The sequence below is a fragment of the Anastrepha obliqua genome, chromosome 4 (genome assembly GCF_027943255.1).
Source record: "Anastrepha obliqua isolate idAnaObli1 chromosome 4, idAnaObli1_1.0, whole genome shotgun sequence".
Lineage (NCBI taxonomy): Eukaryota > Metazoa > Arthropoda > Insecta > Diptera > Tephritidae > Anastrepha > Anastrepha obliqua.
Window position 1 is genome coordinate 108123758 of NC_072895.1, and position 72089 is coordinate 108195846.

Here is a 72089-nt window from a genome sequence, read left to right on the forward strand (position 1 = left end):
TAATCACACATTGTCCCACAACCAATAAAACCTGCCACAAAAGTCTTTCAGATTGAAGTCCAAACTTCCTCTTTTCCGTCATACATTCACAGCTGAATTATTAGAAAAATTCAATATAAATTTTAAAATAATATCAGGACATAGAAAAAAGCTCAATTTAAATCTTAGCAAGAAGCGCAACCTTCAACTCATTATCATACTCAACTTCAATCTCGACATTTGTTTCGATTCCGACGCCAAGCGCTACTCAAACTGAAATTATGACCAAAACTTAAATTCAAGTTTAAAAAGATGAATTTAAAATCCAAAACCCATTATTACTATTATTATTTCTGAGTCTGAATATAATGCACTGCAACCTCTAGTGTGGTCAATTGTGATTGACCGCTAGCCTGATATTGAAGGCTTCTAATGAATTTGAGTACCGTCTCAGGCTTTCTTATTCCATATCACTATTGAATTTAGAGTCACATTTGTACATAGATGTACGATTCTTCGCCTTGCGAGAGCTGCACATTCGCAGATATTGTACTCCAGGGTTTCATCATCCAGTTTGCAAAAAGGACAGACGCTAGTTTTTACAAATTCCAGTTTGTTAGAATAATAACGAAGACCTCATGGTCCCGTGCATTATCCAGTAAGAGTTCGCAACTTCTCTTTATCGAGGCTTCTCAGCTAAGCCAACACTCACGCATTGAAAATTATTATTTAATACAGCGTTTTTCAATAGGTGCGCTTCAACTTTTTTCCGATAGGGAGGGCGAACGACGCAATATTTTTTATTTTTCGCTTGTCATTTGTAAACTTCATTAGTATACATTTCATCATGGAACGCTACACACTTGAGCAATGATTGCAAATCGTGCAAATTTTTTATGAAAATTTATAAATTTTCCGAAAAATCACCTTCAGTGATTAAGCTCACTTTTGGCTCAATGGCTTTGTCAACAAGCAAAATATGCGTTACTGGGCAGAAAGCAATCCACACGTGATTCATGAGGCACCGTTGCATCCCGAAAAAATCACTGCTTGGTGCGGTTTACATGCCGGCGGCGTAATTGGCGCATATTTTTTCGTTGACGAGAACGATCGCCACGTTACTGTGAATGGAAATCGATACCGCGACATGATTAACGATTATTTTTGGCCGCAATTGAATGGTATGGACTTAGACAGCATGTGGTTTCAACAGGACGGGGCCACAAGCCACACAGCACACGCTACAATTGATTTGTTGAAGAGTAAGTTCGATGAGCGCATTATTTCCAGAAACGGACCGGTCGAATGGCCGCCGCGCTCGTGTGATTTGACGCCTCTAGACTATTTTCTTTGGGGTTATGTGAAGTCATTGGTCTACAGTAACAAGCCGGCGACGATTTGTGAGCTCAGAGCCAATATTGAACGCGAAATTGTTGGAATTTCGGTCGATTTATGCAAAAGAGTGGTCGAAAATTGGGTTCAACGATTGGACTTCGTAAAACGTGCACGCGGTGGTCATGGAAAAGAAATTGAATTTCATACTTACATGTATATGTTCAAACTCTATAATAAAAAAAAATTAGTTAAAAAAGTCAAACCGTTTGTGTTTTATTCAAAAAAGTTCAAAAGTTGAAGCGCTCTCACTAAAAAACGGTTTACAAACACAAATTAAAATTTAGCTCAAATCCGAACTTAATTTCACATTCAAACTTAACCTAAAGCCTAACTTTAGCCAAATTTTAACTAACAAGGATAGCTGTGTGACTGTCATTCGTTAGTGTTCGGGTTCAAATCTTCTCGCATGTATACCAAAATGATAGAACAAGAATTTTCTAATAACAACCGCAGTCAATGGAAAACCTCTTACCGTATTTTTTTGTTTGAAAAGGCAACAAGTTTAAGTGAGTCTAACTTTTACCAACACACTCTTACTCAAATTCAACCTCGAAATCGAACACAAATTCAAATTTTATCTCACATTCAAATAAGAACTCAAGTAAAAATTCGAACTGCAGCCAGAACTAATACGGTTTCCAAATTAAAATTCAAACTCAATCATAAACTAATCTCACCGCGCTCAAATTTTAAATTAAATTTTATTCTAATTTCACTATAAATCTTAATTACGAACTTAAGTTTAATCACAACGGCAATCCCTGCTTGAAAATTAATCCAACAACTTTGCTTACTTTCAATTCAATATTTCCAGCAACACGAACCTTAAACTTGCTTTTACCCTTAAGTTGAACATAAACTTTACGCCCATATATACGCCCACTTTGATCAAAATCTTGATAAAAATATATTTTACATATACTCTGTTCTATTTTCAATTTAAATACATCTTTTAAAGACACTAACAGTTCACCTCTCCACCTATTTAAAGCCACCTTGTGTGAGGTTCAATTAAACAAAGTTTTCACTTCACGTGGCGGGGTGGTCTTAAATAGTCGTGCTTTGCGTTGACTGGCATAAAGTAGAAGCATATCTAAAGGCGCGCACGTGGTGCCAGCACTTGCAAGTAATAAAAGTATTCGCTCACGCGCACAGTAAATGTCATAAGTAATTAAATATTAATTAAGGAGATAAAGCGGAGCGCATACATACACACTCAAGCTAACTAGCATACAAAAGAGACACACACTCATACACACTTATAGACGCTCAAGTGCGCTTGATGCTTAGCGTGCATTTGCGTTGGTAAGTGTTTGGAAAATTGCGGAGATGAAATACATCAGTAATACACATACAAAAGTACTCGAAGTAGCACAGAAATAAAGTTTGTGTATGTGAGTGGAACAACATCAAGATGCTCGCCACAAATAGTAGAAGCTCGGCCAAGCACCCAAAAGGGGTGTAAACACCAATTATATATATATATATATGGGTGGTTATATTGTTTTAGATATTACATACAAAACGTGTGTGTTTGATTTTTTGAAGAAGAGACTTTTTTTAGTTAGATAGGAATTTATAAAAAAATGGGGGGAAGGAAAATTAGTTTTTTTGGACAAAAGCGGTATTTTTAGATTGATAAAAAAGTATAAAATTTTTTATTTTTTCAAAGCTGGAGTCAAGCTTGTTCTGGAGGGTTCTTAGCTTCACACAGAATTCAGTTATTGGCAATTGTTGATTAATTTTTTAAACAAAAAACTAATTTGAAGAAGCAGTTATTAAGTCTAAGTTCTACCTTAACTTAAAGCTTAAGTTCTCAGTGTCACCCGCAGATGAAAGTAGGTTAATAATATTATGTTTCAAAACAGAGTACTTTTAGAGCCGCGAATACCTATTTTTTTATACATAAATCAGAACTAAAAAAATTTAAACTTCTATCAAAGAAGTCTTTCTTTGTAGCCGATCTTCCTGGATTAACGGCTAAGAACGTTTTGGTGTGTGTTTTGTGGGATTAGAGAGTAATAATCTACAGTGAACTGCTTTCTTCGAGGCAAAACTTGGACCTTTGTTTTCGTAAATTGACCAGATTGCAATAGGGAATCGACTAGAAGCAGCTAGATTTTGTGGATAGTAAGAAGAGAGAGGATTGATTTCCACTAAGAACATTCCATTCTGTCTCAATGCCTTGGTGGAGATATCCTTAATGAGGAAATTTAGTTGGGCGGATTTTTCTTCTTCAATCACTGATCTATAAATCATGTTTAAATTTACCAAAATGACATATATTTAATCTAAATTGGATAATCCAAAATATTAAAATTCCAGTTTGAAATGTAGCGTACAAATGCTTCGAACTTTTTCTTGATTGGCTTCTCAAAATTAAAATTAGTTTCTGAAAAATTGATAAATTTCTCAAAATTAAAAAATTTTTTAAACTACATATTAATTTTTTTTTAATTTAATTTATATAATATAAAAAAAAAATTAAATAAAAAATAATTTTCTTTATATCTAATTTTTTATAACATTAAAAAAAACCTTCTTATTTTTGCAAAAATATTTTTTTTTAATATAATTTTGTAAATATCTTAAAAAATTGCAATTATTTTTTAAATTAAGTATAGCTAAAATATAGCAATTTTAATTGTTTCTTATTCGATATATCATTCATCTCTGAACTCTGATTTTCAAAATATTAGAAATTTGAATGCTTTACTTTTTTCGTTAATCTAAAACGGTCACTTGGTGACATCACGAAAACTACACAACAGCAAAAAAATTGTGTCGATTTCCGGACTCAGCGACCAAAGGGATATCCCTTTGCTTAGAAAGGGATAGTCTACTTCTTGGGTTTTTTCGTTGTAAAATAATGTAATTAAACTCTGTAGCATACTTATTGTATATTTTACTAGTTATTAATGTATTTATTTCTATATGGCAATACCGTCTACTTGTTAAGATTTAATTTAAAGTTTTTCTTATATGGCAAAGCCCTAAAATTGTAGTGACTACTAGATGCCTTTTTACAAACTCTAAAGTTGAATTTCATAATAGGATTGCTTTTGCCTATAAAAAGCCTGCGCGCTCCATGATTCAATTATTAAAGGTTTGCTTACTAGTGACAATCGATTTTTGGCACGAAAGGTTATATTTAAGAAAGCGAATAACAAATTAAATTCTTTTTGGTAAAAATTGTAGCAAAAAAGTATTTTGTTACTTAAATGGAAACAAACTGCGAACGGTTTAAAAAATTAATTTTAATTAATATTTGAATGTAAATAATGGTACGAATAGATCTTATTAGCGGAAATTGCCAAGTCTAATATTAAAATGAGCAATTATTTCACTTAATCCAAGATTTTATTTATTTTTTGAATTAATTATTAAATTTAAAACTGACCGAAATTACAAAGCTTCGCCAATATGAAACTATTTTGTTAGAAATAAATAAATAATTGGCACGTACAATTCTGCTAGTTGTTTGGCCGAGATTCTTCTCCTATTTGTAGCGCGTGTCTTGAAGTTGTTCCACAAATGGAAGGATCTACAGTTATAAGCCGATTCAGGCAGATGATTTTTTATGAGGAGCTTTTTCATGCTAGTACTGTGCTTTGCTAAGCCTCCTCTGGACACTTCATCCATCCATGGTAAGGTGGGCTCAGTGGAAACAAGTTCTATCAATCCCAACTTTTTTATAATGAGGTATGCAATGTTATTGGTCGCGTCGGGACTATCCAATTATTCTCACTGTCGTAACTCTTTGGGAAATGCTAGCTCTTTGCAAAACATGAACTCCTTCTAAATCAACACATCACAAGAAATAAAGCTTTGTAAATTCTCCAATCATCTATCTTGGATTACGTCAAATACTCTATTATGTCCTGACTTAAGCGGTTGTATTCCATGTCAATCTACCATAGTCCTGAACATACCGATGAAAACTCTTGAGGGAGTTGTTGGTCGTAAGCAGACCATTTTGAAAATGAAATTTTTTTCTACAAATTTTACTTTTCCTCCACTTTTACTCAAAATTTCTAGAGCTAGCAATCCAGTGTATTGCTAAGGGAGCCGATTTGTCAAGAGAGAACGAGAAAGCTGCTTACTGAGCAAACCTTTCATCATTGAATCATGTGCGCGCTTTTGGAAAGGACACATTCTGTTTGGTAAACAGCGGTGAGCAGAGCTTAGGTGCATGCCAATGACTACCTTTGTAGTGTGGACAGCGTTGGCCTGCCACTGCAGAATAGGTGTTGCTCTTGCTCACGCAGCTTACTAAACGCATCAGTTTTTATTACGGTTAAAAATACAAGAGTTATATTTTATAATAAAATAAATATAACTTTACAACTTGAAGTTTTCTTTCAAAAGAATTTATTATTTGTATAACAAAGTGTAAGTTTTAAGTAGCTTAAAATGTTCGTTGATTTTTAACAAGTTTTTTTCGACGAGGTATTGAACATTTTCTTGCATATGAAAGACTTATGCTGGAAAATAGAAAAAATTTTGAAGATCGTATTCAACATCGATTTCAAACTTACCCTTTATCAAACCTACTCTAATACCAAAATAGAAGAGGCTATAATGCCTTAAAGTTTTCTAGAGATTATGATTAAAAAATGAAAATTTTGGAGGCAATTTTTTTAAATCTGTTAAATTTATGAATTTTGCACAAAATTTGGAGCTTTGAGTTGTTTGCTGTGGCATGCATTATATTTTTATAAACAAAAAAACATAAAATAAATACAAAAAAAAAAACTTGTAATTCATCAGCCGCCTATTATTTTGAACACAGGTGAACCATAGAGTCAGAGTTTTAGCCCAAAATCAACCAACTATATACTTGGCGGGTTTCTACAAAAACTAAACTAATATTTTTCTTAAAACCTTTAATTAAGGTTACATACAAATACATATACATATTTTTTATATAAAAACCTAATTTCTCTTTATCAAATTTAAAATTTTCCATTGCGGCTATTTTCGATTCTTCGCCTCTTACGTCGCTCACTACTTTACATAGTAAATTTACTAAGTAAATTTGTTCCCCTCAATTGCCGTCGGACATTGCCACTGAATGGGCGGGTATTGCATTTTGTTGTCAATTGAATTTGTTATCGATGCGATCAATTGCAAATAGAAACAGCAATCCATGCACCAACAACAAACAGTAAAGTCAAATGGAGCTAAGGCGAGCTGCTGTTAAAGCTCAATTGCGCGTCAAGCAGTTCGGTTGGTGGAAGCAGTGACATGTGCCTTCTGGTTCGTTGGTTCCTGACTAACTGACTACGAGCTGCAACAGTTTGATGATACTCGAGAGTAACGCAGAAATGCAAATTAAGTACAAGAAATCGCCAAGTCGATGGTTACGAGTTAGTTTGAAAATAACAAGGCAACCAGGGAGTACATGTGGCTTGCTATAGAATATATTTGTGGGAAGTGTGCATCTAGGCGTCATCGCCGCATTTTCACATAAAATGTATACATACATATGCCCTATAGTTAGTAGTAAAAGTGCAGGAGTAACCGCACAATTTCTCGCTTTTTAACTTATATTTATGAATGCAAATTTTGAGAAATATTGAAAAAACCAACCACACAATGCGTTCAATTTTCGTTTTTCTTCCCTTGGCCACAATCCGCTTATTGCGTGCCTTCTGCTTGCTGTTCCACTTTAAAGTAGCATTTTGTAGATTTTCCTTTTACTCATTCTCCACCCCAATGTAAATGTTTACTTGAAGCACTTCAAATATGGTACATTAATTCAGAAGCGTTCTTGCTATGCTGCCTGTAAGGAAATATTGCTGGAGTAGCTACTTGTGACTGCTTGAGTATTTGCTTTGAGTTGACTTTGTAGCTAAAGGTATCTTCTTACGAGTGAATGTTACAAATTTAGTTAGAGTACTTAAAAAATATGTATCAAGTTACCTCTAAGCACGTTCATGTTTTACATAGGAAGAGACTTCATCATGTCGCTAAACAAAGCCACAGCGGCTAAAATCCAGGCTGATTCCGAGCATCGGCGGGAATTTTAGTTAGCGAATATTTACTTCACGTACAGAGCCGAAATCACATATTCGCAACCAAATATACCCTCTGAAAACCTCTGATTGATGTTGTGTGCAATATAGCGGCTCATTCAGCCAAAAAAATGTCCAAGTTATTATCCCAGGGATAGAGATAGGGATAGGAAAGAAAGGCGAAAGCCAAAGTAAATGGAAAATCAGTTTAAAATTATTGGTACTAAAATTTCTCAAGTGGCAAATATAGGGTTGGTCAATAGGTGTGCTTCAACTTTTTTCCGATAGGGAGGGCGAACGACGCAATATTTTTTATTTTTCGCTTGTCATTTGTAAACTTCATTAGTATACATTTCATCATGGAATGCTACACACTTGAGCAACGATTACAAATTCTGCAAATTTTTTATGAAAATAATCGTTCTGTTACTGTACTTTAAGAGCATTACGGCCATTTTACGGTCCATTTAACAAGCCGCCCCGTTTTGGGGTTATGTGAAGTCATTGGTCTACAGTAACAAGCCGGCGACGATTTGTGAGCTCAGAGCCAATATTGAACGCGAAATTGCTGAAATTTCGGCCGATTTATGCAAAAGAGTGGTCGAAAATTGGGTTCAACGGTTGGACTTCGTAAAACGTGTATATGTTAAAAATGTATATGTTCAAACTCGATAATAAAAAAAAATTAGTCAAAAAAGTCAAACTGTTTGTGTTTTATTCAAAAAAGTTCAAAAGTTGAAGCGCTCTTACTGAAAACCCCTTTATAAGAAGCTAACTTATCGTTAGCAGTGTTAAGTAATAAAGTAAAAAATACGATAAATGCACCTTAGCCTGATCAAAATACGACAGCTCTTATCTATGACACCTTTTTATCCTACAAATAGCTTGTAAAAGAAGAACTAAAAATAGATAAGCGTTTCGCTGCATGATTTCATTTCCATCAGTGTCCGTTTGAGAATCCGTTGATTATAGAAGATTGCGGTTGGGGTAGCTGAAAAATCCTTCGGGGCTGCCTCCAAGACTTCCAGTATTACATGTTCTGGTATTTGCTCATTTGACAGTTACTGTTAATTGTTCCAAAATGCAGTTGTCAGGTCAATCCATAAGTTCGTGCGTATTTTACCCATAATTTCACTTTTGTATGATTTTTGCATACAAAAAATTATTCGCGGAATATAACGGAACTATTTATATTTTGTTTGATATATTGTGCATTCAATAAGTGATTTTAATCGTGGATAGAGGCACGTAAAAATGCAACAACTGCTGCTGCAGAAATAAACACTGTTCATAGAGAGAATACTGTGAGTGTAAGGACTGCGCAAAAATTGTTTTCAAAATTCCGAAGAGGTAACTGCGACGTGGAGGATGCACCGCCCGCTGGTCTTCATGAAGTCTTTAACTCCGACGCCTTGCTCGAACTCGTGGAAGCTGAGCCAAATTTCATAGTTGATATATAGCTCAGAGGTTAAATTGATCGCATGGAACAGTTCACAGGCTCGTGGTTCAGTTGCGAAAGGTTTCAAAGCTGGGAGAATGGGTTCCGCATAGACTTTCTGTCGCCAACCTTCAGCAAAGAGTGAATGTGTGTTCTCAGCTGCTGCAACGGCTTGAAAATGAAAGTTTTTTGAACCGTATCGTTACTGGTGATGAAAAATGGGTCCTTTGCAATAATCCTGTTCGCAAACGCCAATGGTTACATAAAGATGAAACACCAGAACCGACCCCTAGAGATGGCCTTCACCCCAACAAGATTCTCCTGGATATGGTTTATTATGAACTTCTGGAACGAGACCAGACGATAACTGCTGATTTTTATTCCCATCAGCTATCAAACCTGAATGACGCGCTTAACAAAAAACGACCGTGTTTAGCGAATAGACACAAAGTTTTGTTTCACTACGACAACGCAAGACCTCATACCGTAAGGCAAACATTAGGCAAGCTGAACACGAGCTCGCATGGGAACTAATGCCGCATGCACCATACTCGCCAGATATTGCACCTTGTGATTATCACCTTTTGCGTGGACTTCAATCCCATATGAGTAACAAGAACTACTCTTCAAAAGAAGCTATGAAAAGGGATATCAAGGCATATTTTGGCTCCAAGGACAAACAAGTTTTTAAGCAGGGAATTAAAAATTTGCCTAACGTTGGGAAGACATTGTAAATAATGCAGGAAAATATATTATTGATTAATAAATACTTTAAACATCTTTTTTATTAATTTTAAAACCGCCTTTAAAAACGCACGAACGTATGGACTGACCTGATAAAAAAGAGAAAATTTGAAATTTTAGGAAGCACAAGGCACAAAAATGGAATAAGATTCAGGGAATGGGTTCTGAGATAAGGGTAAAAAAATATACGGGTACTGATAATTTCAATGTCCACTTCTGTGTTTGTTTAGGAAGGGACGAAGTTCTCACTCTTTTGAAATTTTTCAAAAAACATCAGCGATTTGAAAGTTAACACTTCAAATCTTTCAAAGTTAAGTTAAAGTAGAAACGTCATACCTTAACCGTTAAGTTCATTTGGAAATGTAGAAACTTAAAAATGGATAATAACTTTAGCAGTAACGAAAAAATTAGTAATTTATTCATTCAATGCCATTGCATTACAACTGGTTATGGTTACGGCGTAAAACCTCTTGATCTCTACGGTTATGGTTATGACTACGGAATTATGGCATGTTACCTCTAATGGATTATTGTGTTGCCCATATTTGGTTCGATCAGCAAATTTATTTATTTATATTAGTTTTGGCACCTCTACTTTGGGCTTACCTCTTTTTGAACATTTTCGTGATAAGTATGTATAGGAAACTATGTGACCCCAACAGTTTAGACATATGATATGTTCAGCAATTTTATGTAAAAAACCACGTGGAAAATTTTTGTGGGCCATTACCGCTCTAATTCTTCAACAGATCAATGTACATCTTTTGTCTCTTTTGTGAGTAAAAGTAACAGAGTAAGGGGTTAAAATTTATCCCCAAAAAGTGTGCATAATCAAAGCTCAGAACTCAACTTCAACGCTAGAGATAATACAAGAAGGAAAATTTAAATACATGGTAACTTACAAATACAGGGCTGCTAGCTTCCTAGTTAGTTAGGGGCATTATTACTAAGATATCCAAAGAGGCATGGTTGGTTAAAGTGGTGATTTTTCCAGAATCCAACTAGCGCTTCCGCACCAGTTTGTTGCCACATCCTCGTTACCAACTTGTTTAACGGTTATTTACAGCATAACTACATCGAGTCTGTGCGGTTTAAGATCCTTATTAGGTTGTTGACGTCTAAGCCAACGTCTAGTTTCCAGACAAAACTTTGTTTTAATGATGTCAAGTAGGGAATACTTAGTGAAAAATTACAGTTTCAAAATTTTAACAAGCAACCATTTTTAACTGTCAGGGCTATTAAATTGTATTGATGATTTTTATTCATTTGCATACCCTCTAGAAATTTGAAATTTGAATAGTTCGGGCCAAGGAGCACCAAGAGACTTGGTGGCTATTAAAACACTCAGGCTAAAAAGCCCATTGTATTTAGAGCTCTAGGAAGAGGGTGGATAGTCGATAGGCATACCCTTTAAGTAAAAACAGAAAAAAATTGCACTTTTGAACTAATCTTTGAAAAAAGTGGATTTACATGAAAAATAATATATTTTTATTAGAAATCCTTTAAAAGCAAATATCTCGTAAACGGTCAACATTTAATTGGAGATTGAAAGCTTAATTCATTTAATTAATCAAAAATTACAAAAAAAATAGTTCAATCACGATATATGAGTTTCAGAACATGCATTCTACAGAAATTCTTTAACAAAATAGATTCGTGTAAAGGAGTTTAGGTAGGTTAAGAGTTTAAGCTTGCAGCTCCAGTTTTTCTCTCTCTCTTGAATTTTTTTTTAAACATATAAAAACTCTAGTTTCCTATTTTAGAATTGTGCGCTATGTATAAGTATGTGGGTGGGTAAGATATGAACATAAATTGTTTTCAATGAAATCCACACACTAAATTGTTGCCTAAGCAGGTGGTGAATCATGTAGAGCCCAGATTAAAATGTACGTTACATGACGTCCGTCTATTGCTTAACATTTCGTTTTCATTTCATTGACACGCATCCGTGAATGCGTTATGCGAGAGCCAAGAGTTTTCACCTCAAATCAATTTCAGTCACGTTCTGGGTATGCAAGTGTTTATTGCCCCAAACTCAAGCATCTGAAAGCAGACCATGCCATTGATTAGATAATAAATCAAACACCAACCTCCAGTCAGCTAGTGAACCAGTCGGCCAACCCACACGCAGCATGTGCAATCATTTCAATTACCCATCACTTCCTGCACTTCGACTATGGCCAAATTGCGCTCAGCCCACCTGTAGCGCACACCCTTAGCTATTGAGGTGTATGTACGGGTATGTATACGTGAGTGGGTCATCCATTGGCATGAGCGGCATGAGCCGACGATGAAAAATCAAATTTACGCTTTAGATTAAATTACTCGACAAACAAGCTGTCAATGGTGGGATATCTGTTTTGTATTTTTTTTATTGCTTTTTTGTTTTTGGTGTTCAATACAACTTCTGTGCTTGCCATTGGTCGGCAAAAAGTACTTAACAAGAAATTGTGTTGTCAATAAAAACAACAATAAGGGCATCGTAGATGACAGAGTTGTAGCAATATTTGACATAAAGCCGTAGAATGGTGTGAGTGGTGAACACGCACACACACACATATATTTGCTTCTGGTATTAAGAACTGATTGGCATGACTGGAAATCTATTTATTTTTCACATATTCATACTCACATAGATATTTATGTAATATTCCATTTGTTGTTGATCAATTTTGCAATTTTCTTTTCCTTTTGCTACCGGTTTTACGTACAGCTCGCACAAAATGATAGCATCGCAACATTCGAACTTTTTTTTTGTTTTTGTAATGTTCACTAGTTTTTGTTTATAAAAGTTTAACTCTTTGGTAGCAACAAATGATATCAATCTATATTTCAAATTTTATTCAAAAATTTCAAAAATTCTAAAAATATTTATCAAAATTTCAAATTTTTTTAAACAACTAAAAAAAAATTAGGTGCGCTGTTTTCTTGAACAATAAGTTTTAGTAAAATAAAGTGCATACTCCAAGTTGGTAAAAAATCTATATTATTTGATTTTTTTTTTCAACAGTATTGCGCATTTTCTTCATACAAAAGTCCTTAAACTTCTTTTACATACAAAAATGAAAACCAAAGTTTTTCTTTGATTTTAATAATTTTAAAAGTGGCGCTAAAATTGGCCCTCTCGAAAAATTGGACCTGAACGATATTTATTTGTTTAGGCTTTTTATTTAACTTCTTTTACATACATAAATGGAAATTTTTTTTTTTTAATTTTAAAAATGGCGGTGAAGTTGATCCTCCCGAAAAATGAAAAACAATATTTAAAATTTTTCAGGGTTTTTATTTAACTTTTTTAAATTCAAAAATGATTTTTTTTTTAATTTTAATAATTTTAAAAGTGGCGCTAAAGTTGACCCTCCGAAAAATTGGACCTGGGCGATATTTTATTTTTTTAGATTTAAATTTTTTTTTTTTTATTTTACAAATGGCGCTAAAGTTGACCCTCCCGAAAAATTGTATCTGGACGGTGTTGTCCATTTTGGCTCTTCTATTTATCTGAAACACAAAAACCAAAAAAAAATGATGAATCAGAAGGACTGTAGCTATGTCCCGCTACTAATAGAATACAACAAAAATTTGACAAAATGGCGCGGTTTTGAATTTGACACTCTAAAAATCGATTTTTTCAGTATTTTAATAAATAAATAATTGTAGTACAGATGACAGTAAAATGGATTGTGCTGTTGGAGCTGGTATATATTCTCATAGACTTAAAATTGAAAGATATGTGCGTCTCCCTAATGCTTGCAGTGTCTTTCAGGCGGAAGTACTGGCAATTGGGGAAGCTCGTAGGCTACTAATCCCAGATCCCTCTTTTAAGGGCAATATCGCTATTCTTTCGGATAGCCAAGCTGCAATCCAGGCACTGTATTCGGCTACTACAAACTCTATAGTGGTGGAACGAAGGAGGACTAGCCTTACCACCTTGAGCGAAAACCATAAAGTTACCTTAATCTGGGTCTCGGGACATCAGGGCATTGAAGGTATTGAAAAGTCGGATAAACTGGCAAGAAGGGGTTCTCACACCAATAGGTGCAGTCAAGAGTGAAATTTCCCTAAAATACCTCCGAATCGCAGATTATAGATGGAGAGACCAGACGAAATGCAAAGTTAGCAGAACGTTATGGCCCACCTACAACCTCAAACAATCGTCGGTATTAATAAAAATGAAACGACGGGATGCCTGGAGACTAACGGCAGTCATAACTGGCTTTTGGTCTGTCGAAGAACAACCAACCAAAATGGGCATCCCTCACAACACATACTGTCACAGTTGTAAACAACCGGAGAAAAAGGAAACAATCTTCCATTTCCTCTGCGAATGCCCTGCCCTATGGAAGGATCGAACGTTAACCCTGGGTAAACCGCTGTCCGAGAGTCTTGAACAGCTGTCTGGCTTAGATGACGACAACCTGATAAGGCTCCTGAACCGCACAGACTGGATATAGTCATGCTGTAAATAACTGGTAAACAAGTTGGTAACGAGCCACAACATGGTGCGGAAGCGCTATTTGGATTCTGAAAGAATCACCACTTAAACCAACCAATTAACCAATGGGCGGTAGCCATTGATGTTGTAATAAAAATAAAAAATAAATAATTGGCGCGTACACTTCTGTTAGGTGTTTGGCCGAGCTCCTCCTCCTATTTGTGGTGTGCGTCTTGATGTTGTTCCACAAATGGAGGGACCTACAGTTTCAAGCCGACTCCGAACGGCAGATATTTTTATGAGGAGCTTTTTCATGGCAGAAATACACTCGGAGGTTTGCCATCGCCTGCCGAGGGGCGACCGCTATTAGAAAAATGTTTTTATTAATTTTGCTTTCACCGAGATTCGAACCAACGACCTCTCAGTGAATTCCGAATGGTTATCACACACCAACCCATTCGGCTACGGCGGCCGGTTGTAAACATTATATTAAAATTCCCGACTATTCGCTTGAATAGTTTTTGTGTTTTTGGTTGACAACACCAGGCCGAATAAAGTCGTTTCGAGAAAAACGAGTTCAAAATTTGAGGTGCAGGAGCGCGCGGACCGCTCTCTACCTAGTTAATGGGCTGTAGAAGCTATAATATTGGGAACTTCCGCATGAAAATTTCAAAGTATATTCTCAAGATACTATACTTTCGAAATACCATATAAACAAAAAATCGATTTTTTTAAATTTCTAGACCGCCACCAAAATTTTAAAATTTTTCGAAAATTTTTCGAATTTTTATAAATTTTGTACAAATTGTGAGACTTGGTTTAATGTGGTCTTTGTTATAGATTGTGCAATATTTTCATAAAAAAATAATTTTATTTAGGAAACTTAAAATATAGTTGTGAAAATGTTGTTGTACCATATTTTCTTTGCGGACTGTATAAGTTAATTTTTCATTTGTTAATTTGAGTTTTTTAAAAAACTTGCGTGGACAGGAGTCCACGTCTTTACAGTTTATTGTTCACTTAAAAACTAAATTTACAAAATATTCTTACTTCTATATTACAACTAGAATTTAGCCAGGTCACGTTGCATCAGCATGTGCTGGGAAAATTCGTAAGTTTGGGAAATGCACGGTCAGCGCTTTAGTCTTGCGCGTGTGGTGTCGTCTACCCGTGAGACTCAACTTTGTGATATGTTCACAATATGATACATGATATTATATTATGTGCCATGAACATGTGTCATGGTAACAAACCCCCCCCTAAGATTCAAACGTCCTCGTTTGAAGTCTTGTTGAAAATTTGGTTAAGTCCTTTTATTGCAGCCTCCGTTAAATCGATGGACCGTGTTTCTTTGTTTTTTCTAGGTGACAGGATTAATTTGTTTGAAAATATGGCAATGATTATAAGTATTATCATAACGCTGATGCTTGCAGCATACTTGAGCCGATATGACGATCCTGTTAGTCTAATTTCTTTTGTATTATTGAAATTTAATTGTTTTAGCATTTCAAAAGAAAGAATTTCTTCACTTCTGTTTGATATCGATATTGGTTGGAGAATAGCAGGTAGGGGTTTGTTCGTTGATTTTTGCCCATTGAAAAATTTCTTTCCGTTGATTTGAATGGTGGCGTTATTGAAGTGAATCACAAAAGTACCGTTAAGAGTTGTATAGTCTTCATTTATTAGGACACCGCCCCTGAAATCGTTTAGGAATATAACTCCAGGTGACAGCTCCTCGAAGTCTGGGATGTGTTGGCTATTTGTGACTGTGCAGTTTGGCAAACGACTTGTTAAAAGGTTACTAATACAATAATCATTACTTAAATCTAGCAAATTATCCCTTAAACATATTTGTAATGAGTTATATTTTTTACAATTGCTTTTTATTCCATAAATAATTTTTTCGCAGTTAAGAATTGAATTGAAACTGATTTTGTTAATATTGTTGTTTTTCTTTACCGCTCTGATATCAATAGTTTGACAAATTTGATTTTCTACAGTTGGTAAACTTATAATATAAATGATTGTCTTGCTATTAGTCGCTATTTTAATTTCAGAAAATTCCAGAGCTTCGTCCAAATTTACAAACGGGATGTTATCTTTATCAAAAATTTTTTTTGCAATATCGATTTCTTCGGTTGACATTATGTATGAATTTATTATATTGGCTTTTGCCCAATGTATCGCATAAGCGATATTTATGATTTCCTCTTTCATAATTTCTAATTTGTATTTTAATTTCAAAAATGATTCTATTTCTTTACCTTCGTTGTTTTGCATATCTTTCATAATACGGTTTGTGATATTTGTGATTTCATTAACTTTTTCTATCGTAAGCTTATTAATAAGAACTTGATTATTGTTATTTTCTAGAAGGTTATTTAAATTGTTTACAACTATTTCATGGTCTTCATGGTCTGGACTTCCTGCAATCCATTTCCATGCACTGCCCAAAAAATTTAGTGATCTTTTAGATTTCCTATCTGTTCTTAGGTTATTAATATGGGCCTTTATTTGAGTTATTAAGAGTGATATGAAGGGGTAGTTCGGGTTTCTGTAGAATGTTTCTGTTTTTGCCGTTGCTTCTATATGTTCCAGGATTTCTGTGTATTTGTCAATATTTATTTCGTGTATTATCCTAAATTGTCCTGTCTGTAGTTTTGCTGTTCCTTTTTCTATTGGGATTAATTGGGAGTTCGAGTAGTCTAGTATCTGCACCTCTGCGAGGCACAGTGGTAAAAAAAACCTGAAAAAAAATGTTGTAGTTAGTTCCGTATTCTGCTCTTGTGAATGATTTGTCCTCTTTCAGTCACTAACGTGCTATTCCTATCTTCCTTAACTATTTCTTTGCTATAAGGTTTACTTAGCTTAGTACCTAATCTTCTATTTTTCTTAACAAAAATTACCTGTCCCGGTAAATATATTTTATTTTCTTGTTTGTTTTTATTGTGGTAGTCGATGTCCTTTCTTTGTTTTTGTGCTATCTTTTCTAAATTGTTTTGACGTGTCCTTTCAATGTCTTCTGGTGTGAAGGTCACGTTTCTGCAAAAAAATAGATCTACAGGTCTCTTTTCGGTAACGGAATGGACACTGTGGTTGTATTCAGATACTGCCCTCTCTAGCAGCTCCTCGAAATTTCTATGCCCGCCATTCTCCTTAATGCAGCGCATTATTTCCGTCAGCGTGGAATGGAATCTTTCCACTTGTCCATTTGCCTGACTTTTATAAGGTGGAGTAGCATAGACTTCAATTGCTAGCTCGTCCCTCATCATAAACATAATTGAATTAGAGTTGAGTGATGGCTCATTATCTATTACGACAACTTTCGGGACGCCAAAGGAGAACAGAATTTCTCTTAAAGGTCTTCTAACGTCTTCTATAGATCTGCTATTTAACATTTTTGTTACCGCGTATTTCGTAAACTTATCTAAAGCGGTCATAACTCTTTTACCCTCTGTCAGGAATATGTCTATGTGTATTGTGTGACCAGGGAAAGTTGGTAGTGGAGTTGCTGCCAGTTTTGGTTGGTTGGGATGTCTTTCGTACTTACTTTCTTTGCATACCGTGCAATTGGCTACAAGCCGCTTAATCTTGTTCGTCATACCGGGAAAATAACTTTTTTCAAGAATTTGAATTTTATTCTCTTTATCGTTTCTGTGGGCTCTTAAGTGCTCCCTCAGGATAATTTCTTCCTGTTCTTGTTCGTTAACAATGTCCTCAACTATTTTTTGTGTATATCGGCATTTGAAGTTTCTAAAATGTAGTGGATAGATGTTTTGGATTAAACCCATCGTTCTCTCATTTGTATGAATTCCGTTTATAACCGATGGATTCAGATATCTTTTGAGGAGCGCCAAAATATTTTGCTCATTGAACTGTGGCTCCTTGATTACGTGACGATGCATCGTTGGAAAAACTATCTTAAACTGGTACGAAGCTGTGTCCGCTTCCTCAAGGAAAATTTGGTTCTTGAAGGCATTCACCGGCGCTTCTGTACAGGGTATAAGGTCATGGCCTGAACTTTCGTCACTATGGGTAGTAGGCGTAAGCGAGTTGACTTGGTTTAGTATCCTCGAAAGTGCATCTGCTACTACGTTTGATTTTCCCGGTTTATATAATAATTCATGATTATACTCCTCTAATATCGCTTTCCATCTCTTCATTTTGCTATTTGCGTTTTTGTGGCTGAGTGCATAGGTCAATGGTTGGTGGTCGGTAATTATTTTTACTTTCTTCGAACCGTACAGATAGCTTCTTAGGTTGTTTAAAGACCAGATTATAGAAAGCATCTCTTTCTCGTTAGTTGCATAACTTTCTTCCGTTTTATTAAGAGTCCTCGAGATGAAGGTTATTGGGCGATTTTCTTGCGATAGGACGGCTCCTATAGCAAAGTCGGATGCATCCGTTGTAAGTTCGAAGTCTTTTTCAAAGTTGGGATGTGCCAGGATAATATCCCTTGATATTAGAGCATTTTTAATCTTATTGAATGATTCGATAGCTTCCTTATTAAGGTTTATTTCTAACTTCCTTGAGTTTCTTTTTGAAGTATTTCCAGCTTCTCCGCGAAGTAGCGTCGTCAAGGGCTTGGCAATTTTGGAGTAATCCCTAATAAATCTCCTGTAATAGCCTGACATTCCTAGGAAAGATCTCAACTCCTTCAGAGTACGGGGAATTGGGAATTTTGCAACGGCTTCAACCTTTTTGGGGTTTGTTTTTATTCCTTCTGAACTGATGACATATCCTAGGAATTCTACTTCCTGTTTGGCGAATTCGCATTTGCTTAATTGTACTTTCATATTCGCACTTTCTAATGTTTTAAATACCATTTCAAGATTTTCCAAATGCTCTTCCTCGTTCCTGCCGAAAATTATAACGTCGTCAATGTAGACGTAACATCTGACTCCTATATGTTGACGAAGGATATCATCTAGTGCTCTTTGGAAGGTTGCGGGGGCATTCTTCAGCCCGAAGGGTAGGCGGAGGAATTCATACTTTCCATTATTAACGGAAAAGGCAGTCTTTTCTATATCTGACTTCCGTAGCGGAATTTGATGAAACCCGCTTTTGAGGTCAATTACTGTAAACAATTTGTTGTTACCGAGGTTTGCTAGGACCTCGTTAATTTCGGGAATGGGGTATTTATCTGGGATGGTTATTGAGTTGAGCTTTCGATAATCAATAACCATACGGTATTTCCTCTCGCCGGATGCATCTGGTTTTTTGTTAACTATCCACACAGGAGAGTTATATGGAGATTTAGATTTTCTTATAATTCCGTTGTCAAGGAGTTCTTCCACTTGCTTTTCTATTTCTGCCTTCAAAGCCATGGGATAGGGGTAAGGCTTGGAATACACAGGATTATCATTAATAGTTCTGATTTCGCCTTTAACTAGAGTGGTGTATGTTAATTTTTCGTCAGGATCAGAAAACAATTTTGGGCATTTTGCAATAATATTATTTATTTTCCGTTGATGCTCTTCAGGGAGATGTGGAATTTCTAATTTGACATTATTAACTTGCTGGGATATTCGCTGCTTGAGTGGGATAACAATCCCTGGAAAAATGGTCATTGTGCCTTTTTCGGTATCTATGATAGCTTTTAGTTTTCTGAGGGTGTCGTTGCCGATGATCCCATGAAAAGAATTCAGGGGTGGCAGAATAAAGAACTTAATTTTTTCTATATTTGGTCCGAAAATATCTATAAATGTATGATGTGTTATTTCAATATTACCCGCAACTGATTCTACTTTAAATGGCTTATTTGGTAGTGGATTTCTTATCCTAGTTGATTGAATATAGTTCTTATTGGATCCTGTGTCAATAAGAAAATCCAATTGGTCCCCACGCCTTGTTGTAAATTCGTAATACGGAAGTGAGGACGGCGTTAGTCTAAAAAATTAATTAGGTCTACTTCGGAGTGGTTTTGTTCGCTAGTATTCAAATTGCTTTGCCCTTCTGGAGCTCCGATTACATGCTGCATTGCTTCGTAGTAGTCGTCATGTGAATTACCGTAATAACTCTGATTTGAGTTTGGCTCTGTAGGATAATTGGTTACATTTTGTGACACTGCATTTGCGTGAAAAGTACGTTGCATTTTATTCGGAGGGCGAATATATTGAGAAGATAGTGGACGTTTCTGCGGTTGAGTGTTTTGATTAGGACTTGGCCTATTTTGGTAGTTAATTTGTCTAGAGTGTAGAGAAGAATCTACATCCATTGCGACTGGTGGTTTTGGGGGTAAGTTGGAGCGATTGTTGAATCCTTGGTTTAATTGTTGTTGGGGGCGTATTCCAAAGTTGTTGTTAGACTGATAATTATAATTTGGTCTACTATTATAATACGTTGGATTACCCTGGTTCGGTTGCGTCCGGGGTGTCGTGTTAAATGGCCTATTGTTGTAATTGTTTACTTGTCACGGAGGATAGTTATACCGTTGCGGGGATACCGCATATGTAAGTTCAGGATAATAAGGGCGGTTGTTTGACATATTTTGCCGTGGAGGTCGCGGCGGCGGTTGATTTAATGATCTATGCACGTTATGTGCATGGTTCATACGAAAGGACATGTTGTCTAATTTTTGACAGAGATGAAGGGCTTGAGGCAAGGTTGTAGGTTCACGGATGCTAAGGAGTCGCGGTAAGTCGCCATTTAGTCCCCTGATGAATGTATCGAGAGCTTTCTCCCGATATGAGTTCGTCATCGTCCTTATGGACTCATCGCCAAGATCCAAGCATGAGATCTTGTCTAAAATAAGCGAAAGGTGTTGGTAAACTTTTTGGTAAAAAGTTGCAATGTCATCTTGTCGTTGAGCCAAGGTGGTCAATTGGTACTCAAGTGTACCAATATCTCTCTTATCCGAATAATGCATCATTAAGCATTTGCGGATTTGAGCCCAGTCTAACGGAGTACTGTAGGACTCCAAAGCGGTGTCAGCATCGCCGACGATTTTATGACGTATAATGTGTAGGATGGAAAAATATTTAGGAGTGTCTTTCAAAGTTTCGTATGCTCTTAAGATCCTGTCCACACTTTTCCGCCAGGAGCTAAATTCCCCTGGTTTACCTGAAAATTCCCGTAGACATTTGACCATGTCGGGAATCCTGTCTATTTCGTGCATATTTCCTACATTTAAAGCTATATTACAGTCCTGTCCACTAAACTCAGTAATGTTTGGTGTATTTAATCTGTCGAGCACTTCTCGCACTATTGTTTCGACAACAGTAGTGTTAATGGAAGAGGATGGTTTTGTCTGATTGCTACCGTAATCAAGCCGGAGCTGGCTCAGTTGCTCTACTAACTGTTCAGCAGATTCTGTCATTTTTTTTTTTTTTTTTGTTCTCTTTAGCTCCAAGTAAAATTGATCACCTACGAAATTTTTCACTAATAAAAAAATCTATTTTTTCCTTTTCTCAGGATTTTTATGAAATATTCTTTTCAAAAATATTAATTTTCTTACTTTCCGCAAATTTTACAAATATATAATTTTTCCACTTTTTTCTTTTTTTTTAAAAAAATATCAGTTTTTCTTAAATTTTATAAAAAATATTTTCCTTTTCCCAGGATTTTTACGAAATATTCTTTTTCAAAAATATTAATTTTCTTACTTTCCGCAAATTTTACAAATATATAATTTTTCCAAAAATATCAGTTTTTCCTCAAATTTTATGGAAATATTTTTTCACTCTTACAAATGTTAATTTTTTAGTTTCCTCAAAGTTTAAAAATTTTTTTCACTCTTTAATTCTTTTTCAAATTTTCACTAATTTTTTTTTCACAATATTTTTTTTTTTATAATTAAGAAATAATATATCTTAAAAGTAATCTCACGTTAGGGTCCAGCGCTGCATGTGGATGTTTGTTGGATGCTTCAGTATTCTCCTTTTTCCTGTGGTACTCGGGTCCTTCGGCGTCACTTGTTGTCCCACTTGTCTCTTGCGAATTGTCGCTTTTACTTCACTTTATTTTTTCTAGCTTAATCACGACGTTTCGCGTAGCCGTACTTTTTATTTTTCGGGCTTTTATTACTTTTCGCGCGCGGTCCCTGCTCGGGCGCCAGTTAATTTTTCATTTGTTAATTTGAGTTTTTTAAAAAACTTGCGTGGACAGGAGTCCACGTCTTTACAGTTTATTGTTCACTTAAAAACTAAATTTACAAAATATTCTTACTTCTATATTACAACTAGAATTTAGCCAGGTCACGTTGCATCAGCATGTGCTGGGAAAATTCGTAAGTTTGGGAAATGCACGGTCAGCGCTTTAGTCTTGCGCGTGTGGTGTCGTCTACCCGTGAGACTCAACTTTGTGATATGTTCACAATATGATACATGATATTATATTATGTGCCATGAACATGTGTCATGGTAACATATATATGGTTTCTATGTATTTCACAGTTATTGCACTGCTTTGCTTGTCGCAGTTGTTGTTAAACTTGTTGTTGTTGCGTGGTGATCCCACTGACACATAAAAAATTGTGCATTGATAAAGGCAACATAACGACAGGCGCCAGCCGCAGGCAGCGGGGGCTATAACGAAGAGCTGGAAAAAGCAACACAAACGATGTTACGTACGAATGACAATTTGAAATTTGTTTAACATACATTCAGGCGTGTCGAGCCTGATTGGTATGAATTCACAAATACACAAAATTGCCAATGCAAATTCTGTTGAATAATGCATACATTAGCAATACAGCAGACAAATGGAATATTCAAGCACTGAAATTCACACACACATACATACACGCAAATATATTGCATACTTTTGCAGCCATTAGTAGATATTCTTCTTGCTTGTGAGTAATTGGCTAGTTTGATGTAATATTGAGAGATGAATTTTTTTTATTTTCAAAGTGTAAAATTTGGTTAAATTTGTTGGCGTATTTACATTTGTTGCCAAATAGTCGAAGTTGATAAAAGCGAATAATTGATTTATTCAGCAACCAAATATGAGCAGAGTCATACTTGTTGTAAAAAATATTCTATATTTTACCTATTTGTATATTACGCAAGGCAAATCGATCGAAGCGTCGCTACGTAGATGTCGATGTAGCGCCATTTTTTACTACTTCGCTGTAAGTATTTGAAAATAACGCGAAAAGGTATGAATGCCATAATGAAAATTGCAGAGGTCTTAGTTGTTTGATTTATTAACACACAAAAAACAACAAAAACCAAGTAAGAGCATCTTTTTTTTTAACTCAAAAAAAAAAAAATTGTCAAAGATTTTTAAAAAAATAATTAAAAAAATTTTTTTTTTTACAAAAAGCTATTGACAAAAGCATATTTTATGGTATACAAATTTTAAAAAGTTAGAGAATGCCAAATATAACCAAAGATAGTTCTCTTTAAAAACTTTACAGTAAAATTTTCCACTCTGATTAAACATCAAAATTATACAATATTTTTCATAATTTCTTAGTTTACTTCATATTATTCTCAAGCCTCCAAATACAACCTTGTATTGAAAATTGTTGAAATTTACATTCAACAAAAGAAGTCAATTGTGAAAAGAAGAAGAAAAAGAAGAAGAAGAAGAAGAAGAAAAGCAGAATATTGTATGCCAATTATTCGTCGAAAGCGTATGTGGCAGGTCTGATTTCAACAAGACGACGCTCCACCACACACAGCTCGCACCACAATAGATTTTTTGAAAAAATTGTTTCCTCGTCGTTTGATGTCGAGAAATGGCGATTTTGACTGGCCACCACGTTCGGCCGATTTAACGCCACCTGACTTCTTCTTGTGGGGATATGTAAAATCAGAGGTTTATATTAATAAGCAAAAGACCATAGAAGAGCTCAAGAACAACATCCGCTATTCTAGCCGAAATGTTAGCTAAAACTATGGAAAATGCTGCAAAACGGGCACAATACGCCGAACAGGCTCAAGGCGGCCGTTTGAGAGATATCATATTCAAAAAGTAATGTCAATTACTTGAACCAAATAAAATGATTATTATCGTCAACATCAAAAAAATTGTGTTTTTCTTTGATTTAAAAAAAAGGGGTTGCATACGTCCAGAATTTTCAAAAAATCGATATTTTGTTTTTCCGTTATTTCGAAAGTATAGTCTCTTGAGAATATACTTTGAAATGTTCATGCGAAAAGTCCCAATATTACAGCTTCTACAACCCATTAAATAGGTAGAGAGCGGTCTCATTTATCTAGAAACTCCTTTTTTCGGCACGGTTTTTATAATAACTAATACAGTTCTTAATATTTTTTGATGCGGTTTATGCGGGAGAAATGATGCAGACCGTGGAGTAAATTTTTTTATTGTATTTTGGGTCATGTGATTTTTTTATATAGGGTTTTTCAGTAAGAGCGCTTCAACGTTTGAACTTTTTTGAATAAAACACAAACGGTTTGACTTTTTTAACTAATTTTTTTTATTATCGAGTTTGAACATATACATTTAAGTATGAAATTCGATTTCTTTTGCATGATTACCGCGTGCACGTTTTACGAAGTCCAATCGTTGAACCCAATTTTCGACCACTCTTTTGCATAAATCGGACGAAATTCCAGCAATTTCGCGTTCAATATTGACTCTGAGCTCACAAATCGTCGCCGGCTTGTTACTGTAGACCAATAACTTCACATAACCCCAAAACGGGACGGCTTGTTAAATGGACCGTAAAATGGCCGTAATGCTCTTAAAGTAGCAGCAACAGAACGATTATTTTCATAAAAAATTTGCACGATTTGCAATCGTTGCTCAAGTGTGTAGCGTTCCATGATGAAATGTATACTAATGAAGTTAACAAATGACAAGCGAAAAATAAAAAATATTGCGTCGTTCGCCCTCTCTATCGGAAAAAAGTTGAAGCGCACCTATTAAAAAACCCTATTTGTAAAGAAAACATAAAATACATTTTTTTATAAAGTGTAAGTACTAATAAGCAACACATAACATTCTTTCTTAAAGATTGATCATATTTATCGACCAAGTTTCAATAACTTTAACGAATTGTTCTATTCTACATCCGTCTACTTGTCAAATGTCGAAGATGACATAAGCAAAGGTAGCGTCTAGGCATTATTCACTAATCTGACATCTAATCGTCACTATTGATATCCCTTGTCTCTGGGATAAAGAATAAATTAATATGAAATGCTGCCGAGATTCCGAGCTTGCCAGACATCTAATGGAGTAAGAGTTTAGTCAGCGATATCGCGTACCGGCAAGAGCAGAACATTGGTGGAAGATTAGTGTGGATTTAGTATGTGGGAAAATCTGAATGCATTTGGAGTAAAAATTACTAATTAGTTACAGCTAAAGTATGATAAAATGGGTACGAATATTCTACCTTGCGGCTACTCATATTTACAAATGTAGCTCAGCCTATTTCATACAGCGATTAATCATTAAGTTGAGAAGCTCGCTCCAGTTTCCAAGCAATCCTTAATAAAGATGGCTTTTAGGCAACTTTCCTTATTTTATTATTGACATCTAGTTACAAGTACTTCTTCATTTGAAGCGCGTTCGTTTTCCTACGCCATCTAACCTTGTGGGCTTGAAATAAATATTTAAAAATTCTTCTCTTCTTCTTAATTGTCGCGATAACCGCTTACGCGATTTTGGCCGAGTTTAACAAAGAGGAGGTCTTCCTCTTCCTCTGCTACCACCTGCTGGTACCGCATCGAATACTTTCAGGCCCAGCTAGCGTAGCCGCTGTATCTTTATTCGCTGCGCTATGTCTATGTCATCGTAAAGCTCATACAGCTCATCGTTCCATCGCCTGCGATATTCGCCATTGCCAACGCGCAAAGGTCCAAAAATCTTCCGTAGAATCTTTTTCTCAAGTACTCCAGGTGTCGCTTCATGTCGGACGGGCATGATGAGAGCCATGTAGAGTATTAGTTTTGATCGACGAGAGAGGACTTTACTACTCATTGGCCTACTTAGTGACATTGTTATCGGTGTTAATGCTGGTTCCTAAATAAATGAAGTATTTTACAACCTCGAAATCATAACTATCAATAGTGACGTGGGTGCCGATACGCGAGTGCACCGACTGTTTATTTGATCACAGGAAGTTCTTTATGTTTTCCTCGGACCACCAGACCCATTCGTTTTGCTTCTTTATTCAGTTTGGAAAAGGTAGAACTAGCAGCGCGGTTACTAAGGCCGATGATAGCATACGCCAGTAGTTGTGCGTTCTTATAATAAATTGTGCCGGAGGGATTAAGTTCTGCAATTCGCACGGTATTTTCCACCATCAGGTTAAAGAAATCACACGACAGCGAGTCACCCTGTCTGCAATCTCGTTTGTTATCAAACGGCTCGGAGAGGTATTTTCTAATTCTGACGGCGCTGCTGGTGTTGAGCAACGTCATCTTGCAAAGCTGTATTAGTTTTGTGGGGATAGCAAATTCAGACATCGCGGCATAACTCCTTTTTATACTGTCGAATGCAGCTTTGAAGTCGACGAAAAGATGGTGTGTGTCGAATCTTCTTTCATGGGTCTTTTCCAAGATTTCGCGTATTGTGAAAATTTGGTCGATGGTAGACTTTCCAGGTCTAAAGCCACACTGATAAGGTCCAATCAGTTGGTTAACGATGGGCTTCAGCCTTTCACACAATACGCTCGCTAGAGCCTTTAGGCTATATAAAAGACTAATCCCGCGGTAATTGGCACAAATTGCAGGATCGCCCTTTTTATGGATTAGGTACACTTAAACTCCAATCGGCAGGCATGCTTTCATCCGACCATATTTTGCATAGAAGCTGCTGCATGCACCTCACCAGCTCCTCGCCACCATGTTTGAATAGCTCAGCCGGCAGTCCGTCGGCGCACGCGGCTTTGTTGTTATTTAGCCGCGTTATCGCTATTCTCTCCTCGTCATAGTCGGGTAGCGGAACGACAATTCCGTCGTCAGCGATTGGGGTATCGAGATCTTCACTTTATCTGTGACATGCACAGCTTTCACTAAACAAAAAGAAAATAAAAAAAAAAATTTAAAAAGAAGTGAAAAAAATATTTACTTTTAGTTCAACTGAATTTTGTACTTAAAGTCCTGTTTAAAACGAGTATTCCTACACGAAGAAAATTTAAATTTAAATTTAAGTTCATCCACGAGAAAGACATTTTCATTGGAACTTAGTGACAACATTCAACTGCTTTTAATTAATTTACGTAGAATTTTACCCCAAAACATATTTTTGTAAATTTAGGTTTTTTTAGAAGTAAAACATTTCCGAACTCATTATGCAAATAAAGTAGAGAATAACATAAGTTAGCAATTAAATTACATTTCTCCGGCGAGTCGCCCGCCCGCCAAGTTGCAAACTTCCCCAAGTGCCAAAGAAGTGTGCAAGGCAAGGTAAAATTTACATACAGATACACACGCATACATATTTACTTATTTGAGTGCATAAGAATTTGCTTAAGTCAGCAACTTACCCTCATTTTTGCTGTTGTTGCTGTTGTTATTACTATTCTTGCTCCTGTTCCTGCTCAGCTTGGCTTGGGTGCCAAATTAAAATTGTTCTAATTAGTTTGGAAAAGTTTTAGCTTCGGAAATGTATACCCTATTCAGCTTGGTGTTATATTTAATTATTTTACGCAAAATCTGCCATAGATAGCGATACCAAAGGCTACAGAGAGACTGGAATACTCTAGTAGCTCGTAACGCAGGTGGCGCTAGAGCTTTAGTGAATATGGCTGTGTGCGTGTGTCTGTAGGTATATAGGTAACTGTTACGTTTGTATGGCTTTCTGCTATCTACATACAACCGTACCTCTCTAATATATGAGCATTTTGTGTGTTGATTTCCTCGAAATTATAACGGATTACCTGCACCAGTACCAGCAACGAAGTAAAAATACAGTAAAACTTAATTTTACTTCAGCAGTTTGAGTCGCTGTGTGTTGCTGGTGACTCGGTCAAACTTTTCAATGAATACCAAAATAATCGTAAAGTTTTTGACAAAACAGCTAAAATTGTTGTGCTATGAACCTATTCTGTACTTTTGGGGCCAATGGCAGGTTAAATGCTGCACGTTGAGGCGGAAGCAGAGAAGAATTTGTAATTACAACAAGTACCTGCAGATTTATGAGAAATAAATACTAAAAGAGAAAGAGGAAGGCACTCAGCGCTTGAGTTGAGAGTTTTACTAAACAATTTGCACTTCCTCTTATAAATTATTCAATAAATTCTGTGTTATAAATTCAATAACGCTTACTGCTGGATTATATTGCACCGAAGACTTATCATTAGTATTTTGCCAAATTATCGAAAAGTCTTCTGTTTCACTAGTTGGATAAGTGAAAGTCAGCCAACGTCATTGATAAGCATTGCACCAAATTTCGAAATGCTAAATGAAAAGATCTTAGCGGATAAACGAAAAGTTATGTGAATTTTTAAAATTTGATAAAGTTTAGTTGAAGCAATAATTTTTACTTACGGAAGATAAGTTTTGCCTACTTTAACCAGGGTTGGGCACTTAATGCACTTAAAAATAAATGCAGGAAGCGTTTCACTATCACTACTTTTTCAGTGGTAGTTACGAGTAAAATACAAATTTCATCGTCGCTTAATATTTAGTGATAATCAAAATAATTAGTGATACCATTTTTCAGTAGCACTGCTTTTTGAAGAATAAAATGAGTTGAAGCAGTTTAAGCAAATATTTTCAAAATAAACTATAATTTTTGAGCGTAAACTTATAATTTAATGGCAGCAAAAGTAGGAAAAAATAATTAATTTAATACCAACTTTTGAAAATTATCGTCAGTGAGAGTTTGCCAATGTCGATCGATTGACGATTCCTGCAAAGGAAAATAAATATTTCCACTAGCGCAGAAGAAGGAAGGTGGAAATCATCATTGCTCGTATCACTGAACAAAGTTACTTCGGTTCTTATAGCTCCACCATGGGTCTATGTATTGATTTTCATCTAACACAAAGGAAGTTATTTACAAAAATTTCGTACGTTGGTTGCTTTCAAACGATCACCTGTGGACTTTTCATCGCCCTCGAGAAATGATGTACTACTGTGGGCAAAAAGTAAGGTGAATTTATTTGTCAAACTTCGCACGATTCAAATTTCGCTCTAGTTATTTTTTTCATAAGTTGGCAGCACTGTTAGTAACATCTGGGCCAACTTTCATGTGAATGTCATTATCAGTAATATATTTACGGTTGTGTTTACCAAACGACCAAGAGTGCATTTTTCGATTTTTACAATGTCTGATTTGATTGAGCAGAGAAGTGCCATCAAATTTTGTTTGCGGAATGAAATTTCGGCTGCGGAAACGTTTAGCATGTTGCAAAAGGCATTTGGTGATTCAACCATGTCGCAAAATGTTTATAAGTGGTACAAAGACTTCAAAGAGGGTCGAGAACGTGTTGATGACTTGGAGCGCTCCGGACGACCATCGACGCCAACAGATGACCAACACGTCAATAAAGTGAAGGAGTTAGTGCTCAAAAATCGTCGGTTGACTGTTAAAGACCTTACTGATATGATCGGAATATCAGAAGGATCTGTGAAAACCATTTTGAAAGACCATTTGGGCCTACGAAAAGTCAAATGTCGTTTGGTACCGAAAACTCTCCATTCCTTGGAACAAAGTCGTCGCGTTGATGTGTGTGAAACAATGCTTTCAGACTATCAGCACAAGCTCAAATGAATCATTACGGGAAATGAGACTTGGATTTATGCTTACGACCCTGAAACAACCGACCAATCAAGCGAATATCGTGCTAAAGGCGAGGCCAGACCGAAAAGAGCACGTCAAAGTCGTTCAAAAATAAAGGTCGTGATGACAGTTTTTTTCGATTTTCGTGGTGTGGTGCACTATGAATTCCTTCCACCCGACAAACTGTTAATAAGGAATATTATTTGAGCGTTATGCGTCGTTTACGTGAAGCAATTCGTCTAAAAAGACCAAAATAATGGGCCAAAAACTCTTGGTTTTTGCATCACGATAATGCACCGTCTCACACTGCACTCGTTCTTCGTGACCATTTCGCCAAAAATTCCACGCATATCGTTCCGCAACCAGCGTATTTGCCTGATTTGGCTCCGGGTGACTTCTGGCTATTCCCAAAACTCAAGAGACCACTCCAGGGAACGCGTTGGAGTCGATTGAGGAGATAAATGCTGAATCGAAGAAGGTGCTGATCCCTATACGGGAAATGGACTATTTGGCATGTTTCGGGGATTGGAAAAATCGTTGGCATAAGTGTATTTCATCGAGAAGGGATCATTTTGAAGGGGATGAAATTGATTTACAAGAATAAATAAAGATTTTTCATTTTACAACCAAATTCACCTTACTTTTTGCCCACAGTTGTATTAGCACTTGTCTTTTTAAATTCCAGCGCGTATTCTCTAACTTTCTATGTGGGTATATGACACACTGGCACATTCCAGCAAGACTTTACCAAACTTTAATTTGATATCAAGAATTGAATGCTGCATTAACTGCATCGCAGGAGTCAGAGAGCAAACTAGAATATTTTTCAAACTTTTTCAGTAATCAATGGAATCAAAGCATTTATTTATTTATTACGGTCTACGGAAAGATGTGTTACAAACTAATAGAATTAATTAAATTTCAAAGATCAAGTTTAAAATTTTAATGTCTGACCGCAGATTAAAATCTATAGTATTACTGTAATTACAAGAATAACACAATCGGTCTCATCGCATAATAGGCTCATTGACTTAATGACATCGTTTAATTGCACAGCCATTTTTGTCAACAAACTAGTTGACTAGTTGATCTACAACCTAGATGACTAATATCGGGCATAAGCTATAAATTCATATGTATTTAGTTAGAGATCATGTTTCACTGAAAAATTTAGTGGTAGTGAAAAAAATTAACTATCACAGAAGGATTAGTTTTTTTCAGTGTAATTAAATTTTCATTGATAAAGAATTTTGCATTTTTACTACCGCTGAATTATCAGCGGAACCATCCCTATAGATATTCTAGCACAAGAGCGCAAACGGAGATGGGAGGAAAAAATCTCAAGAATCCCAGTACCACGCTTCTCCGATATTAGAATTCAAACGCTCACACTTGGGCAGGCAAGATGGAACTCTGGACGGTACGGTAGATGGACAGCCGATCTGGGCATAAGGGCACGGTAAATTGACACTCGATCTAGAAAAGTGGGTAGAAAGAAAGCACGGTGAGGTTAGCTATTATCTCACACAGTGTTTGTCCAGACATGGGTTCTTTCGCAAGTAAATGTGGCGAAAGTGAAAAGTGCACCTACCAAACTGTATTTATGGAGATACTGAGTGTGATGATGCGGAGCACACCTCCTTTAAATGCGATAGGTTGAACAGAAAGAGAACAGCTCTGCAACGAGTTATTGGTGATTTACACTTGAAGAAGTAATCGAGAAAATGATGATAGGCGAAGAAAAGTGGAATGCCGCCGCAAATTTTGTGCAGGATATTATCCGAAAAAAGAGACGTGAAATGGAGACTTATACAGAAGAGCATTGAGCATGGGTTTTTCAAAACAGGAAGGACGCAGGATGAGTAAATAAGTGACCTTCCTAGGACGCCGTCTTGGACCTCTAACTCGAAGCAATGCGGAAGCAGTCCCGGGGGAAGGGAAAAAACCAAGGAAAGAGGATGGGTAGTATAAGTGGAATCACCCCATTCGTAGTAGTGGCGGTTACTGTGTGGTGCGATGGCTTTTTAACCCAACCTCACCGCAAAAAAAAAAACAAACGCTGAATTGGCAGTGGTAGTGCAAAAATGCCCAACCCTAATCTAGCATTGTTGTGCAAAAACTAATCATACCGATAATAAGTAACACTTATTTATTTTATTTACTAAATTTAAAGGTTAAAAATTCTATGCGCTGTTATAAAGTTTTTTACTAAAGAGTAAGAATTATTTAAAAACATATAAATCAGTATAAAATTACAAAATATGTTAATTTGAAGTACTAATTTAATTAACAAAATTAAAAAATTACTACTAAATCCACTCCCGCTTAACAGTAGCTTTAAGGGGTTACGTGGGTTTCGAGGGTTCAAAAATCGATTTTTTTTAAGCTTATTAATTTTTACAACATCTCAAGAATATTATCTTAAACTTTCAAGTCGATCCAAATAATAGTTTCGGAGATACAGCCTTTGGAAGGTGTGCGCTCTAAGCCACTTTTATTGTTACTCAAAACTTTAAACGCGTTTTTCTCCGAACCGAGTTTTCAAAGTCGGTTGTTAAATGTATTCGAAAACTACTCAACCGATCTTGATGAAATTTTACACAGGTGTTCGAGGTACAATTTACTCGTGCTTGAAAGAAGGATTTTGTTTTATTTTTCAATTACAACTAATGGACTATGAATAAGTTCGTGCGGTTTTTTTCGAAATTTGAAACTTTATTGACGTAAAATGGTTACAAATTTAATATTCAAAGTATTGTCCATCGCTTGCTACTACTTTTTCCCATCTTTCTGGCAATTCACGGATTCCCTTTGTGAAAAATTCGGTCGGTTTTGCCGCAATCCACGAATCGATCCATTTTTTGACTTCATCGTAATTACGGAAGTGCTGGTCAGCCAGGCCATGTTGCATCGATCGGAAGAGATAGTAATCGGATGGCGCAAGGTCTGGACTATACGGCGGGTGGGGTAGGACATCCCATTTGAGCGTTTCTAAGTATGTTTTGACCACTTGTGCAACATGTGGCCGAGCATTGTCATGTTGCAAAATAACTTTGTCGTGTCTATCGGCGTATTGCGGCCGTTTTTCTCGCAGTGCTCGGCTCAAACGCATCAATTGTCGTCGGTAGACATCCCCCGTAATCGTTTCATTCGGTTTCAGTAGCTCATAATACACAACACCCAGCTGGTCCCACCAGATACACAGCATAACCTTCAGGCCATGAATATTCTGCGCCGACGTCGATGTTGAAGCATGGCCAGGGTATCCATACGTTGCCCGACGTTTTGGATTGTCGTAATGGACCCACTTTTCATCGCCAGTCACAATTCGATGCAAAAAACCCTTTCTTTTGTGCCGTTGAAGCAGTTGTTCGCATGCCATAAAACGGCGTTCAACGTCTCTTGGCTTCAATTCATACGGCACCCAATGGCCTACCTTTCGGATCATTCCCATGGCTTTTAAACGTTTGGAAATGGTTGATTGATCAACTCCCAAAGTTTTTGCAACCTCTTCTTGCGTTTGAGCCGGATCTTGATCGAGCAATTCCTCCAATTCGGTATCCATGAACTTTGGCGGCGCACCCTCGCGTTCTTCGTCTTCCAAGCCAAAATCACCACTTTTAAAGCGTGCAAACCACTTCTGGCACGTTCGCTCAGCTAGAGCATGCTCACCATAAACTTCCACCAAGATACGATGACTTTCGGCTGCTTTTTTCTTCATATTAAAATAATGAAGAAGAATTCCCCGCAAAAACACATTATTTGGCACGAAATTCGACATTTTCAAGTGTGGTAAAAATATTGTTGTTTACGCTTCAAATAAAAAACTTATACTGACGTTTGTGCCTTACGACAGTAGCTCTCCAATGAATGTTTGGAAATGTGGATCGATGGAATAATAATCAAGTGACGCCATCTGTTGTAAAACCGCACGAACTTATTCATAGTCCATTATTTAAAAAAAAAAAAAAATGTCAAGCAAATTTGACCGAAATTTTCATATTTTTTGAAAAATGTCTGCCAAAACTCCAATTTTTGCTTTTTTTCTTTCCTTCGTTCAAGCACGAGCTTATGGTCTTAATTAAAACACTTATTTTTGTTTTTTTTCATTTTTGATGATTCTGTCAGGAGTTATGCTGACAGCGCACCTTTTTTTCGAGGGCTCACGGAAAATGACGTCACAATGGAGGAGTTTTAATTTTGTTTTTTTGAAAATTTCAGAAATTATTCTTTAAATATGTATCTATAAGTCAGAAAAAAGTTTGAATTAAATAAATAAGTTTTTACATAGCAAAAAAAAAATATTGAAAAAAGCCTTTTTTTACCCGACGAAACCCATGTAACCCCTTAATCGTTGTGCTGTTGTGAGTCATGCTTATATTGTGGAGGGATGTTTTTTCTAATACTTTCAAGACTGAATCATTTCATCGTTCCATCCTCTGTAATACTAGCAGCTATCAACGAAAAATAGCACTCAATTTTCAGAAGAATATTTCTACAAACGCGCCTACTCAGCCTATAGCAAAGGACTCCTAAATAGCGTACAAGCTTACATTTTGCAATAGAGTCGAAAAATTTTGGTTGAAATGCGCGCGAGTATTTGTCTATAAATATTTATATTTACTTCTGAATCCCAAACCTTACGTGCCCACCCCCGTAACTGTTGAGCTACTGTGCCTTACACATTCAATTTTCTCTTTAAAATTTCTCCAACAAAAATTGTTGCCTACGGACATAAAAAATCAATGCAGTATATTTTTTAATGATTTATATAATTTCCACCCATCTCATTGAACTTAATTTATGCCTTGGCAATCAACTTTCGAAGGTAGTTTCTATGAAAGCGCATTTATTCCACTTCTTAGCTTTAATGTTTGAGTAATTAACCTTCATGGATTTTTACCCTGAGCGCTCGATTGTAACTAAAACTTATGATAAAAATTCCAAACAATGCATTAATGTTGCATGCCACACACAAAAGAGTGCTAGATATAATCCTCATATGTGTGTTCGTATATATAGAGTTGCGGGCATATACATATGGACAAGTAGCATGTTTGCATTTGAAACGTAAAAGAGAAGCAGATCCGGCGAATAGGACGTGCAACAGTAAGTCTTTCCACAATCATTCCATGTGGGCTTGAATGAAGAATTGCCTTAATGGGCAGTAGAACTTGCTTGAAAAGACGCCCTTTCAGTATACTCAGGTTGAACAAATCTGACTTAAGCTGAGAACTTTACGAGGATAGAATTAGGGAAGTATAAGACAAATATGAGAATGTGTAAGTTCTGCGAGAGCTTGGTTGTAATAATTAAGGAGGGAATCAGTAGACAAAACTGTGACAGCGGAGAGTCGCACAGAATTCTTTCTGACGCCTAGTTTCGTTTAAATTCCAGCCCACATCAGACTAACTCGTTGCTAAAACTGGATTCCTTTAGAAGGGTTGTCGCATTATCAATACGTGGAAGGTAAACTGGAATCCGCTTTCAATGCACCCAATATTTATTTCTTAAGTATTCTGTCTGCTTTCTCGAGAGTAGTATTCGGATATCTTGACTCACATTTAGCAGAGCTACTTCAGTAGCTGTCGGATTTAAACATCAGTTACCTTGGAAAATTAAAAGAATACTTGGAAAGGTATTACTGTAAATATTCGCAGCTATTAATGAAAATCAATTAGAAAAAAAAAATTGAGGTGATTTGGTTTTCTTAAATGAAAAAAAAAATGTCCCACAAATTTTTCGCAAACACGAAAAATTTTTGATTTTCATAAATAAGAAAAAAATATCTTTTGGTTTTCTTAAATCAGAAAAAAAAAATTTCCTACAAATTTTTCACAAACAAATGAGAAAAAAATATTTTTTGATTTTCATTAATGGAAAAAGAAATCTTTCTTAAACCTTTTGACCAAAAATACAATTTTTCGGTTTTCGTTAATATGAAGAAAAAATGTGTCCTACAAATTTTTGAACAAAACAGCAATATTTTGGTTTTCATAATTGAAGAAAAAAATCTTTCCTACAAATTTTTTATAAAAAGAAATTTGTTAGGTTTTCATACATGTGAAAAAAATCTTTCCAAAAAATTTTTAACAAATTAGAACATTTTTTAGATTGTATAAATCTGACCTACAAATTTTTGGCACAAAACTATATTTTTTGGTTTTGATAAATGACAAAAAAAAAATCTTTCCTAAAAAAAATATTTCCTTTAACAAAAAAAGATTTGTTTGGATTTCATAAATGAGAAAAAAATTTTTCCCTATGAGTTTTTAATAAAAAAGAAAATTTTTCGCTTTTCATAAATGAGAAAAAAAATCTTTCTTACACATTTTCAACAAAAAACAAAAATTTTTGGGATTCATAAATGAGAAGAAAAATGTTTCCTAAAAATTTTTTTGGTTTTCATAAATGACAGTCAAATCTTTCCTATAATTTTTCAGGAAAGAAATATACTTTTTAAAAAAATATTTTTGAAGGAAAAAATAAAAACATTTTACAAACATACATATGAGAGGTGCCTTTTATATATCGGGATTAGAGAACAAGAACAAATTTTAATCATCGAAAATCACTTTATTGTTTTTCAAAATATTTTCCATGAAGATCTATACACTGTTGCATGCGTTTGAACCAATTGTCGAAGCACTTTTGCCACTCTGAATGAGGTACCTCCAAAACATGCATTCTGAACGCCGCAACCGCTTCTTCAGGTGTCGAAAAACGTTGACCTCTCAGTTCGTTTTTTACGTACGGGAATAAAAAGAAGTCATTCGGTGTCAAGTCAGGACTATACGGCGGATGACCCATTAGTTCGATGTTTTGGGTGCTCAAAAATGCAGTTGTTTGAGCCGATGTGTGAGAGCTCGCATTGTCCTGGTGAAGATGATCCGTCTTTGGCGATTGGTTTTCCTAATTTCTTGGAAGGCAACTGGCAAACAAATGGTTGTGTACCACTCAGAATTTACTCTTCTGTGTTGCTCTAGTGGTACGGTTGCGACATGCCCAGTTTTTCCGAAAAAACAGGCGACCATTTGCTTGGAAGTGCTTCGTGCGCGAACAACTTTTGTTGGATTTGGCTCATCTTGAAACATCCATATCGTCGACTGCTGTTTACTTTACCATGATTCATCACCTGTCACGAAGTCGTAGACGTGTTTCGAAGCCCCGCGATCGTATTTTTTAAGCATTTCCTTCGACCAATCGACACGAGCCTTTTTTTGAGCGATTGACAAATTGTGTGGGATCCAACGCGAACAAATTTGTTTGACAGTCAAATGTTTATGCAATATTGAATGTATGCCGCTCCCACTAATGCCTAAGATTGTCTGAATCTCACGATAGGTCACATGACGATCTTGCAGTATCAGTTCGCGCACAGCATCAATGGTTTTCGGAACAACAACTGATTTTGGGCAACCTTCACGAAATTCGTCTTGGAGTGAGCTACGACCACGATTGAATTCACCATACCATCGATAAACACTGGTCCTTGATGGAGCTTCATCGCCAAGAAATGAATTAAGTTCATCCATGCAATGTTGTTGAGTTAATCCACGTCGAAAGTTGTAAGAAATAATCGCACGAAAATGTTCACGATTTAGTTTAATTTTTGTACCTAGATGAATCTTTTAAGTTACTGTAAACAACACAAATAGCGCTGGTATTTCAAAAAGTTCTGAGTACGTAAAAGCCAAAAAATATCAAGCTTTGCGATACAGCTGTCAGTTGCCAGATTGCAACACCAGGGTTGCCAAATCCCGACATATACAAGGCACCCCTCGTATTATTTTTTCCCCAAACATATGTTTTTGAAGAGTATATTCCTTTCTGAAAAAAATTAATAAAAAATGTTAAAAGGAAAGGAAGATAATTCATACTAAAAACGTTTTACCAAATTTTTCAGCATTGTATAGAATTAAAAATTAATACATTTTTTTATTGTATTTTAATTAAAAATTAATAATTTTTTTTTAATTTGTTTCGGCTTACTTCGTATAATATCAAACTTAAAAATAAACCATTTTTCAAAAAAATGAAAAAACCATGTCATAAATACTTGAATCACTTGATATGGAATCGCTTCTTTAATTTACTAGGTGATTTACAATTTTACTGATAATATAATGTACAATAAATAAAATAAGGTAGAACCAAAATATTCTACTAAAAATTCAAAAATGTATTTAATTAAAAATTAAATTTTTTCTATATTTTTAGTATAATTATTAATAAATATTCTGCGTTCTTTTAAAGCTATCCTTTTAGATTATTATTAAACTGTTTCCAAAAATTTGCCTGTAAAAAATATATGCAGATAAAAAGTGAGTGATCGTTGTCCATTTCTAGTGTCCACAACTGTATGCGACTTATATATGCACGTGGATGTATATGTAGATGTGTGCCTTTATTGTAGTTATTACAGTTAAGTATCACATTTCCGACATGTCTGATAAGGCTTTGCTCTAAAGGTCACCCGTGCAGGAGCTATTGTTTTGCCACATGGAATCATACACCATCTCGCAGCACATGCAACAAACATACAGGAAGTGATTTTTATTTATCAGCGCACAGCTCAAAAGCCCAAACACGCACACGTGCTTTTAAGTATTCATACGTATACGTATACACTACTTGTACGACTAGCAAACTATACATGTAATTCACACATGAGCCCTAGTGAGTACGAGTATTTACGCTTATTTGCAACAAACGAGAGTACCTACACAGCAACGGAAGCCCGTAATCCTTTGTGCCAACAAAAGTCACGCTCCCACACGTACTAATAGAGGTCGCCGCACAACCTTTGTGCACTCTTACATCCACATACTCGGGCATATCTATGCAGCGAGCGTGAAAAGCGGATAGCGTAAAGGGCAAGGTTACGGGGGTTAGCGTGGGTGGAGGTCATCCTTACTAACCTCTGCACGCTGCGTAGTAGTCTTTTTAGCTATAAATTTGTATGCTTGTAAATATTTAACAACAATTTACCTTCATAGATATATATTTTTGTAAGAAAAAATAAATTTGAACGTTATGTGCGAAGGCCAAGGCTGTAGACAGGCAAGTTTATGTCAAAGCCATTTTGGGCTGGCTGACTGATAGATTTATTTGAGACGAGCGAGCATTAGCAGAGTAAGTGTAACAAATTTATGAGGTCATGTGCGAATTTTTGCTCTAAATTCAGATACGTCGATTTTAGATTTTTCTACTTGATGCTTTTTGCTTTTTCACATAAGAAAGTTTATCTCTTAGGCACCATTCGATTTTCAATGCCTACTTCCGTAGCTACGTTTTACATGCATCCCAAATTGTTTACTATTCCTTACGTTTACCTCTCTTGCTCGTCCTCGGTTACGAAGCTCTCCTTCACTTCGCTTTCATTTTTGTCATCTTTCTAATGCCACATGTTGCGTTTTCTGCTCTGCTTATTTATGCAATTGTCAAAAGTGTCAAGGGAGAAAAGACACGTTGAGGAAAATGGAAAGTTCATGCATATTTACTTTACGTACATCTCACGATTTGCAAATATTTATATTAATATTTCAGTGCTTAAAAGTTGCCAACCTGACAACTGGCTTTACATTTGAGGGGAATTTTGGTTAAACTGAAATTAAATTTAAAAATCAGCCAACGATGAAAGGATGTCAACACCATTTTGTAAGGTTGCGAAGCTTTACTGGTAGACGCGTTTAAAATGCCTGGGAGCCCGAGCCACGTTGGCAACGGCCCCATTGTTTGAGGGTCTGGAGGACGTTTCAAAAGCGGATCTCCCAGCGCTGCTTAGATTCACCAAAAGCGCTGACATCCTACATGATCTCTACTTTAGGTATTCACAGAGGTCGGTCTCCATCTGGTATCGCTCGGGACCAAAAGGTCTATGCGTGGCTTGTTGCCAACCAGGCTAACCTAACCTACCCTTTACTGGCAGACGTGGGCTGACCAGAAGCAAACTTTACAATTTCTAGGGCCAGCTTTTAGCACTGGTGACACACATAAGTAAAGGTCCTAAGATATATGCAGTGATCGGCGAAGTACCGCAGAGATCTGTACTGGGTCCGATCTTATGGATGACCCACTGCGACTCCCAATGCCGAGAGAAGTGCAAATAATTGGAGACGCACACGACATTGCGTTGACGATAGTCGCCAAAACACTTCCTCAGATTCAGAGCATCTGCAGCAAGGCAACAACAAAGGTCAAAAAATGGCTATTGGCCGTTAAACTTCAGCTAGCCGGACAAAAAACTGAAGCAGTACTCATTACGAGCAGAAAAAAGTCAGAAACGACAACCACAACACAAGTGGAACTAAGATATTTGGGCGTTATGATCGATGCCCGACTAAGCTTCAAGGAGCACATTAAAAAAGCATATGGAACGGCAGCGATGGTGATGGCGGCACTGTAAAGGATTATAGTTAACATTGGTGGTCCTACTCAGAGCAGAAAAGCGCTCCTAGCTAAAGAGCTAAACAGACAAACAAACAAACGAAAATACGCGTGAGATAAGCATTCACTGTAAAATTTCACATTATCGTTTAACCCTGGAAGGACATTCATATTTTTAGTACACTAAAGACATTCTTCTTCGAAACGACGACCACTCTTTTTAAGCTTTCTTCAGATTGCACCTACACCCAAAACGAATAAAATATAAATGCAGTATTTTACTCTAAATATTAATTTAATAGTTTTAATGCTTGTTTATTTATTTTAATCTATACTTAATATAAGGTTGTCAAAAAAGTATTGCGGTATTTTTATTGAATTTTCAATTGTTCATAAAATTGGTTACAATAATGCGATTTAAGTCAAATATGCGCCATTTTGTTCGATGACGAGTTCCCAACGCGATGCCAACTTCATAATGCCCCTCTTATAGAAGCTCGCTTCCCTATTGTCAAAAAACTCGGAGAGCCAATTTTCACAGGACTCTCTTGAGGACAACTTCCGACTACCAAGCTCGTTCACCATGTACAGAAATAGGTGGTAATCACTTGGGGCGAGACCCGGACTATACGGTGGATGCAAAAGAACCTCCCATCCGAGCTCCCGGAGCTTCTAGCGCGTCACCAAAGATGTGTGTGGCCTGGCGTTGTCCTGATGGAAGACAATTCGGCCTCTGTTGATCAAAGATGGCCTCTTCTGCATGAGTGCTGCATTCAAGCGGTCCAGTTGTTGGCAGTACAGGTCCGAATTAAGCGTTTGGCCATAGGGGAGCAGCTCATAGTGGATGATTCCCTGCCAATCCCACCAAACACACAGAAGAACCTTCCTGGCCGTCAATCCAGGCTTGGCCACCGTCTGGGTAGCTTCACCGCTTTTCGACCACGACCGTTTGCGCTTCACGTTGTCGTAAATGACCCACTTTTCATCGCCAGTCACCATCCGCTTCAAAAACGGGTCGATTTTGTTACGATTCAGAAGCGATTCGCATGCATCCATACGGGCAAAAATGTTTTTTTGCGTCAAGTCGTGTGGCACCCATACATCGAGCTTTTTTTGAATCCAAGCTTCTTCAAATGGTTTATAACGGGTTGATGACTCATGCCCAGCTCTTGGCCGATGCTACGGCTGCTACTATGCCGGTCTCTTTCGATCAATTCAGCGATTTTATCGCAATTTTCGACGACAGACCTTCCGGACCGTGACGCATCTTCGATCACCTCTGCACCAGAACGAAAACGTTGAAACCATCGTTGTGCGGTGGAAATGGAAACTGTATCGGGTCCATAAACTGCACAAATTTTATTGGCAGCATGAGATGCATTTTTGCCTTTATCGTAGTAGTACTGTAAAATATGCCGTATTTTCTCTTTATTTTGCTCCATGTTTGCGACGCTATAACTCACGAACGACTAAAAGCAAACAACAATTAATCAAACACGTGTTAGCACGTGAAAAGAGCTTTCCAAAAAGCTCTAGCGTGAACCGATGCGACGAATACAACTAGAAATACGCGCTTGCAAAGACAAGCTTGCGGAAATACCGCAAGACTTTTTTGACAACCTTATATTATAAAGAGGAAAACTTTGTTTGTTTGTTTGTAACGAATAGGCTTAAAAACTACTGGACCGATTTTAAAAATTCTTTCACCATTCGAAAGCTACATCATCCACGAGTAACATGGATCATATTTTATTTTGGAAATAGGGCTCGAAATATAGGTCAAAACGTGGACCCGGGTAACCTTCGGATGTGTATGTACAATATGGGTATCAAATGGAAGCTGTTGGTGAATGATTTAGTCCAGAGTATCCTTCATGCCGCTCCGTGACTAGGGTCTCGAGATAGAGACCAAAACGTGGACCCTAGAATGTGTTTGTACAATATGGATATCAAATTGAAGCTGTTGGTGAATGCTTTAGTACAGAGTATTTTTCATGCCGCTCCGTGACTGGGGTCTCGAGATATAGGTCAAAACGTGGACCCGGGTAACCTTTGGTTGTGTATGTACAATATGGGTATCAAATGAAAGCTGTTGATAAGTGCTTTAATATGGGGTAATTTTCATACCTATTGATGACTAGGGTCTGGAAATATATGCCAAAACGTGGACCCGCCGTGTCTTTGCACCGAATTAAACCAAACTTACACACATTGTTAAGGAGGTATTGAAGATGGTTTCCGTATAGTTTGGATACCTATTGGTAGATAGGGTCTCGAGATATAGGTCAAAACGTGGACCCGGGTAACCTTCGGATGTGTATGTACAATATGGGTATCAAATGGAAGCTGTTGGTGAATGCTTTAGTTCAGAGTATTTCCATCCGCTCCGTGACTAGGGTCTCGAGATAGAGACCAAAACGTGGAACCTAGAATGTGTTTGTACAATATGGATATCAAATGAAAGCTGTTGATAAGTGCTTTAATACGGGGTAATTTTCATACCTATTGATGACTAGGGTCTGGAAATATATGCCAAAACGTGGACCCGCCGTGTCTTTGCACCGAATTAAACCAAACTTACACACATTGTTAAGGAGGTATTGAAGATGGTTTCCGTATAGTTTGGATACCTATTGGTAGATAGGGTCTCGAGATATAGGTCAAAACGTGGACCCGGGTAACCTTCGGATGTGTATGTACAATATGGGTATCAAATGGAAGCTGTTGGTGAATGCTTTAGTCCAGAGTATCTTTCATGCCGCTTCGTGACTAGGGTCTCGAGATAGAGACCAAAACGTGGACCCTAGAATGTGTTTGTACAATATGGATATCAAATTGAAGCTGTTGGTGAATGCTTTAGTACAGAGTATTTTTCATGCCGCTCCGTGACTGGGGTCTCGAGATATAGGTCAAAACGTGGACCCGGGTAACCTTTGGTTGTGTATGTACAATATGGGTATCAAATGAAAGCTGTTGATAAGTGCTTTAATACGGGGTAATTTTCATACCTATTGATGACTAGGGTCTGGAAATATATGCCAAAACGTGGACCCGCCGTGTCTTTGCACCGAATTAAACCAAACTTATGCACATTGTTAAGGAGGTATTGAAGATGGTTTCCGTATAGTTTGGATACCTATTGGTAGATAGGGTCTCGAGATATAGGTCAAAACGTGGACCCGGGTAACCTTCGGATGTGTATGTACAATATGGGTATCAAATGGAAGCTGTTGGTGAATGCTTTAGTTCAGAGTATTTCCATCCGCTCCGTGACTAGGGTCTCGAGATAGAGACCAAAACGTGGAACCTAGAATGTGTTTGTACAATATGGATATCAAATGAAAGCTGTTGATAAGTGCTTTAATACGGGGTAATTTTCATACCTATTGATGACTAGGGTCTCGAAATATATGCCAACACGTGGACCCGCCGTGTCTTTGCACCGAATTAAACCAAACTTATGCACATTGTTAAGTAAGTATTGAAAATGGGTTTCGTAAAGTTTGGTTGTAATTCGGAGCAATGGCAACGGGTACAGCGTTCTTTTGAGCCAGCCATAATGTCGCTTACTTTTTTAACGCTTGGGGCGGAACGGAACTGTCAAATTGACAGTGTGAGTTACAATGTGTCAATATTTCTTTCTGATTTGGTGAATAATTTCTTACGAAATTTGAGAATTTAATGTGAAATCCGAATGAAATTATGTGTTCGTGGAAAAAACAATTTTTTTCGTTTTTTTTTTTTGAAAAATATAAATGGATAATGGTTAAAAAAGCTCCAATGCTTAATAAAACATATAAATTGAAACGAAAAATTCATGGATGATCAGGAAAAAAGACGATTGTTTATTCATATGCGTTGATTTGAAATTTAAAAACAATCTTCTTTTATCCTGATTTTCAATTTATATTTTATATTTACTCAAAAACAAATAGAAAAACAAAAAATATTGTTTATGCCAAAGCGCTTGAATAAAGAATAAAGAAATAAATAATATGAAAACCATATATTTTCTGTTCTAAACCATATCTGTTCTATTTTAGTGTGCCCAGAGAAGGGGGCCGGGTTTGCTAGTATAATATAAAACTTAAAGTTAAAAATATTCATATTCAATAAACAAATTTTTTTTTTGCTCAAACAACAAACTTCAACAAAAAAGTAATATTAATCAAATTAAAATTCATTAATACTTTAAAAAGGTACATTTTATGCTTAAAACTAAAAATAGAACTCTGTTTTATAGGTCTTTAACTTTATTTTGCACATGAGGCACAGAGATCAATTTTATGCTCCCCACACAAGCTTTTTTGACACCTGGCGCATGAAGATTGGGCCATTCGACGATTGGATGATGGACAAATCGTGCAAGTCTTTCTTTTTTGCTTGCTGATACCTCTCCACTGTTTTTTGCCTTCTCATGGTGTTGAACTAGTCCGCTTTGTATATTTTGTCGAGCTGCCGTTTTAAAAGTTACCACATTAGGTCTTTTATATAAGTGTTTTTGAATGAGAGCAGAGTGTAAACCTTTCATAAATTTTTTGCAACTAAGTGGTTTCTGTCCCAATTGGAACATATTATGGGTGTATATAACATAACTATTTATATAAGCCATATTGAGTATGCCAAAAAATACTGCCATTGGCCAGCGGTTGGTGTTTCGAGCGCAACTCATTACGTTGCACATTTGGTCGAAGGTGTCTACACCACTTTTTGTTGAATTGTAGAACTCGATCATATGTGACATATTTGTCATGCTATTTACAGTTCAAAATTTCATTGCATGAGGACAACAAGTAAAATATTTTATTCGATTTTGGCTTATATGACAAGAGCGTCCGTTCGTTGTCATAGGCGAACATTGAAGTGCCACATTTTCTTTTAAAAGAGATTTAGCCAAGGAGACTGAAGTGAACCAATTATCCATGATTACAATTCGAGTAGGACCACGTACTTGATGTACAATATTTTGTCCATATCTATGAGACGTAGCTTTTTTCGTCGACCACTTATGACGGGTCATATATACATAATATTATATATTATGTTTTTTGAGAAAGTAATTATATCAGACTCTTCAAGCAACACATTCAACGGGACATCGTCTTCGTCTGCAGAAACCTCTTCAGAAGAATTCTCTTCGTCCATTAGCTCTCCCAAGTCTATCTCAAGCTCGCCAATGGTATAATCATCTTTCTCCGAAACTATTAAGTCATCGTCTTCAGCAAGAAACTTTTCAATTTCCTTGTCACTTAAAAACGCTTGTTTTGTCATGTCGAATTGAATTATATAAAAGTTTTTAAGACAAAAAAAAATCCTAAAAGCGATATATTATTTTTTTGCAAAACTCACACAAAAGACATTCTTCGTCGTTTCGACGACGCAAATTTTTTAAAACGGTACTTACAAGCAACTAGCACAGATGAACGGACGCTCACATCTAAAGCTCAGCAACGACTAAAGCTGTACGAAAAATTAAAGAAAAACAATGAACGGAAATTGTGATAAGCAGTTAAATGCAATCGAGCGTCGTCGAAACGACGAAGAATGTCCGTCGAGGGTTAAAATTTAAAATTTCTGTTGCATGACTTACTTCAAAAACACTGAAGAAGAAATGGATATTATCGAAGATGTAGAGTCGGTGAGAGTCTCCATAAGCTCACAGGAGAGAAACGTGGGCACAGCCACTGGTTGTGTCAGCAGACATAAACGTTGCTCCACTTTGATGAAATATCTTTATGTCACAGAGTGGAATTTAGCCAAGGTGGAGGATTGTTATAGTATTAGGGACAGCATGCCCTACATACCTCTGGTGCGACGGAATGATTTTTTTATTACAACCTAGTACATAATTCCATGGCAGTTATTTTTTAATATGATATGCCGAGTATGTCCACCGCAGCTACGAGTTACGTGGTGTATTCGATCAAAGCAATTTTTGACTACTTATTCCAATAAATCTGAACAATAAATCTAAATTAGCCTAATATGCCACAACGCGATGCAATCGATGGTCACTTGGCTTCGACCCTTGCACGAGCTGTGCGCGAGTGTTGGGCACTTAAGCGTACAATTGTTGGCGTATGCCGACATCATCGCCTTAACAACCACGCTGCTAGTTCTGCCTTCTCCAAACTGGATAAAGAGGCAAAGCGAATGGGTCTGGTGGTGAACGGGGACAAAACGAAGTACCTACTGTCTTCAAACAAACAGTGGGCGCACTCGCGTATCGGCACTCACGTCACTGTTGACAGTTATAATTTCGAGGTTGTAAAATACTATAATAATGTCAACCTTGAAATCCAACGTAGAATCTCTCTTGCCAACAAATGATACTTTGGACTAAGTAGGTAACTGAGCAGTAAAGTCCTCTCTCGACGAGCAAAACTAACACTCTACTAGGCTCTCATCATGCTCGTCCTAACGTATGGCGCAGAAGCGATCCGATAAAGCGAGAGAAAGATTCTGCGTAAGATTTTTGGACCTTTGCTCGTTGGCAACGGCGAATATCGCAGGCGATGGAGCGATGAGCTTTATGATAACATAGACATAGCGCAGCGAGTAAAGATCCAGTGGCTACGTTGGATGGGTCATGTCGTCCGAATGGATACAAACGCTCCGGCTCTGAAAGTATTTCATGCGGTACCAGCGGGTGGTAGCGCAGGAAGACGAAGGCCTCCTTTGCGTTGTTAAGATCAGATGGAGAAGGACTTGACTTCACTTGGTGTATCCAATTGGCGCCGGTTAGCACGAGAAAGAAACGACTGACGCGCTTTGTTAAACTCGGCCAAAATCGCGTGAGCGGTTATCGCGCCAATTATGAAAAAGAAGAAGGCACGATCTTTACGCCAAATTTTCCGCGTATTCGAAAGACAAAAGTCAACAAGTTGGAAGCGACAATAAATCGACATTTCGCCGTCTTCTTCAACACCTCACGCTATGAACTTTGCGAACAGATTTATTTTTTTTTAATTAAATTTCCATAATTTGGAAGCGTTGTTCATGATGGCTTGGCAGACCTTCCTGAATAGAAATTCATATATGGTAATACATATATATATATACCCGTTTTGGGTGTTTGGCCGAGCTCCTCCTCCCATTCCTGATGTGTGTCTTGATGCTGTTGCGCAAATGAAGGAACCTACAGTTCTAGGCCGACTTTGAACGGTAAATGGTTCTTTATGCGTAGCTTTTGCATTACCTGCCGAGGAGCGACTGCTTTAGAAAAAACTTTATCTTCATTTTGGTGTTTCACGGAGATTCAAGCCTTTGCGCTCTCGAATTCCGAAGGGCAATTCGGCTACGGTGGTCTTATATATATTTGTAAGTTAAAGGCTATAAATTATAATATGCAGGTTATAGTTTAAAGTCTATTAGGCTGGAGGAAAAATAGTAATATTTCGACAATTGCGATTACGTTTTAAATACGTGGAAATACTGCAAGAATTTAAATATGCTCCACAGGCGACTCCACAAGGTAAAGAACAATATGAGAGCCTATGTGTTTGCATTTCAGCCCCCAAAAATACTTTCAAATGAGCTAGAATTTTACAAGACTCCCCTAAATATTAATCTTCTTGTTTTCTCTTTTAAAATTGATTAAAGAAAGTGTAGTAATCAGTTTATTTAAAAAAATATATATGTAAATTTGAAGGTAATGATTATATATATTTTATTTATTATAAATTTTATTATAATAAATTTCGAAATAAGTCTCTTCCACAGCCTCCTTAAAAGACTATAATAGTTGAAATCTTCAGGGGAGTCTGAAAGACCAATCGTCACTAGTTAGGGGCTAAGTATCTCATTAAAATCACCCACTTCTAATTAGAGTTGTAGGCTTTGTCAGCGTCTTATGCTCTTCAAAACTTTCTTCTTTCCACTCATGAGGATGGCCTTACTTTACACTTGGTAAAGAATTTTTCGTGCTTGATATTACTGCGAACCATTTCTCCATGAGGCTAGACAGGCATAAGACTGGGTATGTGTATGTCTATGCTCCTCTATGATCGCCTAGTGTGGACTCTTCGAGTCTATCTCTATCTTTCCCAGGCTATTTAACCAAGACTACAATATACTCGAATGCTCAAATGTCAACATTTGTATGTATAGTTCCTCTTCTCTAAGTTTCTAATGAAGGTTTCACTCAAATATGCAGACGCATTCTATATGTCGCATCGATTTACTTTATTTCACGCATACAAGTATTTCCTCTAAGACTCAGTTTCGGTTGAGATCAAAAGCTATCGACGTCATTGTATGTAAGCTTTAACATTTTTGGAATTATACATTTGAGTTTCAGCCAAATATACATCGACTAATCACTTAAAACAGTAACTAATCACTAAAAAAATCACTAAAGAAATTATAAAGCATATTCCTATTTCAAAAAATAATGAAGCTAACCCTCAACAGTTAAAGGTAAATTGAAAGCAAAATTTAAGGCAAAAATTCTGTAAAGCCGCAAAAAGCCACACAAAATCCAACGAAAATTCGCAAAACGCAAAACATAAGAAAAACAAGTATCACAAATAGAAAATCAAGAACAAACACTTTGTAAAGTGGAGTAACTTCTCTTGCAATATTAGTTACAGTACAGGCAGGTATGCGCGTGTTTTGTGGAGCGGTGAATGGCTATTTGGTAATTCGAATATAGAAATACATACAAACAAAAAAATAAATTTGTATATGGATAAGAATGACTGTTAATAATCCCGAAACTTCATAACACATATTTTAAAACTAAATTTTTTGAATACCGAAATCGGGTTCGATTGGTCCGAAATTGGGCCATTTTCTTATAAATATAAAATTCATTAAAAATATTTTCTAGCGTCTAATCGGCTCGTTAAATGCTTTTTCGGTAGCTCAAATTTTTCTGGACTAATTTCTGTTAGTCCCGCAACTCGGGACGACCATCTCTAGTGCATGCACAAATGTTTGTTCGTGACTACAATATTTGTTGTGTAAAGTTCTACGTCAGTTGTGCATTTTTTTGTTTGTTCAATTCTTGATCTTCATCCCCGCTGCCCGCTTTCAGTATCAAACCAGCAGCTGCTTGCTGGTATGCTTGACTGCCAGTTGTTTGTTTATGTACTTTTTGTTGGGTTTTATATTTCTTTGCTCACTGATTTTCTGCTATTGTTTGCATTATTGGCTTGTTGCTCGATGAGAAGTTGTTTTTGTTATTGCGACAATGTTGTTTTGTTTTTGCTTTTTGCACTTATGCACATAAATTTCAATTTATTTTGGCGTCTTACAAGAGCGTCAGTTTGTATCTTTCGGTGGTTTTTAGTTGATTGTTTTCTGCCCACAGCTCTCTATTGCGGGCATTGGACTCGGTCAGTAAATCAGCTGATGACGATGATGATAGACCTAATGATGAATGCGTACAAACTTTCATGTATTGTCCTAAATTTGTACTACAACTCATTAAATTAATATTTCCAAGTGAGTATTTAAGTTTTATAGAGTTGTGCAGTTGAGAATATTGTGCAGACATATTAAATTTGATGACAGTGTATTTGTAGTAAGAGACGACGTACTCAGAAGGTCATGGTGGAGACGGTGTATCCAATTGGTATATAAAGTAAGACCTAGAGGAACCGAAAAGGTTAGAAGACACCGCTAACATCTCCTGCCACTGCTGAATTGAAAATATCTTTGGGGCTCTTCTTTTCGCCAGGACTTAGCAAGTGTCGAATAGATGAAGCATCTGGTGTAAATGAGCATATGTGTATGTCGGCAATGCACTGCCTTAAGTTGCATGTGCTGGTAAGGCAGTGCTTCTTATGAGTCACAGCCATACTCATTAGCGACGAATTTTACACGACAATTCTGCTGTTGCTTTTGCATGCAAATTTTTAGTCAAGTTAATCGAGCATAGACATAGCGAGCGGGAAAATAGCGAATAGAAGAGGCCTTTTGAGAACTACTATCGATATCGGAGAAAGAGAAAACCTTAACAGAGCTGGATTTGCTGTTATGCCATTCAACCAACTTCCAATGAAAAGTTAGAGCCAGTGATGGTAAATGGTTTTTTGAAAAATCCCTACACAGCCCAAAAGAACTCCCTACTTTTCCCTACGCTTACAACAAATTTTCCCTACGAAATTCCCTACATTTTTTTCTCCTGTGTTTACACTGTAATGAGGCAATTGCAACGTCAAAATTGAATTGTTTGCTTAAGATTTTTTAAAAATTCCGTACAGAGCTTCTGCAGTGCAATCAGTTCTTATTGGAATTAGATCCAGCAGCTTAACCACAAGCCGCTCGCTATCCTCGTCGAAAAATCTCACCATAAGACACATACCTATGCTTATTGAGTCCGATGTCTCTCATCGATCATTATGGAAAATTGGTTTACTTTTAATTCTTTTAACTAAATTGTCTTTTTCCTCTTTTGCCAATTCATTCTTTATTATGCTGGTGCACTTCTTTCTTCCGAGCTCAGAGTTTTGTAATTATTATTTCAGAATCGAGCACGATTTATTTTAAGAGTGGGATTAAATGGTCCACCACTTTCAGCGCAACATTATGCTCAGCGAAGAACATGCTAAGTCTTATTTCGAAATTTCTGGAACTATTTAGTTTACTCGCTTTATTTTAGATGTCTTTTTAATGGCCTTCATATTTTTTGGTGCATTTTTGTTTCGGCGAGCTTCGGTAAATCAGACTTGCCACAGCTCAAAATTTTGTTGCACGCAGAGCATTTGCATTTGAATGGATCGTTAGCCAGAGCTTCAAACTAGCCACTAAAATTTCGCCGTCAAGCCACTTGTTATTGAACTTTTGTTTCCGATACTTGCATTGTTTTTCCTGGTGTTCCTCCGAAGAGTCAGTCGAAGAGGAGGAGCTCATTTCTGTAAAATATATGCATTTTAAATATAAAAAAGCTAAAACTAAAATAATTGCAAACTTACTTCAAAAGTGAAAAGCACCAGAAAACGTGGGACAACTAACAATTTTCGCGCAAAGAAAAAAACAGGCAATGTTGCCGTATCAACGCTTTTAAAAGTATGCTGCCATAAGGAAAAGAAGTCTGGCATGAAATCTTACCGCAGTTTTTTATTTTAAATGCACTTTTTTAATATTACCCCACTATTTTAAAATTGTTTTTGTCCTTCTTGAAAATTCCCTATATTTACAGAATTTAAAAAAATCTGTCCCTCTTTTCCCTACACCCACATTTTTCGACAAAAATCCCTACATGTAGGGAATTTTCCCTACATTTACCATCACTGCGTAGAGCCCGTCAACTGAAAACAAACGAAAAAGCTATGTCCCTGAAGAGCTTTTGCACGAGCGCAAGTGTAAGTCGTTAATTTTATCTTATGATGCCTTTTATAGCTGGTATGACAAACAGTAGAAGCACAGTATAAGATTAGCGGTGGATTAGAGGTCTTTAGTAATTAACTCTAGTATTCACTCTGGTAGACGAGCGGTTGAATGGAATATTTGTCAAGAGGTTAAGGCTTATCAGCCTCAAAAATACCACAAACATACTAAAATTCTTTTATATTCTTTATAGAATCAGTTACTTCTGGCCACAAAAAGTATTTACCCAAGTGGTCACGTTGAACGTGTGCTCTGAATGACGTACGTAAGTGCAAGGCCCTTAAGTTGCTGGACAATCAAGAAAAAGTTTGTTGTATTCCTACAGATCGCCTTAAACCAAGCCATCGAAGAGTGTAAGCTCAAAGAGTTTGAGCTACGGACATATCAAGCACTTACACCCAGTAGGCTACGTTGAACTGAGCCGCTTAAGAATGATGCTGAAGCATACTGAGCAAATTGGCTGCAATCCGGAACTCATTTCTGTAAAGACACAAATGGTCAATCGGGAAACTGTTGGCATAAGAAGAAAATGACCCTGTACCATAGAGATTAAACTTCTTCATCCTGCTGAATTACACCTGAAGTTAGAGCATTAAAGAGGATGAAGGACACGAAGTGTAGCAACGAATAATATTGATATTACATGAAGAGATTATCGCTGACAGTGAGGCCTATTTTGGGGCAAAAGATTAATCGATTAAAGCTAATTTTGAAAAGAAAAATAAACGAGTATTCCTTTTTAGACCTGGGTCTTTTCAGCCCGTGTATTGACACGGTTAAAGAGCCAATGCGTAACCATCTAAATTATTACAAAAGAGTGAACTCCTTATAAATTTGCCATCTTCTCTTTTCTATATGTGTTAACCATTTCATTTTATTTTTCTATAACAGAAGAGCCACACGTCTATATACCATTATAGGTAAAGCTTCACTGCTGGTCCACCAAAGTTATCCCTCTGTTTGATTAGATGTGCGTTCGGTTTCGATGAATGAAATAAGAAAAAATACACGTCTTCTTTGCACTGAAAAATTGTAGTTTCGCGTGAGAATTTACATTGTTCTAATCGCGTCCGGGAAGCAGAATACTGTGGATGAGGTATTTCTCAAACTCGATTAAAATTTATTCGATGACTATAATGGCAATTAAAAGAAAAATCATAGGAAAAAATCTCTCAATCAACTGTGAGCTCAGCATGAAGAAGAAAACTCTTTAGAAAATTTTGCGGTTTGGATAAGCCATATTGAGCTCATTGAACTGACTGAAAGATAAACTTAAGAATATTTTCAGTTTTTGAGATCGCTGTAATTCCTGAAAATCTGAATAAGAAAGAAAGCCAATTGTATTTGTACTTAAACCAGAGCAAGACGAAAGATCTTGATACTGCACGCGTATCTTGGAATCCAAATGACATATGGAAGTAGTTAGCTTTCGGTGAAAAATGTAAGCCTTGAAATCCATTGAAGAATATCCCTAGGCAGCGAGGAGTACTTCAGTTAAAGACAGCAATTAAGATTAAAAGTACACTCTCGATGAATAAAACCAGGCTATTGCAGATTCCAAAGAAAGGCTCTGCCAACAATTCATGAACACGTGCGCGTTGGCGACGGCGAATATTGCCATCGATGAGATAGTGAGCTCTAGTAGCTGTATGACGCTTACAGACATACATACATACATACACATACATTTGCTTGCTCCAAATGGATTTCACTGCTCCAGCCTTGAAAGCATCCTATGTGGTACCAGAAAGCACTGGTGTTGACAGAGGAAAAGAATAACTCCGTTCGCCTTGGAAAGACTAAGAAGAAAGTTGAGAAGAAGTTGATTTCAGCTGGTGTTTGTATACTTTCACTGATTAGCACGAAAAGGACAAGACTGTCATGATTTGCTGAGCTTGAGTAAAATTGCTTAGGCTACAACTAAGCCTGCTTAGCAAGAAAATTCCGCGTCATCACAGGGTGATTGTCTAACTCTCTCATTTGCTCAACGCTTTGCCTGTTGTTGGTTAGTCAGCTCGATTGTTAAGAAACTTGATCAGAAACCTGAAATGTGTAATCTGTTTGTCTCTGCGAGCTGTTATTCATGTTTCCGAGTCTATGTAGGATTAAAGATATTTTGGTAGGGCGATAGCTTCTTTATAGGTAAACACTTTTCTGTCGTTTAAACTTTGATCCCCAATAATGTAAATAAGGTCAGTGAGTAAAAGCCTCTAGCAATCAGAGAAATGTGTGATGGAAATTCTCGTTAGGCATGAGAGGCATGGTCGATAATGATCTATTATATATTGACTACTCTAAAACTGAAGTGGGCTGAACTTCCAAAGGAGTGGGCGTTTTGAATGTCATTTGCTCTGCTTTCGATTAAATAAAAAAACAAATTATTTTGTGTAAGCAAAATTTAGAAATTATGTAAGTAAGTACTTGAAAGGTACCAGGTTTCAGTGAAGGTCGGTACATTTCGCTACTTCTAGGCGCATACATACATACTTACCTTCATATATATAATATATATACATACACACACATATGCATAAGTAATTTTGTAGTAAATGAATTTCATAGCTTTCTCTATCATTCCATTAATTTCCATCAGCTGATCATTGAACAGACCATTGAAAGGCAAACAAGCGGACGTAGGGCAATACAAAAGCGGGCCAATTGAATGCAGTGACGTTAAACTTAAGTCTGAGATGCTTACAGAGCGAAGCTAAGAACTGTTGCCGCCTCTTTTATCCTCTCTACATACATACACACACACTCGCGCTTACTTCTGCCACCTCCACCGACAAGACGCTCTGCTCACTGCTTAGCACTTCTTCGCTACATTTACAACTTTTTTCGTTGCTAAAATATTTCGCTGCTTAGCGTTTTGTTTACTTATTTGTTTATTTTCTTTAGCGCTCTTGTTGTTACAGAAAAAATAGTGTAAAAAACGCAAAAAAATTAACTTGCGCATAATGAACGAGCTGGTGCCGATAGTTGTACTCGCACGTACGGCTCGACTCGCTGCGGCTATCCACTAGGCAAATTTCAATGCAAGAATGTCAGTACATACGTACAGTTGTAGGTGCGCCGTCTGTGCGCGGTGTTCGGTGTCAGCGACGTGCGGTAATAATAGCGTGGAAACTGTAAAAATAGATTGAACATTTTTCTATTGTACTATAAAATATTGAAGCGTAAACATAATACCATTGAGAAAGCACTTGAAATTTCTTCTTCTTCATCTTGATCTTTGCTGTGGTCGAAATACAATGCGATTGAGATGTAATGCGTTGAAGAGAAGATAGTGCGCGAGAGGGAATTTAAGGTAACGAATCAAATAAATAAATTACAATACACAAAGTAAGCATTTTGACAAAATAAAGCATAATGAAGCGTTTTAAATTACTTCGCAGTCACTACGAAACCTAGTGAGTACTGACTTCAACTGTGCCAAGGACAGAAGTGTCTTTCACTTAATAAGAAAATGTTTACTAAAAGTTTAGAACATTGAGCAAGAACTCAATGGATAAACTAAAGAGTTATGCGCTAGTGTGCTCAGGAAGCATCAAGTTTTTAGCGCTCATAGCGTTTCATAGCGTTCCTGACAAGCTTCGTGTAAGAAATCAAGTTTTCACTAGAATGGTAAGTTTTTTGATGCTGACAGATATTTTCAGCTCGGAATCATGAGTGATCAAGATGGTGTAATTCAATTCAGAAATATCGGCCATTTTATATATTTTTATTTCATTTTATTTTGCTTTCAATTTTATTTTATTTTATTACCTTTTTATATTTTTTAGCATATATGCTTATTATTTTCTTTTATGAGATTTTGTTTAATATTATTATTTTACTCCTTTGATTTAATTAAATTTTGGTTTTATTTTTTATTTATTTTATTATATATTATTTTCTTTTGTTATTTATTATTTAATTTTATTATATATTGTATATTTTTTATTTTATTTTATATTATTTTATTTGAGCTTAATCCATCTCGGCTATTGCCGGAGATTACACATCCCGGATAAAATTTTCAAGGGATGGTGCTCTGGCGGAGCGTAGTCCAAGTTCTACGCCCATGCGATTTTTAAAAATCTACGAACTATTGCACAGGTGTCCAGTATGGTCGACTTCTGCATGTCTTTTAAGAGGTGTTGGCATGTTTGCAGTTTATTAAATGCTTAGGCACTAATCCAGTGGACGATATAATTATTGGAATTATATTCACTTCCCTCGCTTTGTACATCCGTTTCAGTTCTATGGCCAAAGCTGCATACTTCGATACTTTGGTGGAGTATGTGCTTTGGATGTTGCGATTAAGGGGCACCGCTATATCGATTACTTCGATTGTTTTATTTATCTTGTCGAACAAGATAATGTCAGGTTTGTTGGCAGCTGCGGTTTGATCTCTAGAAATAAATCTGTCCCAGTATAGTTTAAAATTTGCATTTTCCAATATTGCCTTTGGTTCATATTTAAAATACAAGACTTCTGCTTGTAAGAGACCGTGTTTTATCGCAAGTTGTTGGTGGAGGATCTTTGTTATATTGTTATGTCTCATGACATATTCACGGGGGGCAAGTACGCTACATCCAGCGATTATATGGTCGATTGTTTCACCGTAAATGCCGCACCTTCGGCACCTATCTTCTATTGCCTCGCCATGTATCGACCTTCGGAAATTCCTTGTTGGGATAACTCGGTCTTGGATAGCGATTGCGAAACCTTCTGTTTCAGAAAACAGTTTTCGTCTTTTCAACCATAAATTGGATGATTGTGCGTCTATCCATTCCATTTCGAGATCATGGGGATGGGCACTGTGTATTGCTTTTGCCTTCCATGCTGCGATCATTTCTGCTGGGGATTTAACCCCCTCCGGTACTGGGAAATCCTGCTCCATTAAACTGATGGCGATAGCTTTAAATAGATGCGACTCGCTGCGAAGAAAATATGTACGTAGCTTTAAAGTTTGCGAGAAGTGTAGACGCGCTATATTAATGATTCCTCTCCCACTAACGTTTCGAGGAAGGGATATTCTTTCCACAGCGCTTTGAGGGTAATGGCTTTGGAACTTTGTAAGAGTGGTGTGTATCAGCGCTTCAATCCGAAGGATGTCTGTCTGAGACCATTTTATTACTCCAAACGAGTATGTCAAAAGGGGTACGGCCCAGGTATTGATTGCCTTGCATTTATTTCCACTGTTCAGACTAGTTTTTAATGCAGCTTTCAGTCGTGCCTCAAATTTTTTAATGAGGTTTTGCTTTACTAGCGTGTGGTTGATTCCTTTAAGTTGCAGAAATCCTAAATATTTATAAGATTCGCTGCTATGCAAGTTGTCTATAGATGCTTTCCATTTCAATTCAACCGGGCTATTCGGGTCATGTTCTTCGATTTCGATGTAACTTAAATATGTTGCTCTCTGGTCAAAATAATGAGACACGTATTTTTTTGTTCGCCCGAAAAAAATTTTTTTCAAGAGTTATCGGCAATTTTGTTTTTCGCCTCAAACTCGATTTTTTTTAATTATATAAGAAACATTTTTTTTAAATGCCCATAACTTAGTCAAAAATGAACCGATTTTAATAATTCTGGGTTCAAAATGATCGTAATTACTTACACAAGCGACTTCATGTAGAAACAATTGCAAAAAAGTAGTTGAAAATTTTTTATTTAGTAAAAAAGAAAAAAATTTAAATTTTTTCAAAATTCAATATTTCAAAAAGTGTATTTTTTTTTTTTTATAACTTTTTCCAAATCAAGAAAACATCTCAAACTTTAATTGAGCTGCATGCCTGGTAGCTAAAATGCGTTGTTTTTGAGTAATGAATTTTTGAGTAAACACCCTGTTTCGCACTTTTTGGTTTTTGCAAAATAAAAAATTTTCAACTACTTTTTTGCAATTGTTTCTACATGAAGTCGCTTGTGTAAGTAATTACGATCATTTTGACTCAGAATTATTAAAATCGGTTCATTTTTGACTAAGTTATGGGCATTTAAAAAAAATTTTTTCTTATATAATTAAAAAAAATCGAGTTTGAGGCGAAAAACAAAATTGCCGATAACTCTTGAAAAAAATTTTTTTCGGGCGAACAAAAAAATACGTGTCTCATTATTTTGACCAGAGAGCAACATATTAAAGTTACATCGAAATCGAAGAACATGACCCGAATAGCCCGGTTGAATTGAAATGGAAAGCATCTATAATAATATTTTGACCTACTGCGTAGTTTTCTTCGGTTTCATCAAGCTGACCTCTAATTAAATGTATTATTTTGCACTTATCTGTCCAAAATTCTATTCCTACGTCATCACTGAAAGCTTTAGTGACATCTATCAGCTCATAAAATGTATGCTTTTTGTTTGCGTAAAGTTTCAAGTCATCAACAAATAGAAGATGGTTGAGCGTATTATTAAGGCGTCCGCTTGGAATATACCACGTTTGATTGAAATTAGTTTTGAAACAGTTCCATTTAAAACCAGTTTTGTATTCCACTTGCTCATTATGCGGCCCAAGAGGGCAACAGTGGCAGCATCGATTTTGTATATTCTTAATATTTCTAATAGATAATCATGCGGCATTGAATCAAAAGCCTTTTTGTAGTCAATAAACGCGACGCTTAAATTTCGCCTTCTTCGCAGAGCTACTCCTGTGATTACTGTATCTATAATAAGCTGATCTTCACAGCCCATTGTGCGCTTCCTGCAACCTTTCTGTTCTTCACATAAAATGCTGTTAATTTCACAATGTTCGTATATTCGGTTAGCGATAATTTTCGTCAAGAGCTTGTATGTCGTGTTCAAGCAAGTAATTGGGCGATATTTTGCTGGATCAGCAGATGGTACGTCCTTCGGAATAAGATAGGTCACTCCGGCTGTAAGAAATTCTGGGATGACAGCTGTATTTTTCAGCAGGTCGTTGTAGCATCTTGCGAGTGCTTCATGCATTACTGAAAGCTTTTTAAGCCAGATGTTGTGTAGCTGATCTAGGCCAGGGGATTTCCAGTTAGCTGTAGTTGGTTGGTTGGTTAGAGTGGTGACTCATGCAGAATCCAACTAGCGCTTCCGCACCATTTTGTTGCCACATCCTCGTTACCAAATTGTTTAACAGTTATTTGCAGCAGGACTATATCCAGTCTGTGCGGTTTAGGAACCTTATTAGGTTGTTGACGTCTAAGCCAGACAGCTGCTCGAGACTCTCGAACAGCGGTTTGCCCAGGGTTGACATTCTGTCCTTCCATAGGGCAGGGCATTCACAGAGAAAATGGAACATTGTTTCTTTTTTCCCCGGTTGTTTACAACTATGACAGTATGTGTTGTGAGGGATGCCCATTTTGGCGGCTTGTTCTCCTATAGACCAGAAGCCAGTTATGACTGCCGTAAGTCTACAGGTGTCCCGTCGTTTCATGTTTATTAATGTCGACGATTGCTTGAGGTTGTAGGTGGGCCATAACGTTCTGCTGATTTTGCATTTCGTCTGGTCTCTCCATCTACACTCTGCAATTCGAAGGTATTTTAGGGAAATTGCATTCTTGACCGCACCTAGTGGGGTGAGTACTGGTACTGCAAGAGCGCTATTCATGGCAGATCCCCCTCTTGCCAGTTCATCAGCTTTTTCGTTACCTTCTATGTTCCGGTGTCCCGGGACCCAAATTAAGGTTACTCTATGGTTTTCACTCAAGTTGGTAAGGCTATTCCTACTTTGCTCCACCACTTTAGAGGTTGTTATAGTCGCATCCAGCGCCTGTATTGCAGCTTGGCTATCCGAAAGAATAGCGATATTGCCCTTGAAAGAGAAATCTGCGATTAGTAACCTACAGGCTTCCCCAATTGCTAGTACTTCCGCTTGGAAGACGCTACTGGTATTAGGGAGACGCACAGATTTTTCAATTCCAAGTCTCTGAGAATATATACCAGCTCCGACACCACAATCCATTTTACTGCCATCTGTATAGACTGTGGTATCGAAGGTGTTTAGAGAGAATCCCTTATTCCATTCTTTTTTAGATGGAAATAGTGTGGCAAAATTCCTGTTGAACGTTGCCATCGGGACGATGTGGTCAGTCCTCACCGAGGTTAACTGAGTTTGTCGCAATAATAGACTAGCGTGACCATAAGTTTTTTCTTTCCAGCGACCCGCTTCATTTAACCTAAATGCACTCATGGTTGCCGTCTTCTTTATATGTAGGTCTATTGGAATAACGTGTGTCAGTGCATTGAGAGCCTCTCTAGCACATGATCTGATTGCGCCGACCGTTATTGCACAGGCTGATCTTTGTATTCTGCCGAGTAATTTGGTATTGTACTCTCTCTCCAGAGCTTTCCACCAAACTACCGAGCCATACGTTAAAATTGGTCGTATAACCGCCTTATACAGCCATAATGTATGCTTAGGTTGAAGACCCCATCTTCTTCCAAGCATACGTTTGCAGGCATATAAAGCAATTTCTGCTTTCCTTACCCGTTCTTCGACGTTTAACTTCCAGCTAAGTTTGGAGTCCAGAATTACTCCTAAGTACTTTGCACTGGTTGATAGTGACAGAGTTTGTCCGTTGATGTTTGGTAGGGTGAAAGTTGGTACCTTGTATCTGGTGGTGAAAAGCATAAGTTCTGTTTTACGCGGGTTTAAACTTAGCCCACATCCTGTGGCCCAAGAGTTAAGCTCGCCTAACGCCCTTTGGATGATCCCACTGATCGTATTTGGACACAGGCACACCTCGGCGAGGGTGTCCGTGCGGGGACGTGACTAGGGGTCGCGGGGTTGTCATGCCCGTCAACTCTCTAATGAGAGATGCCCTTGCGGGTTTTTATTTTATTTTGTTTGAGTTTAATCCATCCATTACACATCCCGGATAAAATGTTCAGGGGTTTTTGCTCTGGTGGAGCGTTCTATTGCTTAAATATTGAAAAATCTTCAAACTATTGTACATGTGTCCAGTATGGACGACTTCCTCATATCCGGTGTTGGCAGTCATACTTCTTCTTTTTATTAGATGCTTAGGCACTAATTCATTGGAAGATATAATTATTGGAATTATATTCCCATCCCTCGCTTTGTACATTCGTTTGAGTTCTATGGCCAAAGCTACATACTACGATATTTTATTTTATTTTATTATATTAAATTTTTCAAAATATTTTGTTTGTTGTTATTAATATTTTCTGCTATTACCTGATTTTAATTTACTTATAAATTATTTAATTATACTTTTTTATTTTTGTGTTATTTTATTTTACTTCATTTAATTTTGTTTGTATTTGTTTATTTATATTTAGTACACGGTTGTGTGTGGATTACCATATAAATCTCTATATTCTATATATCTATATATTCTTCTATAATTGCTCAATCTTATTTTGTCTTACAAGTCATATTTTAAGCATTAGTTTAAGCCTGCAAGTTCCATCCGGACTTCACAATCCAGCGAAATTACTGTATCTTAAAAAAAGTTGTCTGCCCATGTCATTGTAAAGTTAACGCAGCTTCAGGAGGTTATTCAAACACTCATCTCGAACACTTTGAAAATTGCAACTAGATTTCGCAACCAATAAATGGCTGCTCCGCCGAAGGGCTTAAATGCGACTTTCTTGCTGCATCCCATGGCCCTAAGAGTGCAGAAGCCTCGGCAACAAATCAAGAATTAAGTGACCTTGTGCAATTGTAACCACATACCACACCAGCAGACCCCTTCAAGTTTGTGTTTTTGAAAAATTTCATTACGTGATTTCCTTGCATTTTCTATCATAAAAGTAAACAATTAAAAAATTTGCATTAACCGAACAAATATTTATTATTACACAGACGTGTTAAACAATCTTTTTTGGTTGAGATATATTACAGTTGCATACACATAAACGCGCAGAGGTGTAGGTAGGGGTGCACACACATATTCGAACACTCGTTTAACAGTTATGTGCAAACTAATTTCGCACTTTACTGTCAATGCGGGGAAAAATATGGAAAAGTTGACGCAATGCCAATACTTAAGAAGTACACTGAGGGTCTTTTGGCATTTGTTTGTAAGCATGCAGAACTTTGCCATGTATGCCTAGATACGCTTAACTAAAACCAAAAAATGTTGCGATTTCATCAAAAAAGTAAACGAGAAACCTCAATTTACACTTTTAATTCACAAATTTCTATTATGCAAACACATGTACTTGGATGCGTATGTATGTATGTACAAGTACAAGTAGCGTATGTAGGTAGATATGTGCGTGGCCTAATCTGATATGTAGTTAGAGGTGTAATTTATGTGGGCAATCACGAAAAGCATAAAATATTGAACACTCAAATGAAAGATAAAAGGAATTATAATTTCGGCAATAAAACATACCGATAAAAAATCTACATAAATCAAATATACGCAAGGCGCTACATAGGAAAGGGAAAGGCAGCAAAAGCAAATAAAAGCGTGAAAATTTTAAAATTTATGACCAATTTGCACCTATTTTAAGTTTTTGAAAGGAGTGGCTGGTTATTTGAACTGGTTGTTATCAATAAAATACAAATGTTACAACAAAAATTCTTGCATATGGAAGAAAATATTTTTGAAAGGCGTATTCCGTATTGAGTAACTGGAAAATTCCAAAAGCGAAGAGTTGGTAATCAGTTAGTTTTAAAAAAAATTAAAATTATTCTTATATACAAATAGCAGAGTTTGTGTTTCTATTTTATTTATTTATTTAACATTTATCACAGTTATTATGAGCATGCACCCTCTACGTGGTACTGGGTTTCAAATAGTCGAAAATAAATTATTTTTAGGACGATTTGCTTCGTACTCAGAATATATAAATTTTGAAAAAACTTTGGTTTATAAATTTTGAAAATAAATGTTTTTGTTCTTAATTATAATTTGGCATATGAATCAAGGTTCTACTTATACGAAATGTAAAAAAAGTAAGCAAATTTTCACCATCAAAATTTCCGTCTTTTTAATCAGAATATTTGAAAACTTTTTTAGTATACAGCTTTTTAGCTCATTAAATTTCAGTACAAAAAATTTTAAGCTTAGAGTATCACAAAATTTTAATTTGCTTTTATAATTTTTTTTATGGCATGTGAATTTTTTATACGGACTATAAAATTACATACTCAAAAATACTCTAAAAATTCTGATTTAATACGGCAATTTGAAGGCCTAAGCCTCAAAACAAATTCTTTAACAGGTTGTCTGCACAAGAAAAAGAAAATTAGATAGTCTTTAGTACCACCACGATCGAAATGAAGAGTCGGAGCAAGCGACCAAAAAAATGTGTGTGTTTATGGCCTCAATATAGTACAGAATGGAAGTGAAAAGTGGTAATTTCAACGACTTAGTTGGTGCTAAAATAGACGTAGAAAATTTAGCAAAATCATAAAATCGTCGAGTTGAAGCGGCGTGGGCGCATTTATTCCATTGTTCAGTAATTGAAGATTAGCCAAAAAACTGTTATAACTATGTTTGTGAATTTCGTCGAAGATATAAAGCAAAAAACGTCGAGAAATTTGCAGCTCAACTGATATTTAACCTATCAATTTGAGATTATTAATATTTAAATAAAATTAATATTAAAAATAATTAAATAAAAATAAATCAATAATTGGTGCGTACACTTCTGTTAGGTGTTTGGCCGAGCTCTACCTCCTATTTGTTGCTTAAGCTGACTCTGAAGGGCATATTATTTTTTAGGCGGATCTTTTTCATTGCAGAAACTTACGTGGAGATCCGCTATTGTCTGTCAAGAGGCGATAGCTATTAGAAGAAAAATTATATTCGTTATTATAATTATTATATATAAAATTATAATTATAGTTAAGGGACTCTTATTATGTGTTGATTTAGCACTGTGGCCTGAAAGATCTATTGTGCTCCCTTCACGTTTTTAGAAGACATATTTATTATCTTATGTATTGTATTTATTTTATTTAAGTTTTTTTTTCATTTGCATTTCCATTTTTGATTTTAGTTTATTTAAGTTTTTTTTTTAATTTTTCTTAATTGAATTTCATTTTGCTTTACTCTAATTTATTTTATTTTTTAGAGTACTTAATTGCTTGTAATCTTAATTTAAATTTTTGTTATTGTTGCACTTAATTTTTTATTTTACTTCTTAATTAATTCTTATTTACATTTCTATTTATTATTAATTGAACTTTGTTTTTTAATTTAGTTTGTTAATTTTTTAGAGTACTTAATTTTTTTTAATCTTAATTTAAATTTTTATTTTGATGTTTTTTTGGGTTGATTTATTTGATTTTTCTTTTTTTTCTTATTTTAATTTGCATTTCTATTTTTAATTCAGTTTATTTTATTTTCCAAATATTTTTCAATTGAATTTTATTCTGCTTTAATTTAATTTATCTTATTTTTTAGAGTAATACATTTTTTTTAATCTTAATTTTAATTTTTATTTTGATGTTTTTTTTTGTGTTGATTTACTTAATTTTTTATTTTGCTTTTCACTTGATTCTGATTTTTATTTGCATTTTCCGTTTTTACTTTTGATTTCTTTTTTGTTTTCTTTTTTGTTTTTTTTTTTTAGTTTTTTAACAGAATTTCAGTTTGCTTAAATTTAATGTATTTAATTCTTTAGAGTAACTAATTGTTTTTAATTAAAATTGTTCTTTTTATTGGGATGCTTTTTTTGAGTTGATTTATTTAATTGTTTATTTTCCTTTTTATTTTTATTTTTTTTTATTTTCATTTGCATTTCTATATTTATTTAGTTTGGTTCATTTTATTTTTTTTAATATTTTTTAACTGTATTTTATTATGGTTTAATTTTTTTTTTTTTTTATATCTCCCTTTATTTATTACAGTCTGTTATATATTAACAATATGTAATTTTTGTACAATTAGGGCCTATTATGTTCTTTTACCAATGTAAGAAGAATCTGTTATTATTATTATTGTTTTTTGTGATTACACTGTAAATCTTATAGTTAGATCAGTCGGTGTGAGTCGCTTTAATCTTCGTTTTTTTGGTGGACTGACAGTCGCTGTATATGCTTAGTGCTACATTTTGTGATTGTTTCTTGGATAGTGTCTACGTTTAAGTCACGATGTATGGCTTCATTGGAAATAAACCAACCAGCATTTGTTATATTTCGTAATATTTTGGATTGTGTTCGCTGTATGAGCTGAATATTTGTGTTTTTAGCCGTTCCCCATATTTCTATTCCGTATTTCCAGATAGGAGTAATAATTGTTTTGTATATAGTCACCTTATTATACAGTGATAGTTTTGATGCTCATCCGATTAGCCAACTTAATTGCCGGTACTTATTCTTGATTTGATTTCTTTTGTTAATGATATGCTGCTTCCATGTTAGTTTTTCGTCAATAGTTATTCCAAGATATTTTGCTGCTGGGCAGATTTTTATTTTGTTGTTTTTTAAGGTTAGATTATATTTTGATGTCTTTTTGTTTGTATATATAACTTGTATAGTTTTGTCTTTATTAACTTCTATACCCCATTCGTCAAACCAATTTACTGTATTGTTTATTAATTTTTGAGGTGTAAAGGTCGCCAGTTTTTCGTCATTGTTTGATGCAGTTATGTAGCTCTTCAAAAATTCAAAGTAGTTTTGTGGAAAGATTCGTTTGAGCTTATGCAAAAGTCCTTTATGCCAAACTTTATCAAAGGCTTTTGCAATGTCTAGGTATACAGCTACACTATATTTTTTGTCATTCATATCCTTAAGTATTTTGTTAGTAACCCTGTGGATTTGTTGGACTGTTGAGTGTTGCCGTCTAAATCCGAATTGATGGCTTGGTATCATTTTTTTGCTGTCAAAATTGGTTCTAGTCGGTCGAACAATATTTTTACAAACACTTTTGAAAGAATTGGGAATAGGCTGATGGGTCGATATGAGGCAGTTTTGATGGCATCTTTTCCTGGTTTGGGTATGGCGGTAATTTGAGCAATTTTCCATAGTCGTGAGAAGTATTTAGTCTCTAACATGCAACTGAATATATTTCTTATGAATTGCAATGCTATTTCAGGTAACTCTTTTAAAATTTTTCCATTTATTAAATCATATCCTGAAGCTTTTTTATCGCTTAGCTGTCTTATTTGATTTTTAATTTCGCTTATGGTGGTCTTTCTTGTTTTGATTTGCGGAACGTTTATTATGTTATCAGATTTTATGTTATTGTTTTGATTATCCATGGTTTAATTAATTTAATTTTTTAAATAACTTTAGTTCTTTTAATTTTAATTTAAATTTCGATTTTTCATTTACTTTAATATTTGTTTTTGTGTTGATTAATTTGATTATTTATTTTCCTATTTATTTAATTCTTATTTTAAAATTTATTTCCGTTTTTAATTTGGCCCATTTTATTTATTTTGTAATATTTGTAATTTGATTAAATATGATTTAATTTAATCTCAGTTTTGGTTGGTTGGTTTAAGGGTGACCCCTCATCGGAGTGCCACATAGACCCCAACGGGTTTTTATAGTATTTAATATTTTAATAATTTCAATCTAAATTTTTATTTTTGTTTCGATGATTTTTGGGTTGATTTATTTTTTTATTAACTTTTATTTTGCTTTAATTTTTTTTTTTTTATAGTACTTAATTTTTTTAATCTTAATTTAAATTTTTATTTTTATTTCGAGTATTTTTTTGCGTTGATTTGTATCATTTTCTGTTCTCCTTTTTATTTAGTCCTTATTTTAATTTGCTTTTTCATTTTTGATTTTGATTTATTTTATTTTTAGTGGAATTTTATTTTGCTCTAATTTAATTTATTTAATTTTCAAAGTATCTAATTTGATGGTTTTTATATTGGTTTTTATTTTCATATTTTATTATTTAACTCATTTAAATATTTAAAATAAATTTCATATAATTAATTTTCTTGAATTTAATATACTTCAATTTAATTTGTTTGGCTTAGCTTTATTTTAGTTTAATATTTTTTTATTTTACAGTGGCCACATCATAACGCCCTACCCACTGAAGGAAATATAAATATGTAGATACCACAACGCTTTTGCTGACAGAACTTTATCAATATTAAATATATATAAAGCTTTCGAAGTATTCTAACATTTTTCAGCGCGCTTCTTATTCTCTAACTCATCGAAAATTCAACTAAAAAAGTATATAATTTAAATAATTTTTATAATTTTTTTCAATTAATTCAAAATAAGTTACACCGTACATAACTGTTTATGAAATTTACCAAAACACTCCTCAAAAATCGCGCCCTAAGGTCAACAAGTCAACAACTATTCTCTTCACGTAACCGGCTTTTGTAATGCTTCCTCTTCCTCTTTGCTCGTCTGGCTTTGTGTTTTAAATTATTTGTTTTATTTGTTTTATTTTTTTGTTTTTTTTGTCTTTCACTTATCCAATACCAATGACGTCGATTTCGCGCACCTCAGCTGATTGGGTTGCTGTCGTAAAAATACTACAAATACCTTTTAGTGCTATTCAAAGCTTTGACACGAGTACTACCAACCGATCAAACAAAAGACTGTGCGCTGCGCCATATAGCAGAGAAAAGTGGTTCAACAAGCTGCTAGTATTCAATACCTACATGCCTACATACATGCAAATGTATGTGCGAACGAGTGCTTAATGTGTTTGCTAAGTGATAAATGGACTAGAAAGTCAGCGATCGGCTGATCAGCAGAGAGTCAAAGATTGGAGTTGTTTACATATGTACGAGTGCGTGTGTACATATTCGTGCAATGATCGGTGACGTAAAATTAAGTAAGCCCAAGCGTGTGTGTGTGTGTGCATGCTGATATATACAGATGTCTGTGTATGACCCATTGTTGATTTTGCGCATCCGTGGGGAAGATAAATTAAAGTAAATGAAAATCGAATCTATTCAGAACGTTTTATTGTTTATTGTTTTTGATTGAAAGAAACAAAAAAAAGAAGTAAAAGCAAAAACAAAAATACAATGTGAGGATCGTTGATCGCGTATGTGAATGAACGTTTGAAGTGATGACGAAAGCGGATCCATGTGAATACGAAATTGTGAAATAAAAAAAAAATTATAAATAAAAAATAAGAAACAAAAAGATAAAAAATAATATAAAAAAAAATTCAAACGCCATGCATCATTTAGATAAAAAAAAAATATTCATACTAAATATAGTGCAAAGAGAGTAAAGCAATTTTTCTTAGGTGAGTATGGCAGTAAATATGTAGACTTGTGTATGCTAACACAATTTTGAATAACTGAAGCAGCAACATAATGAAAAATTAATGGCTGTATAAGTCTTAAATATAACCAAAAACAAAAATTAATTCTTTAAAGTAACACAATCGTATTAAAAATCTTGCCGATCTCGTTTAATGATTACCTATTTATACGGTAATTAAAATCGCTAGATGGGTACACGATAAGCGAAAATAATTAACTAGATTTCCACTGATTATTCACAAATCTGTTTTAAATATCTTGGAACATAGTTTTTGTTTGTTTGTTTTGTATCTTGGAGCATAGTTTTTGATATGATGAAGAAGAGGAAACAGAGAAGTGGCAGATCAAGGATAGCCTCTCTTTCTATTCAATGGCTCGCTTGGTGATAGTACTGATGTTGATAAAGCAAGATTTTATCGGGGGTTTCTTTGAGAACCTGTGGTCTGCTCGTGGAAAGATGGGTCTCCCGTTAACTTAGGGATTCCTGCGTTAGTACCCAGGTATGCAAAATCGCGAGATCCTTCTGAAACGAGGGAACTTTTGAGGTTAACAAAGTTGCAGCTCGCAAATTTGATGGGTGCCCTCATTGGACATTGTCCGTTGGGTATCCATGCGGTGAGACTTGAAATTGCCTCAAGTCCTTTCTGCAGAATTTGCCTGGAGGGTGAGGTGAAACAATCTCAGCGCCTTCTCCTCAGCTGCCCTGCTCTTGTCGGGCTAAGATTCAGAAATGTGGATCTCACGTTTTTGCTACACCTTCGAAAGTCTAAACTTATACGCCTGGTGAATTTCATCGGCAGCTTGAAGCAGTTAATGCTAATCTAATTAGTCACCGTTTAGTCATCATCCTTCAATTGCTTATCCCACTCTGCTTTTCCTCTGTATGACATCACAAAGGACAAATTTGATTATTTGTCCAAGTGGGCCTTCATTTGGCCAACCATTTATCATACGATATTATTAAAATCCTTTCCGCGCTTTTATACTGAAGAAAATGAAAAATTATTCTAGAATAAAATCTGATACGTGAATTCTGTTAAAAATGTGGTTAAAAAACTGATTTACGATAATATGCGCAAGCATCGAAATTCATTTCATGCCACTATTTAAATAGTTTCGTAAGTATTTTTTTCACATTTTAATATATTTTGACTAAATATAGTGGGAATAATTTTTCTATGTATTAATTGCTTTGCTGAAGAAAATTTTAAAAGTTTATTTGAAGTTATATTTTATTTAAAAAATGTATTTGTTTACATCCTTATGATTGGACGATGTAGGGGAATAATTCCGAAAATATTCAAGGTATTCTGAAATATTCTTTCAGAAGTGATGCCTAGACGGCAGTAGGGAATAATTTCTAGACGGCATCTTTTCTTATGTCATCTTTGGCATTTGCCAAGTGCTGAGGGCATTTGAAACGTCGCTTAAAGTCAGAGAACTACAGTATAGCCACTTCGTCTTTAAGAGATATAGTTTCAAGATTATATATGGGCTATCTTAAGACTGAGTACGTCATGAAATAATACCCAGAAACTTTCTAATGATTCTGATTAAAATGGTTACGAAAAGTGTAAAAAATTAATTGGCTTCATTTTGTAGTGTCTGACAAGTGCCTCTATGTATCAAAATTATTATTAAAAAGAAATATTCTCAGTGAAACTTTGAACTGTCAGTGCAACTGGCGCTCATGACGCACAAACAAGGCTGTTACAAAGTATGTATAAATATTATTGTTGTTAAGCGAAACGAATGGTGTCAGTTTACAACTGTTCGATTGATCAAGCAACCGACTGACCAGCAATTGCAAGCAAATGAAATGATATATGCAAAACGGGGCAATTTAGTTGACACCTTTGTTGCTATAAAAAACTCATTCACCTCTTTTACGATCGTAATTTGTCTAATAAAAGAGATATACTCAATTTTTTACTAACTACGCTTTTGGCTGGGAGAGTAGCAAAGATAGTGGCAGTCTCCTTGGTTCCACTCTACTTATTTAAATGCAAATTATGACAATTTTTTAACAAGCACTGGTAGGCATATCTTATAAGAATGATGAAAATTATTGAAAATTTAAAGCGATTGAAATTCAATCAAATTGTGTGCCAGTTTAATTGCAATGATGCACTATGGTGAAGTCAGGAATAAGTTTGATGGGCTTGGAGATCGAGAAAAGAAATTCATTGATTAATTATCAAATCATCTCATGAATAAAAATATATAAAACAAGTAAAAAATTATAGATTATTCTGCAATATTTTATTTAAAAAAAGTGAGAAAAACTTAGAAATAGGCATTTGCACAAATTCTGGAATCTGACCATAAAATTACATATAGTAAAATGAAATAATAAACACGTGCATATAAAGGGAGATTTTTTAAGAGCTATAGGAAAGTTTTTCAAAAAAACGCACGTAAAATTCAGAAAAATGCATAAATTTTTTTTTTAAATCGATACAGTTTAATCCATACAATTTAATGTTTGAAGATTATTTCATGCAAATGTTGACCGCGACTGCGCTTCAAATGGTCCATCCGCTTATTACAATTCTGGCATACTCTTTCCAATGTTTCGGCCGGTATCTCACATATAAATGCTTTAATGTTGTCTGCCAATGCGTTAATTGAAGCAGACTTGTCTGAATAGACATGAGCTTTAACATAGCCCCACAAAAAATAATCTCAAGGCGTTATATCGCACGATCTGGGTGGCCAATTGACAGGTCCCGAACGTGAAATAAAATGTTCACCGAACTCGCCTCTCAACAAGTCCATTGTTACGCGTGCTGTGTGGCATGTGGCACCGTCTTGCTGAAACCACATGTCATGTTAGTCAACCTCTTGCATTTTGGGCAAAAAAAAAGTTGGATATACTTTCGCGGTAGCGCTCACCATTCACAGTTACTTTACGATTCGCAGCATCTTTGAAGAAGTACAGTCCAATGATACCTCCAGCCCATAAACCGCACCAAACTGTGACCTTTCATGGATACATTGGTAGCTCTTGCAATTCTTCTGACTTATCTTCACTCCAAATTCGACAATTCTGCCTTTTTGCGTACCCATTGATCCAAAAATGAACTTCGTCGCTGAACACAATTTTTCGATAAAAAAGTGGATCTTCGGCCAACTTTCCAAGAGCCCTTTCACCAAAAATTCTGCGTTGCGGTAGGTCGTTCGGCTTCAATTCTTGCACCAGCTGTATTTTGAAAGTCTTCACACCTAAATCCTTTCGCATAATTTCCCACGTTGTTGAGTAACAGAGGCCCAATGGCTGCGAACGGCGACGAATCGATAATTGATGGTCATCATTAACACTGGCCGATACAGCTGCGATATTTTCTTCAGTTCGCACGCTACGTAAGCGTGTTGGTGGTTTGATGTCCAATAATGTAAATTTGGTTCTAAATTTAGTCACAATAGCTCGAATAGCCGCTTCAGTGGGTCGATTAAACTGACCATAAAATGGAAGAAGCGCGCAATAAACTTTCTTAACAGAACACGCATTTTTATAATAAAATTCAATGATTTGCAAGTGTTGTTCGTTTGTAAGACGATTCATGGTTGAATTATAGACCACACTGAAGATGTTTGACAGTGAAACAAAACACGAAGCGTGCGTCAGCTATTTAAACCAACTGTTTAAAAAGATAATAGCTAAAAAATCACCCGTTATATTGTATAGGTTCTTATAAGAGTTGTGTTAAAAAAATATAGTGAATTTTGATTTTTCTCTGCAAATATTTATTTATGCATTTTCAAATTTCTATTTTATCTCCTTCAAAGTAGTCCCCTTCAAATATAATACACCTGTGCCAGCATTTTTTTCCTATCCTCGAAGCAGTTCTTATATGCACTTTTCGGCATGTCCTTGAGCTCTCTCAGCTTTCATGGGTATCTTCAATCTTGGGAACAGGAAAAAGTCGAAGGGAGTTAAGTCTGGTGAATACGGTGGTTGAGGTATGTTAACAGTGTTCTTGTGTTTGGCCAAATAATCTGTCACAAGCAAAGATGAGTGAGCAGATACATTATTATAATGCAAAAGCCATGCATTTTTTTCACAAATACGCGCGTTTTTTTCGTATCGCCCCACGCAAACGGCGCATTTAGATTCCCGTCACTAAAAACTATATTTCTTTTAGTAAAAAAATTTATTTAAAAACAAAATTGGATGATTAATTTTCTGCCACCCTATATTCAAATTTTAAGTCACTCACTAGCCCACCCTCCTGCTCTTGTACTCAATGCCTTTTTTCATTCCCTTTGACCAGAATGAGATTCATTTTTAATACTTCCAGAACAAAAGCCAAAATTGCGCTGTGCTCTTCAATATTCATAAGGAAATGACTAATTGGCTGCATAAAATTTGAAAAGATGCTTATGAAATATTAATTGTTTTTGTTGTTCCTGTTTTTCGGCTTCACTGCTTCACAATAAATTTCGCAATAATTGCGCGCTTCAGGTGGATTTGAATTCAAATGCGAATTGCATAGAGCAAATATTGATCTTTGGCGCAATGTAAATGATAACAAAATGATAAAAAAAAGTTCACAGAATTAAGCAGCAAAAAACG